This window comes from Pinus tabuliformis, chromosome 4_1 (assembly GCF_031772625.1).
Source record: "Pinus tabuliformis cultivar Carrire ecotype Pingquan chromosome 4_1, CPIR1, whole genome shotgun sequence".
NCBI lineage: Eukaryota > Viridiplantae > Streptophyta > Pinopsida > Pinales > Pinaceae > Pinus > Pinus tabuliformis.
Genome location: NC_142303.1, coordinates 656,062,042 through 656,134,130, shown reverse-complemented (window position 1 = coordinate 656,134,130; position 72,089 = coordinate 656,062,042). Strand labels below are relative to the sequence as shown.

Genomic DNA, 72,089 nt, shown 5'->3' with positions numbered 1-72,089 from the left:
ACCCACATTTGTGAGTGGAAGAGACGTTCCCCCTCCTCTGGATCTTCAGGCTCAATCCTCTAGATCTTGGTGGTGGCCATGGTGGCACTAGGCTCCACATCATTTATCTACTTCCCTTTGTCAGTTCCCTTATCGGGTTCTAATTTAGAGCCAGAACATGTGTCTGATTCAGAAGCCTTCATCTTGAACACCAGTGATTGCTTGGCCTGACACTCACTTGTATTGTGAGTGGAGATCTTATGGAACTCACACCATTTTCCCGTGTCCTTCTTTGTCTTCGTAGTGTTTTTCTTTTCTTGCAGCTTCGGCGGGTTATCCAGGGTAGCTCCACCTTGGCTTGTCCCTTTGTTATGTGGTTTATGGGTGCCATTTCCTTGCTTCGGATTTGGAGATCCAAAGTTTCGATTCTTCTGTTTAAACTTTTTCTCAATCTTGACAGCATACCGGCACCGTGCCGAGTGAGGAGATGTCCAGGAACTCCATCTCATCCTCGATGTCCTTTTGTACACATCTGTGGTACATGAGTACCAAATTCTGCTCAATATCCTTGATACCCAGGTTTGTGCGAAGGGTATGGAAAATATTTGTGAACTCCGACACATCTTGGTCATTTCCCTACCTTAACGTGGTCCATTTTATGTATTTATATTCATAACTCCTGACAGGGTAATATTGTTCCTTGATAGTGTCTCAGAAAGAATCCCAGGTGGGTGCAGCTGAAAACTGCAAGGGTTCACTCTCATCCTTTTGTTCACAGTAGGTTTCCCACCAGTCCTTAACGTGTGGGGCGACTTTGAGAAGTGAAAAATTAATATTTTCCCGATTAGAAAAGTCATGAACTAAAAAATATCCTTCCAATAGATTTAACCATTTATCTACAGTATCTGCATCTATCAAGCCTTCAAATATGGGGATATTGAAATTAACTTGTACCTTAAAAGGAATGTCGCATCCAGAGTGGTTGTTGGATGAAGATGCTCCATCTGTGGGTAGCTGTCGGAGGATCAAGGCAAAGTTATCCATCATCGTGTCCTTATGTCACTTGAGGGCTTCCTCGAGCAACATTTTGAAAGGATCTCCTACCCTCTCGTCTTTCTTTTCTTCTGTCATGGGAGGTCGTCAGGTTTTGCAAGGCTGATCTTGCAATGGTTCAACCAGATCAAGCCCCAACTCCTTATTCCGTGACGTCATTTGGGACATGCAAAGGAAAAAGAGAAAGATAAAATTTCTCTGATACCACTGATCCGAACTTAAACAGGAATGCAACAACTTACATATATAATCATAAATACGGAGATGCAGCAGAAAAACACTTCATTTCATTAATAAAAAAATATTGAACTATGCTTACAAACAGAATGGAAATAAGATAGCTCGGGCGATGGTAGCTTATCTCTGAGAAGATATGTGGCAGCTACATGCCTCTGAACTTTGTTACAATGAGGCTCAAAGGCCTATTTATTATTGAGAAACAATGGAAAACCCTAAACATCCAAAAATCTAACCTTAGGAGATAAAGTGCCAAAATTGTGGGCCCCGTTTGGGTAAATTGGTACATCAACTTCCCGAGGTCGTAACATTGGTATACATTCTCTGTCTGGCTATCATAATACCTTGTTTCGAAGATCTCAAAGAGAAATTCAAAATTAAATGGTCATACCAATTTGGGATGTTTCTAGTCTCTCTGTTTCCCCTAAAAACATCGTTTAGGGCCTCAAAACGACTCTCGAAGTTTAGGACCCGAAAAACTACCAACAATAGTAAAATGTGCTACAATTAAGGAAAATGAAAAACTGCAAGAGAAAGTGTTGTGGGTCCAAGTGAAATAGGCAGGTGGCAACCAATATTCAACTAGGTCATTCCTCCCCCCTTAGGAAGAAATAGTCCCCATTGCATTGAGTGCCTCCATGAGATGAGGAAAATTCTGCTAAACTTGGTCCCTGGTGAGCCACTTGCCTTGGTGAAGGAGTTCGCCAGCTTTGACAATCCGATATACTTGGATCTTCTGCTGGTGAGTGTTCTGGATCTATGTGTCCATAATTCGATCAATGGTGGCATGTTCCATGTAGTCTGGGTTTAGCTCTGTTGGTGTGAGCTATTCTGTAATGTGAGATGTAGCCAACAATCGTGGAAACTATGGTCGAAGACGATCTACATTGAACACTGGGTCAGACCAAGGAACGGTGGAATGCTAAGCTCAAAGGCATTGTCCCCTACAGCCCATGGTGTATGGCCCATATTGGAGTTGGTGAAGCTTGCGGTGGGGCCAGCAAGGTGCTCCTTCTGTAAATGTAGCCAAACTTTGTCGCCCACCTAGAACTTGTGTGGCACCCAATGTTGATCATGGCGCTGCTTGTACTTAGAATTGGCTCTATCCAATATATGATGGACCTGTTGGCGAATATATTGAATGCGCTCAATGAAGTTGTTAGCCCTGTCGACTTCAAACTGTACATGAGTTGAATCTGCCTGAGTAGCTGCAAATGGTATGGCCACATCAATGGGACATAATGGTTGAAATCTCAGCCCTGCCTTAAAGGGGTTGTGGCCCATTGCATTGCGGAAACCTCTCTTTTAGTTGTGCTAGACATAGGGGACGCTTTCATCCCATGTGCATGGATGCTTCGAGTTGTATATGCATAGAATGTGTACGATCGTCTTGTTGACAACCTATATTTGGCCAACAGTTTGGGGATGGAAAGTTGTGGACTTAGTAAGTTTTGTATCCAGCATCGACCAAAGACTTGACCAAAAGGAAATCAAGAATATGTTGTCTTGATCTAAGACAATGGAACATGGGATCCCAAAGTGTACCCACACTCACTCAAAGAAGAGCTTAGCAGTGGCCTCTATTGTGATACTCTTCTTGCAGGCCACCATGATGGCCATCTTAGAGAATCTGTCGATGACCATGCAAACGCAATCGTTGTTGTGCTTAGTAGAAGGAAGGCCTAACATGTAATCCATGGAGACATATTCCCAAGGCCAACTAGTAGTAGGTAGAGTATACAGTCCTTTCTTCTTGATCGTTGGTTTGGCAATGGCATAGGCGGTGCAAGATCTAATGTACTTCCCAACATCCTCACGAAGTTCTGGCCAATAAAAATACTTTTGCAATACCTCCACTATTTTATCTACTTCGAAATGTCTAGCGATCTGACTGTAGTGCATCTCCCAAATCATCTTGGTACGCTTGCTTGAAGGAACACAAATGTATCCCATGTGGCATAACAGTGTATCCTGAAGGTGAGAATTTGGAACTTGCTTCCTTTCTAGGAGTGTCTGGTATGTGCTGTTGAATTCTGGATCGCTCTTGTCAGGATGCAACCACCCTGATGTCTTGTGCCCGTAGGAGTCGAGCACAATGATCAGCGCCATGATCGGTGGTCAGCTGAGGCAATCAACAATATTATTGGTGTTTCCCTTCTTATACTTAATGTTCAAATGTAATTGTTGTAGGTAGGTGGACCATTTTTGATGGCAATCATTCATCAACTTCCCTTGGGTTTGTATGAACTATAGAGGTTGGTGGTCTGTGAGGATGACCGTTTCCTTCCCCAAAATGTAATGCATCCATTGAAGACAGACCTACACAATAGAATACATTTCTTTATCGTAAGTGGGGTATTTTCAAATTGTGTCTGATAGTGTCTCATTGTGGTAAGCCATTGGATGCCCATGCTAAGTAAGAACTGCACTAATAGCATAGTCGGAGGCACCTATCACAATCTCAAATAGTTGTTGCAGGTCTGGTAATGTGGGTACTGGTTTAGAAAAAAGGCGATTCTTCAACTCAAAGAACGCTTATTGATGGGTTTCAGACCAAAAAGAAATTGTTTTTGCTCTGCCCTTGGTTACTTGACTTAATGGCCAAGTGATATGAGAGAACCCCAACATGAACCTACAGAAGAAGTTGGCAAGACCCAAAAATATGCGAAGCTCTATTAGAGTGATTGGGGCTGGCCAATCCCGAATGACTTGTATCTTGGATGGGTCCACATCTACACCTTGCTCATCAATTATGTACCCCAAATATTGACGTTGGGTTAGGCCAATGGTGCATTTCTCCAAGTTAGCACACAACTTGTGTTTTCGTAGGGTTTGAAGGACCTGTCAAATATGGGGGAGGTACTCATCCCAAATCTGGTTGAAAATCAAGATGTCATCTAAATACACCACCACGCATGCATTGGTGAAGGGTCACAAGATGTTGTCCATTAGTCTCATGAAGGTTGTAGTGGTGTTTGTAAGTTTGAATGGCATGACCAACCATTCAAGAAGGCCCTCCTTGGATTCGAAGGCAATCTTCCACACATCAGAGGGTTCGATAGGCACCTGGCGATAACCTGACTTCAAGTCAATCTTGCTAAAATATTTGGCCCCCTTGAGCTGGTCAAGAAGGTCATCAGTCTGTGGAATTGGGTACCTATTCCGGACAGTGGTTTTGTTCAACTTCCGGTAGTCAATACAGAGCCTCCAGGTCCCATCCTTATTCTGTACCAATACAATCGGGCTCCCACAGGGTGATGAGATTTGCATGATGTGCCCTTTCTACAATAGTTCCTTAATCTGCCTCCTGATCTCATCGTTCTCTAGAACAACGCACTGATAGATTGGCCCATTGTGCAGCAGCATGCCAGGGAACAGATCAATGGAGTGCTTGACCTGACAGTGCAAAGGTACCTTGTTGGTGAGGTGAAAATATCCCTGTACTCCTCCACAACATTGTCCATATATTGTTGTTGTGGAGAGGAGCCTTGCATGGAAGTTGTGGCCACAACCTTCTTCTTGCCCTGAGGACAAATCGTAAGGAAAACAAATTTTCTAGTTTGGAAAATGATCTTACTACATTTTTTTTGCAGTTAACAAAGATATGGCAGTAGGCGGGCTACCTCCGGTATCCTGTACAACATGTTGGCGAAGGTTATAATCACAGAGCGAGTTTTAGACTCATATACAACATGTCGCTTCCACAAGTATGGTTGTCCTAACAATACATCACAAACTTCAAGAGGAGAAAGATCACATAGTACCCCATCCATGAAGGCCTTGATGTTGTAGGGAAGGCGACATTGTTGACTAATGCAAAGATATCGTCCTTGGTGAAGCCACCCAATGGTGTAAAGTTGTAAATGTGTTGTAGTCTTTAGGCCCAGCCGCTTCACGACCTCTGTTGAAATGAGTTTATTTTGGCTCCCACTGTCGACAATGAACTGTAGTGGAGAACCCTTCACCCACATCTGTGAGAGGAAGAGGCGTTCCCCCTCCTTTGGATCTTCACGCTCAATCTTATAGATCTTGGTGGTGGCCATGGTGGCACTGGGCTCCGCATCAATGATCTACTTCCCTTTGTCATTTCCCTTATCGGTTTTTGATTCAAAGTCGGAAAATTCATCTGATTCATAAGGCTTCATCTCGGCCACTAATGACTGCCTGGCCCGACACTCATTTGTATTGTGAGTGGAGCTCTTATGTAACTCACACCATTTTCCTATGTCCTTCATTGTCTTTGTGGTGTTTTTCATTGCTTGCCGCTTTGAGGGGTTATCCTAGGTAGCCCACCTTAGTTTGGCCCTTTGTTCTATGGTTCGGGGGCACCTTTTCCATGCTTCGAATTCAGAGATCCAAAGTCTCGCTTTTTATGTTTAAACTTCCCCTCAATCTTGATAGCATACCGGTACGCTGTGTCGAGCGAGGAAATGTCCAGGAACTCCATCTTGTCTTGGATGTACTTGTGTAGACAATCGTAGTACTTTAGCACCAAATGCCGCTCATTATCCTTGATACCCAACTTCGTGTGAAGGGTATGGAAAATGTTTATGAACTTCGACACATCTTGGTCCCTTCCTTACCGTCGCGTGGTCCACTTTATGTATTTATCTTCATAGCTCCCGACAGGGTAATATTGTTCCTTGATGGTGTCTCGGAAAGAATCCCAGGTGGGTGCAGCTCAAAATAGTGAGGGTTCACTCTCATCCTTTTACTCATAGTAGGCTTCCCACTAGTCCTTGACGTGTGGCGCGGCTTTAAGAAGTGAAAAGGCAATATTTTCCCCATTGGAAAAGTCATGAACTGACAAATATCCTTCCAAGAAATTTAACCATTTATCTATGGCGTATGCATCTATCAGGCCTTCAAATATGGGAATACCGAAGTTAAATTGTACCTTAAAAGGAGTGGTGCCTCCAGAGTGGCTGCTGGATGAAGATGCATCGCTTGTGGGTATTCGTCGAAGGATCTGGGCAAATTTATCCATCATCACATTCCTCTGTCACTCGAGGGCTTCCTCGAGCAACATTTTGAAAGGATCTCCTACCCCCTCGTCTTTTTTTTCTTTCGCCATGGGAGGTCGTCAGGTTTTGCGATGCTAATATTGCAACAGTACAACCAGATCGAGCCCTAACTCCTTATACCCTGACCATGTTGGGGACATGCAAAGAAAAACAAAGAAAGAGAAGACTACTCTGATACAACTGATCTGAACTTAAACATGAACACAACAACTTACAGATATAATCATCAATATAGAGATGAAGCATAAAAACACTTCATTTCATTAATGGGAAAATTTTGAACTATACTTAAAAATAGAATGGAAATAAGATAGCTCAGGCGATGGTAGCTTACCTTTGAGAACGGATGTGGAAGTTACATGCCTCTAAACTGTGTTACCATGAGGCTAAAATACCTATTTATTTAAAAACAGAATGGAAATAAGATAGTTCAGGCGATGGTAGCTTATCTCTGAGAAGGGATGTGGAAATTACATGCCTCTGAACTGTGTTACCATGAGGCTAAAATACCTATTTATTATTAAGAAACAATGGAAAGCCCTAAACATTGAAAAACCTAACGCTAGGAGATGAATTGCCAAAACTATGGGCCCTGTTTGGGTAAATTGATACATCAATTTCTCGGGGTTGTAACTTTGGGATACAATCTTTGTTTGGCTATCATAATACCTTGTTTTGAAGATCTCAACGAGATGGTTGAAAACAAATATCCGTGCCCATTTTGGTTGATATTGTTCTCTCTATTTCCCCTAAAAATGTCGTTTAGGGCCTCAAAATGGTTCCAGAAGTCCAAGACCCGAAAAAAATGCAAAAATAGTAAAATGTGCTACAATTAAGCAAATCGAAAAACTAAAAGAGACAGTGTTCGGGGTCCAAGTGGAATAGGTGGGTGACCACCAATATCCACCTGGACCATTCCTCCCCCCTTAGGAAGCAATGGTCCCCATTGCATTGAGTGCCTCCATGAGATGGGAAAACTTCTCCTAAACTTGGTCCCTGGTGAGCCACTTGCCTTGGTGAAGGAGTTTTCTAGCTTTGACAACCCGATATAGTTGGATCTTTTGTTGGCAAGTGTTCTTGATATGTGTTTTTATGAACCGATCAGTGGTGGCATGTTTCATGGATTCTAGGTTTAGCTTTGTTGGTGTGAATTATTCTACAACATCGGATGTGTCCAACAATGATGGAAAGTATGGCTGAAGGCAATCTACATTGAGCACTGGGTGTAGACTAAGGAATGGTGGAATGCTAAGCTCAAAGGCATTGTACCCTACAACCTTGGTGATGGTGTATAGCCCATATTGGAGCGGGCGAAGTTTGCGATGGGGTTTAGCAAGGCGCTCTTTCTATAAATGTAGCCAAACTTTGTCGCCCATCTAGAAATTTTGCGGCACTCGATGCTAATCATGGCGCTCCTTTTACTTAGCATTGGCTATGTCCAATATATCATGAACCTGCAGGTGGATGTATTGAATGTGGTCAATGAAGTTGTTAGCCCTGTCGGCTTTGGACTGGACATGAGTTGAGTCTATCTAAGTAGTTGTAAATGGTATGGCCACATCAATGGGACATAATGGTTGAAATCTGAGCCCTACCTGAAAGGGGTTGTGGCCTGTTGAGCTCTGGAAAGATCTATTGTAGTTGTGCATGACATAGGGGAGGCTTTCATCCCATGTGCATGGATGCTTTGAGTTGTACATGCATATAATGTGTATGATCATCCTATTGACAACCTCTATTTGGCCATCAGTTTGGGGATGGAAAGTCATGGACATAGTAAGTTTTGTATCCAGTATCCACTAGAGACTTGACCAAAATGCACTCAGGAAGCTGTTGTCCTAATCCGAGACAATGGACTGTGGGATCCCAAAGTGTACCCACACTCACTCAAAGAAGAGCTTAGCAGTGGCCTCTACTATGATACTCTTCTTGCAGGTCGCCATGATGGTCATCTTAGAGAATTTTTCAACGACCACGAAAATGCAATCATTGTCGTGCTTAGTAGAAGGAAGGCTCGACATGTAATCCATGGAGACAGATTCCCAAGGTCGACTAAGAGTAGGTAGAGGAGTATACAGGCCTTGCTTCTTGATGGTGGGTTTGGAAATGGCGCAGGCGGTGCAGGATCTAATGTACTTCCCAACAACTTGACGAAGTTTCGACCAACAAAAATACTTCTATAATACCGCCATTGTTTTCTCTACTTTAAAATATCTAGCAACCTGACTGTAGTGTGCCTCCAAAATCATCTTGGCATGCTCGCTTGAAGGAACATAGACGTGTCCCAGGTGGCATAACAGTGCATCCTGAAGTTGAAAATTTGGAACTTGATTCCATTCTAGGAGTGTCTGGTATGTGCTGCCGTATTCTAGATTGCTCTTGTATAGATGTGTCCACCCCGATGTCCCATGCCCACAAGATTCGAGCACTGTGATCAGCGCCATGACCAGTGGTCGGCTGACGCAGTCAACAAAATTATTGGTGTTGCATTTCTTATACCTAATGTTCAAATGGAACTGTTGTAGGAAGGTGGACCATTTCTGATGGCAATCGTTCTGCAACTTCCCTTGTGCCTGTATGAACTGTAGAGGTCGGTGGTCTGTGTGGATGTATGTTTCCTTTCCCAAAATGTAATGCTTCCATTTACGACATACATGCACAGTGGAATACATTTCTTTGTCATAAGTGGAGTACTTTTGGACTGTGTCTTAAAGTTTCTCACTATGGTAAGCCACTGGATGCCCATGATAAGTAAGAATCACACCAATAGCATAATCGAAGGCATGTATCTCAATCTCATATGGTTGTTTCTAGTTTGGTAATGTCAGCACTGGTGCAGGACATAGGTTATTCTTCAACTCAAAGAATGCTTTTTGTTGGGTTTCATATGAAAAAAACTTTTCTTTTTCTCCACCCTTGGTGACTTGAATTAAGTCCAAGTGATATAAGAGAACCCCAACACAAACCTACAGTAAAAGTTGGCAAGACCCAAAAAGCTGCAGAGCTCTGTTAGAGTGGTTGGGGCTGGCCAATCTCGAATGACTTGTATCTTGGATGGGTCCACATGTACACCCTGCTCATCAATTGTTTACCCCATATATTGAACCTGGATCAAGCCAAAGGTGCATTTCTCCAAGTTATCACACAACTTGTGTTGTCACAAGGTTTGAGGAAACTATCAAATTGGTGGTGGTGCTTGTCCCAACTCTAGCTGAAGATCAAGATGTCATCTAAATACACCACCATGAATGCATTAGTGAAGGGTCACAAGATGTCGTCCATGAGTGTCATGAAGGTTGAAGGGGCGTCCGTCAATCCGAACGGCATGACGAACCATTTGAAAAGGCCCTCGTTGGATTTGAAGGCAATATTCCACACATTAGAGGGTTTGATAGGCACCTGGTGATAACCTGACTTCAAGTCAATCTTGCTGAAATATTTGGCCCCCTTGAGCTGGTCAAGAAGGTCATATATCCATGGGATTGGGTACCTATTTCTAAAAGTGATCTTGTTCAATGCCCGGTAGCCAATACGGAGCCTCCAGGTCCCATCCCTCTTCTATACCAATACAATCGGGCTCCCATAGGGTGATGAGATTGGCCTAATGTGCCCTTTCTACAATAGTTCCTCAATCTACCTCTTGATCTCATTTATCCACAATAGAGTGCTGATAGGTCGGCCCATAGGACAGCGGCGCACCAGGGGTCAGATGGATGGAGTGTTTGACCTAACAGTGCATAGGTACCCCTTTAGGTGAGGCAAAAATATCCCTGCACTCCTCCACAACCTTGTCCATCTGCTATTGCTATGCAGAGGAGCCCTATCTGGAAGTCATGGCCATAACCTTCTTCTTGTCCTGAGGGTGAATCATGAGGAAAAAAATTTTCCTGGTCTGGGAAATGATCTTACTACATTTCTTTGTAGTGATCAAAGAGATGGTGGTAGGTGGGGCTACCTTCAGTATCCTATACAACTTGTTGGCCAAGGTAATAATCACAGAGCGAGGTATAGAATCATCTATGAGTTGTCGCTTCCACAAGTATGGTTGTCCTAACAATACATCACAAAATTCAAGAGGAGAAACATCACAAGTACCTCATCCATGAAGGGCTTGACATTGTAGGGAAGGTGACACTGCTAGATGACCCGAAGATCTCGTCATTGGTGAAGCCCTTCGATTGTGTATGGTTGTGTATGTGATGTAGTCTTTAGGCCTAGCTGCTTCACGACCTCTACTGAAATGAGGTTCTTTTGGCTCCCGATGTCAATAATGAACTGCAGCGGAGGACACTTCACCCACATTTGTGAGTGGAAGAGGCATTCCCCCTCCTCTGGAACTTCAGGCTCAATCTTCTGGATCTTGGTTGTTGCCATGGGAGCACTGGGCTCCGCATTAATGATCTGCTTCCCTTTATTAGTTCCCTTATTGGGTTCTAATTTAGAGTTGGACATGCATCTGATTCAAAAGCCTTCAGCTCGACCACCAGTGACTGCTTGGCCCGACACTCACTTCTATTGTGAGTGGAGCTCTTATGGAACTCACAACATTTTCCTATGTCCTTCATTGTCTTTGTGGTGTTGTTCTTTGCTTATAGCTTCGGCGGGCTATCTTGGGTAGCCCCACCTTGGCTTGTCCCTTTGTTTTTCTATTTGAGGGCACCTTATACTTGCTTTGGATTTGCAGATCTAAAGTCTCGCTTCTTCTATTTAAAATTTTGCTCAATCTTCACAACTTACCGTTACGTCGTGCCAAGCGAGGAAATGTCTAGGAACTCGATCTCATCCTAGATGTACTTGTTTAGACAGCCGCGGTACTTGAGCACCAAATTCCACTTAGTATCCTTGATACCCAACTTTGTGCGAAGGGTATGGAAAATATTTGTGAACTCTGACACATCTTAGTCCCTTCCCTGCCATAGCATGGTCCACTTTATGTATTTATCTTCATAGCTCCTGACAGGGTAGTATTGTTCCTTGATGGTGTCTTGGAAAGAATCCCAAGTGGGTACAGCTGAAAACAGTGAGGGTTCACTCTGATCCTTTTGTTCATAGTAGGTTTCCCACCAGTCCTTGACATGTGGGGCGGATTTGAGAAGTGAAAAAGTAATATTTTCCTGATTGGAAAAGTCATGAACTGAAAAATATCCTTCCAACAAATTTAACCATTTATCTACAACATCTACATCTATCACGCCTTCAAATATGGGAATATTGAAGTTAACTTTTAACTTAAAAGGAGTGGCGCCTCCAGAGTGGCTGCTGGATGAAGATGCATCGCATGTGGGTAGCTGTCGAAGGATCTGGACAAAGTTATCCATCATCACGTCCCTCTGTCGCTCGAGGGCTTCCTCAAGCAACATTTTGGAAGGATCTCCTACCTTCTTGTCTTTCTTTTCTTTTGTCCTGGGAGGTTGTCAGGTTTTGTGATGTTGATCTTGCAACAGTACAACCAGATTGATCCCTAACTCCTTATACCCTGACCGTGTTGGGGACATGCAAAGAAAAATAGAGAAAGAGAAGACCGCTCTGATACCACTGATCCAAACTTAAACAGGAATGCAACAACTTACAGATATAATCATAAATATAGAGATGAAGCAGAAAAAACTTCATTTCATTAATGGAAAAATATTGAACTATGCTTACAAACAGAATGGAAATAAGATAGCTCAAGTGATGGTAGCTTATCTCTGAGAAGAGATGTGGCAGTTACATGACTTTGAACTGTGTTACAATGAGGCTCAAAGACCTATTTATTATTGAGAAACAATGGAAAACCCTAAACATCCAAAAACCTAACCCGAGGAGATGAAGCGCCAAAATTGTGGGCCTCATTTGGGTAAATTGCTACATCAACTTCTCGGGGTATTAACTTTGGCATACGATCTTTGTTTGGCTATCATAATACCTCGTTTTGAAGATCTCGAAGAGATGGCCAAAAAAATATCCATCCCAATTTGGGATGTTTCTAGTCTCTCTGTTTCCCCTAAAAATGTCGTTTAGGGCCTCAAAACAGTTCGAGAAGTTCAGGACTCAAAAAACTGCCAAAAATAGTAAACTGTGCTACAATTAAGGAAACCAAAAAATTGAGAGAGACAGTGTTGGGGTTCCAAGTGGAATAGGTGGGTGGCCACCAATATCCACTTGGATCATAAAGCTATGTCAGTTAGAATGGTGACAGTTGTGTAGGAAAAGCGCAGTCGCAGAAAAGGGTGTGTGAGATTTGCAATGCATATTTTTAGTGATAAATGTAAGGATGTGGAGAATCCAGAATTTATGAAGAGGTACCCGATCTTGCATTAGTTTCAGGATGTGTTTCTAGCAGATATTTTAGAGTTGTCACCTCATAGAGAAGTGGACTTCTATATTGAGTTGGTACTAGGGGAAACACCAACATCAAAGGCACCATACAAGATGAGCACACCAGAGTTATTAGAGTTCAAGTTGTAGTTGAGGGAAATGCTTGACAAGGGATACATCAAGCCAAGTGTATCGCCTTCAGGTGAACAAGTGTTGGTTGTGAATAAGAAGCATGGTACTCCCAGGTTATGCATTGATTACAGGAAGTTGAACGAGGCGACCATCAAGAATAGGTATCCATTGTTGAGGATTGATGACTTGTTCAACCAATTGAAAGGAGAAGCAGTGTTCTCGAAGATTGACTTGAGATCCAGATATCATTAGGTACGCATTAAAGAAGAGGAAATCTACAAGACTGATTTCTGAACCAGGTATGGGACTTATGAGTTTGTTGTAGTTCCATTTGGTTTGACTAATGCTCTAGCTTTTTTGATGTGCTTAATGAATAGTGTGTTTCATCCTTATCTAGACAGGTTTGTCACTGTGTTCATTGATGATATATTGATATATTCTAAGAATGAGGAAGAGCATGTCGAACACTTAGCAAGAGTGTTGGGATTGCTAAGGGAGAATCAGTTGTATGCCAAGATTAGAAAATGCAATTTGTTTCAGACAGAGGTTCATTACTTGGGACTTGTTATTTCCAAGGAAGGCATATTAGTGGATTCAGAAAATATAAGAGCGATGATGGAGTGGTCGCCAATTTGTTATGTAGAATCTACGACTGCAGATAGAAGTATCTTCCCTATGCCTGGTGGACTGACCTAGAACAACAGAAAGACAAAGGGACTAATGTTTTCCTTAAAGTAAATAGATAATGAGATGAAGCCTACCTGGAATTTGTCGTATGCTTCGCTCCTTCCTTGTCTTGAATGCTCCAATCCTAGCTTCGATTGTTATTATTAGAACCTACACAGTCAGATAACACAATCAAACGATCCAAAAAATATATGTAGCATCATATAATCACTTTATTCAATAGATCAACATGGTACTGAAATATATGACACCATAACATCATATATAGGAAAACAAAGAACTCTTTGCATTAATAGAAATGGAGTGAGTTACAAAAAAGAAGAAGGTTTTGATCCTGTAAAAGCGCCCCTCCAAGTTCACTTGTCATTTCCTTGTCACAAAGTGCACCTCTAATCACCCTAATGCATGTAAAGATATCTCTCACATCAACAACATAAGGGTAGAATCACTCCCAAAAATCTAACAATATCTAACCAAGTCCTTGTGGAATGAGGTAAATATAATTATGTATGTTGTGCTACTATGTGTAGGTCAAGAATAACTTATAGTCTTTAAAAAATAAAGTTGTTGCCACAAATGATTATAACTAAATTTTAATATTTACATTACAATTATTATAAATGGTAGGTTACAAATTCAAGTTTTCAAGTTAAAATTAGAAATATCATTCATCCAATTTACTTCCCCAACAACATAAATTAAATGGCTCATAAAAGTATATAAGCATCAATTAATGGTAGGCACCAAGACCCTTACCTCATAATATATGTCACACTTCATACAACACATTTTTTCTCATTTTTTTTTATTATAAGCTTACAACATTTTTTGTCTCCTTTATTTTTATTTTTGGTTGTTGAAGTATACTACTAAATTACATTGTATATTACAATAATGACCGAGGGGCATCATGCTATATTTTTTTTAATTGTTTGAATGGTTTTCAAAAGAATTCTACACAACCACATATTAATATTTATATAGAAATTTATTTAGTTTAATATTAATATTTATATAGCAATTTATTTAGCTTAATATTAATATTTATTTGATATCAAGATCATGCAAATACATTTAAATTATAAGGCTATACATGTGAAGATTCAGTTTTTACTCAATTTTTTATTAGTTTATTATTCATGTAAATGATCGGAAAATGAATAATCAAACAACAAGATGAACAACCTGGCACATCTGTAAACCACAGTGCAATATTTCTCGAGACGTGCAAAGCTCCGTGCAAGAATGGAAAATCATAAAATCATTAAGTCAACAATTAACTTCCTCCAATGTGCTTAATATTCGTCAATATTTTCCCAAACACAACATCATGTAAGTACATTAAGAATTGGCATTTTTTTTCTCAATTTAATGTGGTTACTCGAAAATAGGTGAAATTGGAATGCTTTAAATGGAATATGAACATGGAGACTTGTAAAACTTGGAATAGTTTTAGAAAAAGATGGAAGTTTGGAATTCTAAACAATCTCACTTCTCTATGTAATATGGTTATTGAAAAGTGATTGAGATTGGAATATTTTTATTATCTATTCTTACATTTTTGTTATACGGTTTTTTAGTTTTTATTATATTTAAATGATAAATTTTAAAAAATATTATTACAATTTTATTATTAAATATAATTTAATCATTCAAAATAAATTAGAAAACATATTTAGACACTTTTTAAACCATAGTTTATGTCAAATTACAAAAATAAATTCCTAATAACAAGTATGAATGTTAAAAATGGCTATCTATGATGTGCTATTGTGTAGGTGAAGAATAACTTATAATCATTGATAAATAAAGGCATTACTATAAATGATTATCGCTAAATCTTAACATTTATATTATAATCATTATAAATAGTAAATTACAAAGTCAAGTTTTCAAGTTAAATTAGAAATATCATTCACCCCATTTACTACCCGAACAATATAAATTAAGTAGCTATAAAAGTCTATAGGCATCAATTTATGATACACATCAAGACACTTACCTCATAACTATATCACATTTGCAATGATTAAGAAAATAATAAAAATCAACTAAATTACAACCTTATTTTAAATCATTATTATTAACTACATTGTAAGGCATTTCCCTCTTGTAAGAACTCTCCTGCTATCTTCACTCACTACTGCATGTAAGGGGGTTTTAAGACAACATTTAAGACAATATTTGAGTCAATTGTCTTAACTTAAGACAAAAAGAAACTTGTGTATTCTCTTAAATATTGTCTCTAAGCGGGTGTCTCAAAATATAATGTCTCAAAAATTTGTCTCTATTAAGACAATATAGAACACATATTATTATTGTCTCTATAAAGACAAGAATTATTGTCTATTAAGAGACAATTTGATTTGTCTCTCTAGAGACAATTTCATTTGTCTTTCTAGAGACAACTTAATTTGTGTCTCTTTAGAGACAATTATATTTTTGTCTTTTTAGAGACAATAGCTGAGATTAAAAACATATTGTCTCTATAGAGACAATATGTCCATAATTCAAACTATTGTCTCTCTAGAGACAATATAAAAAATTATTTAAAAAAAATAAATGTCCATAATTGTCTCTCTAGAGACAATATAAAAAATTATTTAAAAAAAATAAATGTCCATAATTGTCTCTCTAGAGACAATATAAAAAATTATTTAAAAAAAATAAATGTCCATAATTCAAACTATTGTCTCTCTAGAGACAATATAAAAAATTATTTAAAAAAAATAAATGTCCATAATTGTCTCTCTAGAGACAATATAAAAAATTATTTGAAAAAAAATAAATGTCCATAATTCAAACTATTGTCTCTCTAGAGACAATATAAAAAATTATTTTTAAAAAAATAAATGTCCATAATTGTCTCTCTAGAGACAATATAAAAAATTATTTAAAAATAAATAAATAAAATCATTTTGAATGTTCTTTCAAAGTAGTTTCACATTCAAAGTTCACAAATAGTACTCGTGTATGAGAGAAACCACCACAGAAATTGTTGTCTGATAGAAACCAGCGCATATGGGTTATTAATATTACCTTTGTTTAGCAAGAGGGGATTCAATTCATTACTAAATTTACGCCCAAGTTTTACTTTGTGTTCCAACAAAACCTGGCACCCCTGTAAATCTGTAGGTTTACTCTGCCAATTAAATAATAACAAGTTGTGTGTGTGGAGTTGTAATATCCCCAAGATTTTGTAAATATTTTATTTACCCTAGTTAAAAGGAAAAGAAACAAACTGATGGAAGATGGTACTTTACGCTGTATAAATTGACATTTTATTATTTGTGAATAAAAAGAAATGAGTTCCTGGTTACGAGGAATATCACGTAACTTCTGAGGAGGGAAGTTATGTTCTTTTCTTCTTCTTTTTTAAATAAAAAAAAGAAACAGTTGCAAATCCTAACTGCCTTTTCCTCCACCGCGGGTGACTCCCAAAAAAAAGAAAGAGGGAAGGAAAGAGGAAAGGGCTGTGCAGTAGAGGACCTCCAGTGAGCAGGAGAAAGGAAGCTTTCCAAGTCTGGTGATGACCAGATGGTAAGGGCACAGAGCGCAGACAATTGTCAAGGATTGTTTGTCTTTGAGTAAGCCAGGGGGGAGATTAGTCTTGAAGGACAATCTCATGGTCGGGTGGTTGGTTGACTGCAGAAAGCAGTGCTGACTTATTCTTTGAACTACTTATTGGGCAGAAAACCAGGTATAAGGTGTTAACCTGAATTTCATTAATATCTGTAGTAAACTGAAGAATTTCTTTCTGCAAACTAGTCTTATCAGGGGACTTCAATTAATAGTTGTATTTAACAATATTTGCAGTGAATCTGAAGGATTTTCTTTCTGTAAATCAGTCTTATTGTCTTATTAGAGGACTTCGATTAATGGTTGTATTAAACTGAAAGTTAAATTCTGTGAGTTAGCCTCATCAGAGGTCATTAATTAGAGTCAAAGTGAACCCGAGGGTTTAAACAGTGGGGTCATGAGATGATAGCGGGATGGCGATAGGTACAGGGTTTACTTTAGCACAGAGTCATAATAACAGCCCTCTGTATCTTATCTAATTTAAAAGTGGTACAAGGGTTTTGCATTAACCAGCGTAGTGTTTCCACAAGGGTAGATACAGACAAGGAAACTCTGTGGTAAGGAATGTACACTGATATCTAGAACAATGCCATGCAATGGAAAACAATAAGAAAAAGAAACTGTCCACATTAATAATTACATTTAAACAGCGTAGCAAGGAACTGTGCATGACATAGAAAGATCAGGGAGGGTAGTGATTATTTTATTCGGAACCATTTCACATGTAACATTGAAAGACAATTGACGTTTCTCAAAACCAAAGACAATTCTGTGAATGATAAAACAAAGACCTACTGTTAGAGTCACGATGCGCTGTAGCCAGGGCTGAGCTACAGTGTCGTGGGACAGCCATTCAAGAGCAGCATCTGAGCCTGATTAGGCCAGATAGCAATCTTAGGTGTGGCCAAGTCTCATACCCTGGTATTTCAAACCCTTAAGTAGGGTATTTTAAGTAACAAAACCCTAAAGAACCGAGAAAAGAAACCTAGCAGAGTGTCATTATGCCTGTGACTGTAAGCAGGTTTGAGACCGAAACCAAATACAGGATACATTCACAAAACTGTGCATTATAGTCAGATAATAAATAACAGATATAAGTCAACAGCTGGTCGAACCCGACATCCATAGAAGAAAACCTTATATTCCATTTATCGCAAATACACCCTCAGAATATGCAGTATAGGAACAGTAAAAGAATAAACGTCAATATCTGAATTCAGCACCAGCGTATTTTAATTTACATTACAGTAACAAGAGAGAAGCATGCCGCAACATGACTATGTACAGTCGTGCCATAATCCAAGGGCCGGTACAGGAACTAGAAACTATGGCTTAATGCCAAAAATTCCTGTAGCAAAGGAAATAAAACTATACACGTAAAACCCGAGCTCAACCTCAGGAACTTCCATACAACTCGACAGAGACACAGTCGAAGAATACCCCTTAGCTAACCTTCCATCTATTAATAAATGAAGACTTTCCATTCGAGGGCGGCCGAAGGAAATGTGCATACCTGGAACCCTAGGAGGGTTTTCCTTAAATTAGAATGGGCGTCCAACCTGTATCCAAACAACCAGGGCATGAAACAAAGTAAAAATACTGCGTCAATATGGTGAAATAGGAAAAATTATGACAGTTTAGAAGAGGGAAGACAACGGCAAAGAGTTGGAAGTTTTACCTAAGTAGGATGGAGCCATCGTGTGCCAGACCAGCCCTTCAGTGATGCAACAGACTATCACCCTGGAGACCCGAACTCTGCAACCAAAAGAATGCAGGACGAGGTCACAGTTATCACCAAATGGGGCATTTCTAACCTGGAGAATCACATAAAAAAATTCCCCTGCAAAGTTTGTTTACCTGAAGGGAGCAGTAGACCCGGAATCGCCAGCAGTGGAACCAGAACTGAGAAGTTGGCATCTCGGGCGGCATGGGTTGAGCCTACTAGAACGGGCTCTGCGAGGAGCAACCTTCCAAATGAACTCCACCACACTGGACTGGGGCATAGGTTGAAATTCGCAAGTCTATGACAGCCGTTGGATAGTAAGGTGAGATCACCACCGTCGATGATGGCGGGACTACCCACGGTGCTGACTCAAACTGCCAGCCACGTACAGGACGGACCGCCAGAGTTAATGGCACCTTATCTCTGCCATGTGAAGGCGGATGAGCTACCAGATGTCCTGGTGCCGCGTGGACAGCGATTGCATGCCATCCAAGCGGCAAAGTAAATGAGCCTCAAGCTTTTACATTGGGACGGGGAAAAATCCATGATCGCATACAAACATGTGCCAAAAATTAAACATTAGGATTTCCCATGTTATTAAATTTTAAAATATTGCTAAAATCCGCAATCACACTTTAAGTAAACTTGCCTTGTCATGATAAGTGAAACGGTTGTTGGAAATAGTAATAGCTGTGGAATCAATGAGACCGTCTAAGCACCTGGAGAGGGTGTTGTGATCGATCCATATATCTTTAGAACCAGTGATAGATATAGCATCTGGATCCTGTTTTGTCATCCAGGTGACGGACTCCGTCACCTCAACGTTACCCGCGACGCTGGGTTTACAGTCATGGATGTTCAACCCATGAATAATAATGTTGTTCACGTTGTCAAGGCGGATGCAAGGCCCATTACTGATCTCAACATTGGCCCCTCTTCCATCAATAGTCTTGTGGCTTGCAACAGAGAGGGGCATCTGAAGCTTTATGTTCATATCTTTAGCAAAAACAATCCACAGTGGATATGAGGTTCAACAGCAAGTTTCAGGGGTGAAACTCGCGAGATGAGGGTTCAAATCTCATTGAGTATATATATGACCTGTTGTGTCTTGGCTAGAAGAGTAGGCAACCCCATAGCAGACGTCTCGGCTCTTGTTGAGGCATAAGTTTCCTGCTATTGTGTGGCTTGCGGGCGGTTGCACGTAGCCTAGGTTTATAGTGGAAGCCAGTTAGATTTGATCCTGGGTCTATTTAGGATAACTCTCACCAATTACCGATTGTCCTAGATTAAAAAAAAAAAAAAAAAGAAAATCCACAGTGGATTCTTGCGGGTCACTCCATATCTCAAACTACCGGGCAACGGATTTGTGGGATTGTCATCAGGGGTGGTGACGGTGTAGATCTGCCCTCCTTTTCCTCCATTGGCGGCGCTTCCGAAGCCCACAGCACAATCTGCCAACTTCATTCGATTCTGCGCCCAATTTGCATCTCTTCTCCAGCAGTTGTCAATGGCGTTGGAGCTGCTGCTTGCAGAAAAAGATAGGGAGGCTTGCAACAACACCGAAATCAGAGCTAATAACATCCATGCTGCGATGGCCATATGAGGAGTTAAATTCATTTGATGCATGGATGTGCCTAGAATTGGAAACATGAGGCAAAAGTTGAAGTAGAGGTAACACGATCAGATTGCATGTGAGTTTATGCAAACTTGTTTGGGTTCTTGTTGTATTTCAAACCTCAATTATATAGTGGCCATGCCGTGTCATAACATGGTCGCCCCATCTCAATGTTTTATTTCCTACAGTCATGCTAATTAATGCTGTAACTAAATCTTAATCATTTTCCACTTCATGTGACAACTTTTACTTCCCATCCCATGTCATAATATGGCCCCTCATCATCTTCGTATCCGGGAGTCATAGTAATTAATGTTTTAAATAAATGTTAACCATTTTCTATTTTATATAAAATAAAAATAAAAAATAAAGTGCTATTATTTTGGAGTTTCTAAGAAATATTTTGTGGTGAAATTTTGATTTGTTTTGTTTAAACTAGTTTTTCTACTACATATATACATTCAACATTCTTTTTTTTTGTGTTATTTAAACTGGTTTTTTACTACATGTATAGATCCAACAATCTAAAAAACCTTTTGGGCACTTCTATTTTACGGAGTTCACTAGTCAAACTTGTCATTTAGATGAATCTCTCCCGGATTCTACAAAAATTAGATCATAAAACAAACCGGTAATTTTTTCAAAAAATGACATAATAGAACAACTTGGAGAATTAAATACTCGTAATTAAATTAGATCATAAAATAAACCGGTAATTTTTTCAAAAAATGGCATAATAAAACAACTTGGGGAAGTAAATACTCCTCGTAATTAAATATTAATTATCTTTTGTTAGTGTGTAAGTTTAAGGGTTGTTCAATTAGCATATGAATATTAATCGATGGGAAGATATTCGGGGCCATGTAACTTTTTTTAATGTTAATCATTTGACAAATTTTTTTTGGGCAAGAACTCCTCATAATTAAATATTAATCATTGCTTGTTATTGTGTGTAAATTTAAGGGTGGTTTAGTTAGGATATGAATACTAATTGATGGGATGATGTTGGTATAATGTAACTTTTTTATAATTATTTCTTATTTTCTAGTCTTATAAGATGCTATTTTATATACGTGTAGTCTAATTTAGAAAGGAATTTTTTTTTTCACAATATTTTTTTAACTAAATTTCCACAGAGACTTTTAAAAATTCTAGTTTAAGTTGTTTAATCTGTAGATTTCGAGTGCCTGGGTCTATTTCATCTATATAATCATGATAATTAATGTCCAGAAATGGCTCTTACCCTCAAGTTTTGTAAGATCTCCTTTTATATAATCATAATAATTAATGTCCATAACTAATTGTTAAATACTTTTTATTTTGTATAAATACTAATCATTGTCTACTTCATGTAAAGATATATTTTTAAAGGAATACGATTCTTATAACTAAATAGTAATCCTATATGTATTGTCCGTAGGTATAAACGGTTGTCCTTTTCACAGTTAAATATGTTTATTGGAACAATGTAACTTTCACAATTGGGTCCGATTTTGAACTTCTCCTTATAAAACTTGAACTTAAAATCTAATAAAAATTAAAGGTAATGTTCATCATAACTAAATATTAATCATTGTATAACAACTATTCAATTAAGAGTCAATAGGTTGTTAGCTTGAGTGGTAAGGATGGTGGTATCTCATCCCATCCACTCGGGTTCAAGTCCTAGGAGACGTGGCCCATCATAATAAGGTTGGAGTGATAGGGGTCTCATTGGATTTTGGGATATGTATTGATTTGGTCTCCAGACATCTCGGTCCTAGGCTACATTGAGTTCTTGGTACTGAGCATTGGTTTGGTCTCGAGACATCTCGGTCCTAGGCTTCCTGATACTGAACATTGGTTTGGTATCGAGACATCTCGGTCCTAGGCTAAACATTGAGTGGTTTGGTCTCCAGACATCTCGGTCCTAGGTTGCATTGAGTTCCTAATACTGAACATTGGTTTGGTCTCGAGACATCTCGGTCCTAGGCTTCCTGATACTGAACATCGGTTTGGTCTCGAGACATCTCGGTCCTAGACTGAACATTGAGTGGTTTGGTCTCGAGACATCTCAGTCCTAGACTGAACATTGAGTGGTTTGGTCTTGAGACATCTCGGTCCTAAGCTGAACATTGAGTTCCTGATATACGTGGCTTGATGGTTGTTGCATTATATCTTGAAATGTTTTTTCCTTGAAAAAACAACATTTGCAATATGAATCACAAAAGTTTAAAATCTAACAACAAAATACTCTTTCAAAATCATACTATCCACGAAACATTACGTAATTGGTCGATAGATTTGAATAACATAATATTGTGAATGTAATATATTGAATACCACTAATTAAATTATATAATATAATTAATGGTTTATATTTAAAAAATATTTAATTAATTTATAGAGTGTAAAATAGTTAATGAATAGGTAAATTATAAAGGTATTTCTTGCATAAGGGTTATTAGTTTCAAATATTGTGGATTTCACATGTATAAATTTCACTTAGAGATTATGTGAGTACAAAGCTAACCTACTTTCCATCACATTATGTGAATACATATTCAACCAACCAACTTAGTTATCAGTTTTTTTCATCATAAAATTAAATAAATAAAAATATTTAATTATAATATGGTAAATTTTACATTATAACTTATTAATTATAAAAAAAATATTATTAACTAATTATAATATATAATATAATATAATTGAATATTTAATATTAACAAGTTATATAATATAACATATTATGCTATAATTCTTTAATCTATATTATATAATATAAATCATTAATTATTATATAATAATTAACATCGAATTATTTAGTTACAAATGGAGTCAACATATTTATTTTAATTAAAAGATATAATAATTAATAACTAAATTAATTTTTAATAATTATTTATCAATTATATTAAATAGGTGTAACCTAATTTATAGATAAAATAATTTATTTGCAAGTGATACAATTTCAAGCAAGAATGTGAAATATATTTTTGAATACATAAATGGATTCAACACCATGAAAAACCTCCCGAGTACTCAAGTTCTATTGATTAACAACTTAGACTTAGCGTTTTTAAAATCTCTAGATTTTGATTTAAAATAACAAAAAAAAAATCACTTATTAAATATAATAACAAATTATATATTATATAAAATATTTGGAAAAACATATATTATTATTTTCTTAATTAGTTTGTTTTCAGACATGTGGGAATAACCCCAGACTTCAAAACTCGTGACCTAGGGGCATCTAAATCCTCCAAATCATCCAAGGATTGTAGTTTCCCCAGGCCACGCCAACTTATATGAGTTGCTTCATACTAGTGGCTAGAATTGTGCCCACAAGATTTCACATAGTGACTTCTTGTGTTTATTTACTTATTATTCCACCTTCAATCAAGTATTTTCATAAATTTGAGAACTAAGTTATTGATAATAAATCTCAAAGGGCTATGACAAAGGAAATAAGCCTTAAGTGTGTAAAGATTACTAGAATTCGTGTGATGCATCCATGAATTAAATTATAATATTATTTGGTCATGACACTCATATTATGAATCATGATGGTACATATACTTGGTGCACTAAGTTCATGCATGCTTGTATGAGAGAAAAATTTCCATTATTGAATTGCATGAGAAGAAATAACTTCTAATAATTTTGATGAATTGTTGAGTGGTGGAATGAATCCTTCGTCCTGCAAAGCAATGTGGAAGCTAATTACTTATGAATTTAGAGTTGTATATTTTAGTTTTGACCCTTTGGTTGTTGGAATAAATGTTTGAATTCATTATGGAATGCTTCGAATGATTTCCATTCAAATAAATAATGCAATGATAGTTTCATTTCAATTTATTTTAAATCAATTGAAAATGATTGAATCGTTATGTGTATAATAATTCCGAGGTCAATTTAGGGGATGTTATAAACCTTGCAATGAAAATATTTTATGTATGAAAGCTTACCACTCTTTAGCTTATTGAAAGTACAAATTTCCATTGAAATGGCCTTGGTTATGATAATGAAGCTTGAATACTAGCATATGTAGGATTCAAACATCATGAGAACAATCTCATATTTATGAAATTGTATTCCTATACGAAGCACATTTGTAAAATAAAAGAAAAAGGAAGAAAATTTGATTTAAACTATTATGATTAATATCATGAAAATTGTATGCTCGAGATATAGGTGAAAGGGCCAGAATGGTGATGCCTTGTCTATACGAGGACGGTCTGAGAACAAAAAAAATAAGTCTTCAAGTAGGAGATCTAAATCTCCAAGAAAACATGTAAAGGTGTGCTGGACATATGGAAAGGAAGGGCATTTCAAAAAGGGCTGTAGATCTAAAGCTCTTAGGAAAGGAAAGGGATCTAATGATACTCCTTCTGTAGAGGTGAAAACCACCTCAGATGAAGGTGGGGTTGTTGCAAGTGAAAACCACCTCAGATGAAGGTGGGGATGTGCACTTGTCTTCTTCTTCAAGTACACATGTAGATCATGAGGCATGGTTGATTGCCTTAGGTACATCTTTTCACTTCACTCCCCAAAGGGGGTGGTAATGCGGGTATGAGAAATATGATGGTGGTGATGTCTTCTTAGGGGATGACAGGAAGGTTATAATCATCGAATGTGGAAAATTCAAGCTGAAGTTGCAATGCACAAGGATTACAACACTTTTGGGTGTTCTTCATATTCTTTCATTGGCCGAAAATCTGATTTCTGTAAGAAAGATGGTTGATGCAGGTGTAAAAACAGTGTTCAAGAAATATACCTACAACATTGTTCAGGGAGCACTGGTATTGATGCGAGGAGTTCGGATTGGAACTCTGTACAAGTTTCTGGGTAGCATTGTTATTAATGGGTGTAACAGTTCTATGGTTCCTAAAAGTGGAGTAGAAAATCTAGTGGTCTCTTGAGAAAGCACCATGTTGTGGCATGAAAGGCTTGGACATATTAGAGAGAAGGGGCTTTGAATACTTCACGGTAATGGTATGGTTGAAGGTATGTCTAATTTTTCTTTGGTTTTCAATTTCTGTGAACATTTTGTATATGGGAAGTAGAATCGGGTGAGTTTCCCCTCTGGTGCTAAGAGGGCGAAAGGGATATTAGAGCTTGTGCACAATGATGTGTTTGGACCTGTGTCAGTTCCATCATTGGGTAAGTCTGTGTACTATGTATCATCTATAGATGACTTCTCAAGGAATACATGGATATATTTCCCCGGGAATAAATTTAAAGTCTTTGACAAGTTTAAAGAATTTAAGGCTATAATGGAAAACCAGACATAGAAGAAGATAAAGGTGTTGAGGATAGATAATGGTGGGGATTTCTGGAAAAAGGAATTTGAAGAGTTTTGTAAGAATTGTGTTATAGCACGGTATAATACTACTACATACACACCTTAGCAAAATGGAGCTGCAGAAAGAATGAACAAGACGTTGATGGAAAAAGTAAGAAGCATGCTCAGTGGTGTTGGGTTAGGACATGAATTCTGGGTTGAGGTGATGGAGACTACATGTTACTCTCCTCTACTTCCAAACTTCTTTGATTTTGTTTCTACATTTTTCCCTTTCAACTCCTTTGGTTCTATACTTCTATGGTTGAACCTCTCAAGAAACTCCCTTATCATTTTTCCCTACCCTTCACCAGCCTTCAATAGGCGTTCATTACTGTTTATTAGGTAAGTCAACTCTTGTTGTAAGTTTCTAATGAAATACATAAATTGAGAATTTTGTGGGGTCTTGAGGGGCATCTCTTCCATCCTGTGACAGTTTGCTTCCTTTGTGTACCTTATAAAACAATATGATCTACTATCAACATTTCTAAACACATTTTTTTAATATAATTGTGATGATTCCTAATAGCCCGGGGCTAAAACTGGGCTCTGATACCATTTTGTAACACTTCTCCATCTAGCACTTAATTTTTATTTTCTTTTTAGTCAATTTACACCCAAAATTTATTTTCAATCTCAAGTGTATTTCCTAAGTTTGGTGGTGAGTACCCCACCTTATTATATTGATAACCAAAGGTTCATATGAAAGTTATCTTTTATTTTCCTCCCTTTTCATTATAATATTAAATCCTTAATTACTTGTATACCTAAAGCATGTGATATTTCCTCTTTTGGTTGTACATGAACAAGTTAGAGGTCATGTAGGTCCTACTCTTGACTTAGGCTAATAAACCTCCCATAAAGTTGTTATGTTTCTCATGCATTTCAGTAAGGTGGCTTATTATTGTTATGAGCTTAAATTAACTTCACATATATTGTGTTTCCTTCATTATTACATTGGTGAAATTTCTGAGCATATTCACAATGGTTAATGTGCCTAGTTAGGGTTTAAAATTTGTGTTGCATGGTGAATGGAATGTGGCCATGTACGTGAGCACCATGTGATTATCACATGGTCTCCTGACACTTACCCCTTCACATTGGGATCTGCTTCGTGCACATCCAATGGCAGAGAGCCTCGATCAGTTTCTAACCTAGTAGCTAGGTTGCCATCTAGTTCATTTTGGGGTTTCTATCCATTTGTCTCAATTCTCTCAAGCTCTAGCATCACCACCATGGAGGAACAACAGAGATGATAGCACCCGATTTAGAGTTGTAGGTTATTGCGCCATTCCCCAGGCATCCTCTCACTCGTGGTAATTATGATAACAACACTTGCTATTTATTAATCTGCCTTGTCTCTTGACCTTTCTCTATCATACTTAAATGATTTGTTTCTTCAAGGTATGTAATGTAAATCCTTCAATCAAAGCCAAGTGTATCGGTGACATGGTTTGGCTGCAACTCCTTGTCATAGTTTTCGCATTGGTTTCTTTCCCCATGTATCTACTTCCGACGGTTCTTAGGGTTTCCTGTATGATTCATATCTACTGAAATTTTAAATTTATTAAGATATGAATTTGGGTTTTCTTATTGTGTTCTTGTTCTCGTTTCTTTCTCTTCTAGGCTCAAGATGTTCTAGAGAGCCAACGTTTTTGTAATCCTCTGGGAAAATTCTTCCACGGAGAAAAAGGTAACCAATGTAAATTTCTTTCCTCAAACATGATTACTACACACCCTATTTAGGTGCCATTGGTAGCCGAGGTTTCGTTAGTGGTTGTAGATAAATGGGAGCAAGAAATTGTGCCTTTCTATGGGTATTACAATAAGATGGTGTTTTGATTTATTATTTTTCACCATTCATTCCACTACATTTCCTCTCCTCATGAAAGCTTCTATACTTCTCTGGTGGTATTATGCAGGTAGTTTTGGAGTATACCTATTTCGATATCCATCTTCATTAGTCTATCTATAACAACCCTTTTCATTAGTTTATCTATGGCAACCCTTAAGGAAACATCAAGGTTAGTCTTTCCTTACATAATTGCTTATGTCACCTCTAGGTTGGTTCTTTACATGCCCCTTGTTGCTCGGAGGAGTTACCAATGTTCATTGTTCTGCTTCGCTCTCGTGTGGTTTGTTTAATTTCCTTGTTTTTTAAAAAATCCTTATGTTCAAAAGAACATATTTTTCAATTTCACCAGTCTCTGAGAAACATATACCACGCAGTTAGTACTTGTTTCAATTTTCAATTGTAAATGTAATATGTACTTGGGTGATTGAAGTTTACATGTAATTATGCTTGGACTGAACACTTCCCCAGTCTGCTCTCTATGAGGAATCCCTGACTCTATTTTAATAAGCTAGATTCTAGACTTTGTCTTTCTCTTGAAATGGTATATCATATGTTTCTATATATTCAATTAATTAATGGTCTTTTCTTCCATTGTTGTATTAATTGTTTATGGCATGTAATATTTCGTTTAGTTATTAGCCTCCTATTTGTATACTGCAAATGGGTGATTTAGATAATCTAAATATGTATTTTTTCTCATTCTTCAGGTTGATTAGTATAATCACTTTTATTTTAATTTTCTGGAATGTAATAGATGGTCATATAATGTCATATTAGGGGTTATTTTTTACCTTACGTTTTCCCCCAATTCTTTCTTACTCCTCGTTACATAATTACCGTTATATGTGTTCCTACAAAATATATTCTCCCATCTGAGATATGCCTCATAATTCCATTCCAATCCTCACCGACTCTAAATGTTTCAAGGAATAGGTGGAGTTTGGTTTCCATTAACTTCCATCCTTGTTTATTAGGTATAACCCTATTTGGGCATTAGAAATATTAAGTTTTTAGTATGTTTATGTGTACCATATCCTTAAAGGTTGTAACTGAGCACTCATAGTTTATATATAGATAGATAGATATTCTCCTTTCTAGCCATTATGCCTACTGAACTTGTAATCATGATAGTTTTGGTGTATCATGGGGGGTTGACATTTGACTTCCAACACAATCATGTATTGGGATTCTTATTTATGTCTCTCCCCCATTTAATTTTGTGGTGAACATTGTTTTTATGTGTATTGATTATACACATAGAGTAGAGCTCCCCTCTACTATTGTAAATCAAATAATTTATTTCGGTCAACATAACCAGTTTAATCTCGCAAAGAAACCAATAAAGTCCTATGTTATCGTTATCAATTATAGGTATACCTAGAACCCTCCTCTGTGTACATTGTACACCTTTAGAAATCAGATTGGTTCTTTCATTACCCTCATCTATCAATTAGTGAGAATTCACAAAATTTGAATGAATAGTTTATTTTTTAATTTGAGTAAAAAATGATGAATCCCTTCCTAATACCATCATTATACCCAGCGAGGAATTTCTAGCTAAGTATGAAAAAAATAAAAATTTGTAATTTTCACTAAGTCCCTATGTTATACCCAATATACTTATCTTCTTTTGTTTTAGGTTTACCATAATACTTGTAATGCTAACAGTTGCAAAATTATATCAATGTGTTTCCAGTATACTTGATCACATAAATATGTTTAAGATATATGATGCAACAAGTCTAACTATTCTGCAACTAATAATTCACACATTCATTTTATTTCCTAAGATATTCACACACTAAATCTTTGTATGTAGGGCATATAGATTTACTTGGTCACCTAGTACCTACCCATTTTACTGTTGTTGTTCACATATTTAACTTATTTTTCATACTGTGCATGTACATAACTTACAAATAGACCATAATGAAATAATTAAGGTACACCTCATAAAAAGAATGATTAAATCATAACCAACAAACAACATACTTAACGTATAACTCGTAAATAAAAATTCTAACCATCTTCCAACCGGATTTTACTTGGGATGAACGCTTTTCCATCCAACCATGTGTTAGAATATTATATATTATAGAGCAATGGAACACATAAATATTGCAGAAATATAAACACAGAAGACACACAAAACAAGAGAGACACAGATATACGTGGTTCACCCAGTTTGGGCTACGTCCACCTCGAACAGCCAGTCCTTCCTTTCTATTATCCAGCAAAATGAAGAGACACAACCTACAATAGATCCACTGTAATATCCTCTGTTTTCTCTCACAGTCTCACCTCTCTGTTTCTCGCTCACTAAATACACATCTATATCACAGCCTCAAACACAATACCCTCATACAAAGAGAGGGGTTGCCTTCTAGGGCAAAAAACCCTAAACTAAACATAAGTTCTACTGTCAGATCATCCGCCTAATGAACGACCCAGATTGACTAGAAATTACTATGCTTTTACAAGGAAATTTTACAGTTGTTTTTAGCTTCGAGGGCGCTGCCCTCGAAACCCCCCGCCAGGGGGGGCTCCCAAAAGTCACTGCCGCCCCCCCTGGACCCCCCTTGCAACGAATATTTTACGGGTGGCGTTGCCGCCCCCATTTTGAACTGGGGTCCAATGTGGCGGTACTATAGAAGATAATCAAGCTCCACACCCAACAATCTCCCACTTGGAGACTGATTGTAGCAACTCCACCACTGCTCCATTTGCTGGACAATGACTCCTCTTTGGACCTGGCTGTTTCTCATCTTCATTGTCATCCTTGAAGACCAACTGAAACTGAGCATATTCTCAGTTTCTCCCTGGTTACAACTTTTGTTAGCATATATGCAGGGTTCTGGCTAGTGTGTATCTTTTCCAGCTTCAACTCTCCATCTTCCAACACTGATCGTATGAAATGGTACTTGAGCTGTATGTGTTTAGTCCTGGAATGAAATGCTGAGTTCTTTGCAAGATGAATGGCACTTTGACTATCACTGTATAACGTGCCCATATCATGCTCCTTACCCAATTCCCCCATAAACCTTTGTAACCAAATCATTTCTTTACTAGCCTCTATAGTAGCAACATACTCTGCTTCTGTTGTTGAAAGTGCAACAACACTTTGGATTTTTGAAACCCAACTGACAGTTGTTCCACCAACAGTAAATACATCCTGTAGTGCTCCTCCTATTATCTCTGTCACCTGCCATATCTGCATCAACATATCCTTGTAGGGATATGTTTGAACCACCAAAGCATAATGCTTGATTTGTGGTACCTTTCAAATATCTGAGAATCCATTTCACTGCCATCCAATGTTTCCTGGATTGTTCATGTACCTGCTTACAACTCCCACCGCATGTGCAATATCAGGCCTTGTGCAGACCATTGCATACATTAAGCTTCCAACTGCTGATGCATATGGAACTTTAGACATATAATTCATGTCTTCTTGGGTCTTTGGGCACATTTCCTTGCTAAGTTTGAAATGGCTAGCAAAAGGTGTACTAACTGGTTTTGCATTTTGCATGTTAAATCTTTTCAACACCTTTTGTATGTACTCATTCTGAGACAATGTTAATTTACGATTTTTCCTGTCTCTAGTTATTCTCATAACAAGGATTTGTTTTGTAGCTCCCAAATCCTTCATTGCAAATGAATTTGCCAATTTTCTTTTCAGCACATTTATTTCCTGCATGTTAGATCCTGCAACAAGCATATCATCTACATACAATAATAATATAATATAGCTGCCATCATTTTGCTTTTTCAGATAAACACAATGATCAGAGTGACATCTAGTATAACCTTGTTCAGACATAAACTTGTCAAATTTTAGATACCACTGCCTTGGAGCCTTTTTTAAGCCATACAAGCTCTTCTTCAATCTGCACACTAGTTTCTCCTTCCCTTTCACCTCATATCCTTGTGGCTGCTGCATATATATCTCTTCCTCCAAATCCCCATGGAGAAAGGTTGTCTTTACATCTAACTGCTCAAGATGCAAATCTTCAGCTGCTACAAGACTTAAAATAGTTTTGATTGAAGTGATTTTAACAACAGGAGAAAATATTTCATCAAAATCAATACCTTTCTTCTGTGAAAACCCCTTCACCACAAGTCTAGCTTTGTACCTTTGTTTTCCTCCATCTTCTTCCTTCAGCCTGTAAACCCATTTATTCTTCACTGTAGTTTTTCCTGCAGGCAACCTGACTAAATCCCAAGTTTGGTTATGCATTAAGGAGTCCATCTCTTCTTCCATGGCTACCTCCCACTCCTTCCTGCTTTCAACCTGCATTGCTTCTTCATAACATTTGGGTTCACTAGAATCAGTCAAAAATAAATAGTATAATGAAGGAGAGTATCGTTCAGGGGGTCTACTTATCCTGGTAGATCTTCTAACACTACTTTCAGGTGTTTGGGGTGCCTGTTGTTGTTGTGATGGTTGTTGTTGTTGTGGTTGTTGATTATTATTATTTTCAGGCACCTTTACTTTTTAAGTGATTTCATCAAGAACTGCGTATTCCTTGTTTTCCTTTTCTTGTTTCTTTTCCTACAACTGATTCTTATACAAGACCTTTTCATTGAATATTACATCTCTGCTCCTAATGATTTTGTGATTTTCATAATCATATAAGCGATAACCAAAATCATTAACACCATATCCAATAAAGGTACATTTCTTTGACTTTGCCTCAAGCTTTGTTCTATTTTCTTTATCAATATGGACAAAGGCCTCACAACCAAAAGGCTTTAAAATAGAGTAGTTTACCTTTTTACCTGTCCATGCTTCCTCTGGAACACCACCATCCAAGGAACTTGAAGGCCCTCTGTTTATTAGATAGACAGCAATATCTACAGCATCTGCCCAAAACTGTAAAGGCAATCCTGCATGCAATCTCATGCATCTTGCACGCTCCATGATTGTTCTGTTCATCCTTTCTGACACACCATTTTCTTGTGGTGTTCTTGGAACTGTCTTCTCACTGTGAATTCCATGCTCTGAACAGTACCTATCAAACTCTTTGCTGCAATATTCACCTCCATTGTCTGATCTAAGACACTTCAATTTCTTTCTTGTCTCAATCTCAACCAAAGCTTTCCATTTCTTGAAAGTATCAAATACATCAGATTTATTCTTAATACAATAAATCCAAGTTTTTCTAGTTGCATCATCAATAAAGGTAACATAATAACGAGAGCCACCGAGAGATGATACCTGAGCAGGTCCCCATACGTCTGTATGCACAAGCTCTAATTTTTCGCTCTTCTTTTCTTTCCCAACTCTGAGAAATCTGACTCTCTTCTGTTTTCCATAAATGCAGTTCTCACAAAAGTCCAAATCAACATTCTTCAAACCTGGCAACAAATTCCTTGAGTGAAGAATCTTCATCCCTTTTTCACTCATGTGTCCGAGCCTATGATGCCATAATGCTGCATCTGCTCCTTTGGAAGTCAAAGCATTAATAGAGTTAGAAATACCATTGCATAAATACAATGTACCAACCTTTTCGCCTTTTGCTATTACCAGGGCTCCTTTGGTGACCTTCCAAGCTTTATCTGTGAAAGTTGTCACACAACCTTCACTGCCTAACTGCCCTGTTGAAATCAGATTTTTCTTTAGATCTGGAACATGCCTTACCTCCTTTAGTAGCCATTGGTTTCCATTCTGCTGTTTTACAAGAACCTTACCCATTCCAACAATTTTACAGGGTTTATCATCACCCAGACGAACTTGTCCAAAATCTCCTTGAACGTAGTCATAAAAGTATTTCTTATCAGGTGTGGCATGGAATGAGGCCCCTAAATCTACCACCTAGGAATCAGTAATATTTTCGAAAGAAAGAATCAAAGCATCTTGTAACACCTCACCTGTCACATTTGCTTCATGATTGTTTTCTTGCTGTGCATCTCCTTCTTTTCCCTTCCGAGATCTACAATCTTTCTTTAGGTGTCCTTTCTTTCCACATTTCCAGCACACTATCCCCGATCTGGACTTGGATCTGCCTTTCCTTGATTTACTGCGATATCCTGAGCTCTTTCCTCTTTCCATTTTTCTTCCTCTAGACTCTGCACTCAAAGCATTTCACGATGTCTCACCGGAGCTTTTCCGTCACATTTCCTCGCTGAGGATAGCACCGACAACATCATCAAACTTTAAAGTACTAGATCCAGAAACAAAGTTACTAATGGCCATTACCAAACCATTCCAAATTTTTAATAACGAGCACAAGAATAACAGAGCTCTAATTTCATCATCAAATTTTACCCCTACAAAACTTAATTGACTTGTAACTGTATTAAAATCATTTAAATGGTCTACAACAGATCCACCTTCCGACATCTTCATATTAAATAACCGTTTCATAAGAAATACCTTGTTTGAGGCCGAGGGCTTTTCATATAGTTTCGACAACGCCTCCATAAAACCCTCTGTCGTGGTTTCCTTCGAAATGTTGAAGGCGACAGACGCAGCAAGGCACAACCGTATTGTTCCGAGTGCCTTTCTATCGAGAAGGTTCCATTCTTTGTCTTTCATACCCATCAGCATATTTGATTTTCCGCCCAATGGTAGGTATAGATCTTTCTGATATAGATAATCTTCCATCTGCATCTTCCACAGCAAGAAGTTTTGGCCGTTAAATTTCTCGACCCTAAACTTACCATCTTCTGCCATTGCTCCCACTCAAACTAGGAACCCTTCTTTCCTACGAGTTTATCAGCCAAATGGACCTTCGGCTCTGATACCAGTTGTTAGAATATTATATATTACAGAGCAATGGAACACATAAAATATTGCAAAAATATAAACACAGAAGACACACAAAACAAGAGAGACACAGATATACGTGGTTCACCTAGTTTGGGCTACGTCCACCTCGAACAGCCAGTCCTTCCTTTCTATTATCTAGCAAAATGAAGAGACACAACCTACAGCAGATCCGCTGTAATATCCTCTGTTTTCTCTCACAGTCTCACCTCTCTGTTTCTCGCTCACTGAATACACATCTATATCACAGCCTCAAATACAATACCCTCATACAAATAGAGGGATTGCCTTCTAGGGCAAAAAACCCTAAACTAAACATAAGTTCTACCGTCAGATCATCCGCCTAATGAACATCCCAGATTGACTAGAAATTACTATACTTTTACAAGGCAATTGCAGCGAATATTTTACGGGCGGCCCATTTTGAACTGGGGTCCAATGTGGCGGTACTATAGAAGATAATCAGGCTCCACACCCAACACCATGAACCGTCACCACTCGTTCTCCCAAGTTGAGATCTCATTTCTCTTGAATCGAGAACTTTTTGTGATTCGAGAAAAGTTATTTTTAAACCTTTATTTCTGTAGAAGATCTTTTCTAAGATGCGTCCGGTTTTTTAGGGTCGATCAACCCTTCAACTTAGGCTTTGTTTCTTTATTTTTTTCATTTAAAGCCCACACTTTTCTCCCGAGGTGCTTTATCCCACCTTTTTCTGGGTGTTTTTATGCCCCTATTAATTTAATAAATTTTCTCTCCCATTATATTAAATCTTGGTAATCAACCCTAGGGATTTTAGGAATGATTTAGGGGAAAACTATCTTGATCTTATGTAATTAAGTTTAGAGTTATGTCAACGAGTCATGTGAGCTGGTGAGGTAATACTTATCATACAAAAAAAAAAATTGTTTTACCCGAGTTGGAGTCGTTATAGGAGCGCTCAGTCCAACATTGACATTTCCACACCAGTGATTACCAACATCACAATGTAGCATTCCATGCCTGACATGGTTTTCTTCCAACAGACATGAAGACAAGCAACACTTCAGAAAATATTGCTCGAGCATTAAACATGTCAAACCAACAGCAAATAAAATGTGATGCTTAAGTAATAAAACGGCATAGAACTATTTCCTTCAAAGCCAAAGTTACCTAGCATTGGCAAGAATATAAGCGATAAATATATAAAAGTGAGGACTAACAATTGATGTTGGAACACTCCTATAAAATCTAAATCATGCCAGCATTAATACAGAGTAGAAAATGCTTTCCTCCAAGACCACGTGAGCTATGATGCCCCAGGATAAATCTAAATATTTGATTTTACTGTGATAATTGGTAAACTGAATTGACTATTATTATCTGTTTGATTTAATAATATTTCCTGTGGTTCTTTTTTCTTAAAAAGAAAATGTTTCTTGAAAAGCTAGCAACTTCCGCAGAAGGTGGTTTCTGTGTGTCCCGATATACCCTAACTGGTTTCCTAACGGGGTTTTTTCCAGAGGAAAGGAGGCAGGAAGGGGGTTCTGCGCTGTAGGGACAGGCAGAGGGAAAGAAACACACAAACAAAAAAAGGCTAAGTCTGGTGAGGACCAGATAGCCACGCACGAAGGTGCAACAACTTGCTGAGGGCAGTGGTCCGGTAAGGGAGCTAGGGGGGAGATTTTGGTCCTCGAGGATGAATCTCAAGGTTGGGTGGCATATTGGAAGCAGGAGAAATAGAGGAGGCCCAACTCTAGATTACTTGTAAGTTACATCAGTTCAGGTAAGTGTGTAAACATTTATAAGTAATTCTGTAAGGACACTAGAAAAAGGTAAATGTACTGTATAGAATTAACAACTACTGTTAGAAAACTCAAGAACTTGTTGCTGGCAGTGAGGTGGTGATAACTGAAAAAAAAACATACATAGGATGTATTCCCCTGTTGTTTAATAAATGTTTGTTTTAAAAAAAAATTCATAGTAGAAGTGATAATTGAAACCTCCACGAAGGTGGGTGAGTTCTATGGACGCTACCAAGTGGTTGTAGTTGACAATTGTTGTCAGACTATTCCTAAATATAGGGGGATTGTATAGTAGAGGTTATGTTGGGAAAAGAATTGTTACAGCGTCCTTGTTAAACACCATTAGCGAACGAGTCATGCAAGATTTAGTGCAATAATTAATAGAAGTACAGGTTTCATAGAATGCTATAAGCTCCTTGCCACGAACGAAAATGGAGTTAAGCACTAAGGTTTCCAAAACAAAAAAAAAGGAAAGAAAGTCAGGTTGATTCCTTCATGGAATCTGCCCTGAGTTTGACAGCTTGAGCATTGGAACACTTGTGAGACGTGTTGGATTGGAAATTCGTGGACTCTGAGAGTATAAGCCCTGGGAATGGGGAGTAAAACAAAAAGCTAAATCCTTTGCAAATTAGGATGAGTAGTAAACATTCTACCTACAAAATAAGTGATGTTTAATAATCCAGAATTCCATTGGAACAATTCCTCCAAATGAAAAAAGGGAAATCTCCACTACCAGGAACGGGTGAGGTCCCAGTTCTGTGGTTTGCAGTGCATGCACCCACATTAGAAACCGTTGGGTCTAGGAGAGTTTTGAACTCATGGGCAGGGGGTCTCAGGTCTTGGCCACATTGATACATCGTGACCGGAAGATAGGTTACAATGGTTGTGAGTGGCAGGGTCATAACCCTTGAAAACCCTCATGCGGGGCCAAACCCCCAAACTGATTAAAAACAGTAAATACAGCTAGTTGGATTAAGCAGAAAGCACAACAAATGACATAGTTAACACCGAAAATCAATTCTTCAGCATGAAACGTAACGCTAGAAACTTAATAAATATATATATACTGTTGTACAGAGCCACAAATTTAGGGAGTCGAAAACAGCTCTAAACAATCAAATAGAACTAGAATCTAAGCGATAAATCATTTCAGTGAAGCCATAATACATGTTCAAGATTTTAACAAAAATTTCCATGTTCAGTTCCAAGTCTAGTAGACAAATAAATGGAGCGCACAGCACATATTACATTATCAGAAGCTAGGCCATGAAAATGGAGAAGCCGCCTAGGGACATAAGTTAATTCCAGGCAGACCTGGTATAAGTAAACAATCAGAATAGCATGCATAGCTAGCACGGCTCAGAGAAAGCAAACCACGAGGAATGAAGCCTCATATTCATTTAACTAAAACAACAAAAGCCCTCTCGAGGATAACTTCACCAAAAACTGAAACCGGGCCACCTATCCGCGAGCTCTGGCAAGTGGTAGACACAAATCAGGCGCAATAGCCTGTAGACCAAGTCTAGATTGCATTCCTACAAACAAAAGCAAGTAGAATTTCATCATACCGGTGGAAGCCAGGATGGTTATCTGCTCACCACTCCGTCCAATGCCATCCGCAACCTAGACAAAAGGAGTGGGGGTACCTGCGTGCGAGAAAAACACTATGGTTAAAGAATTGTAAATACTTATCCTGTATATGATGGGTCTATCTGCAAATCAAACGATTGTAAATCAACGAACTAGGAAAGGAAACTGTCAAATAATTACCCGGTCGATAAATTCTGGTGGTGGGATTAGGTTCTGAAACCTCGCGCACATGTTCTCTGCAACCAAACCATAGAGCCGAGACTGTCAAGCCCTCAACTGAGGCAGGAGGCGGAACAAGTTCCAGGTCTTCCCGTGGAAGAATGGGACTACAACCCAGTGCCAAGAGTAGTGTAAGTCAGCAAGCATCCATGGCAGCCGTAGGATTGCCTCTCTCGTCTCGTAGCCATTGATACATGAAGGATCTTGAAGCGTCAGCTGGAGACTTCCCATGCCATGTACCCAGGGTGGGACAGACAAGTTAATGCTCAATTAATGTTAACCCAAATCAATGTGTATCAAACAACACAAAAACCACAGCATCGCTAATTTCATAGCCCTGGGGGATTACACGAATCATTAGGTGGAGATCATGTCAATTGTTAACAGGTTCAAGTCATGGAGAACTGCATGGGAATCATTGCAGTCTTGTCCAACCGGTTGGGTAGTTGTACAGCTATAGGACTTGTTTCATGCAAGTTTTAAAGTGAGCCATTATGTGAGCGTACATAAGAATAGGAATTGCAGACCTGTCAACCGTATAGAGAATAACTCATGTGTTGACAATTATGTACACATCATACATGACCGTCAACCTTATAAAGCATGTCTATGTGTTGGTAATTATATAGCTGTGTATATGTATATATTAAAAAAAATAAAATTGCAGCGAGATATATGACATGAGCTTAACATGGCCACCCATTTATAAATGCAATGTCTAGCCAGCATATTTAATTACTGTCAACTTTTCAATAGTGTGCCATCTTATAAAGCTTTAATATCTACTTCAAATGGGAGTCAGAAGTTTGGATTTAAGATGCTACCTTAGCTTTGATAAGCGTTCCATCTCCCAATTTTACTATTGTTAAAGAAGAATCTGTAGATTGTTGAATGGAAACGAATTTAGATTTAGACAATGCAAATGTTTATGTAGAAATAAATCGAGAGCCCAATTAATGAAATGGAGATACCTTTATGTGTTCGACAGACAACATACCCACAAGAATACCCAGGAAGGCTTGATAGCCATAGTTATCAACTATGTAAACCAATTTCAGAGTTAAAATAAATCCTCAGACATAGCTAGAATTTTCAGAGAAAGTTTTAACAAGCCATAATATATTACAAGCAACAATCATCACAACTAGCATTTCCCCCAACAGTACACAACGAAAGGCACTTGAGCATTCTTGAAATATTTGAAGAGTACAAAAAGTTTTTGTGCAAAATGTGCAAGAGTATATAACGAAAAAAACTATCTTAGCATATAAAAATAGCTCTGTAATGGAGTTGAACTAAGATATCTTAGCCAACTCCACTAATGAAAACATCTGCACAGTACCCAAATCACGTATAGAGAGATGTGATAATGCTATTCTAAGCCCCAAATACAAATCAGAATTAAATGTCAGAACTCAAGAGCAAAATCCAATGATACAAAACTAATTGAATCCGCCAATCCCTAAATATGCAAAAGCATCTTAACAAAGCTATTCAAAAGCATCATCATCGTCATCTGGAAGGGGTTGGGCCACAGATGCTACAAGTTCTGCCTCATACCTGACAACATAAAAGATTGTAAGCCAAAGTTTCAATCTTTTAGAAATGGAAAAAATTATTTCAATAAAAGTTAACAAAAAATACTAAGAAAATAGCATTCTACTTATTGTTGCTGGGTTGCAAAGTCTATCTGAACCTCAGGAGGAGCAAGAGCAGGTGACTCCACAAAATGAAGGTTTGGATCCCTATAAAAATAACCCATTATAGAATCAATGCAAATTTTTTAATATAACATTCATATTAGGGAGCATCAGAAACTAGATTAAAGGCTCACCCTGAGAGCTTCCATGCCAAGTATAGGAATGGCTTCTCAAAGTTGTAGTTACTTTTTGCAGATATCTCATAGTACTGAAGATTCTTCTTTCTATGAAAAGTAACTTGTTTATCTTTTACTTGCCTATTCTTCACATCAACCTTGTTTCCACAAAGAACAATAGGAATGTTCTCACACACCCTGAAATTCACAAAGATATTTAGCTAATCAATTCAGGCAGTTGTGCCACCACACAATTAAGGAACCTTCATTTCTACTTAGAGATCCAACCCCTTTGTAAAAGAGATACCTGCAAATATCTCTGTGCCACGTTGGGACATTCTTGTAAGTCAATCGTGCAGTAACATCAAACATGATAACTTCACATTGCCCATGAATACTGCAACAAAGAAAATCCCAATCAGTAAATAAGAAGGAAACAAGTAAATGCTTAGGCAGACCCGAAATTAGACGAGTGAATGGAATCAACTCAAGACCAGCATTACTCAGTAATGGCTTGCAGCCTTTGGGCCGAGCCCCTTTCTTTAAGAGACATAGGTGTATATAATTAGAAAAAAATAAATAAAACAACGTCTGCTTGCTACAAACTGTATCGACCCTAATCTAAGGCAGATATTATTGCAGGTTGTGTTAAGATGCGGTAGAGCATTTCCTCTGTAATAAGGAAGGCCAAAAAGCAGAGTGGCGCAGCTAGAGACCTGCTCTGTGGACATTATCTAAGCCAAATGGAACACCCAAAAAGGAAAACTGGGTTTGGAATAGAATGGAACAGCAGGTTGGTAGGGTTATTATCTTGTCTGTGTTTTAACTCTTTCCAGCATACAAGTATTAATAACCTGGAAGCAATCAAGAATTAATTCAAAAGAACACTGTAATTGAGGGGCAGGGTTCAGACCCTCTCAACAAGGGAGGTTGTAAGCTTAGGGGATAAGACCCTCTTCAGTCAATTACATAAAACATCATATAAACTGTATAGGAATGTGCAGCTAAACCAAACAAAAAACGTGACATAGATAAAAGCTGTGCAATACTATGAACTCATAAAACAAAAACGAGTACAAATTCCTGTACAGAAAGGCCGCGGTGCGGTAACCTTTAAACAAGCACAAACGAGGAAAAAATATTATGTCGTTAAAAGTAGTATACCCTCACAATAAATTATAGTCCAGTAAACAAGGAGCCTAATATGCCGTGAGCAAAATAAGCACAAGTGTGTGTTAAAATATATATATAGTTACAATTGTCCGAGTAGAGGAATTGCAGTCGGACATCCAAATTCAAGAGTCTAAAATTACATTTGTCATGTCCATGGTAACTAGAGCCTGGAGGGAATGAATAACCCTCCCCACCCTGGTTCAATCAAAAATAAAGGTGACCTAGAGGGTTACCCTCCTCTAAACACAAGAAAAACTCTGAAGCAAAACAGACATAGCCGCGGCCGGTAGGATTCCCCATACCTGGAACTCGGAACAGAACGAGGGTGGGGTTTTCCTTAGTCTTTAGGCCGTGTGAGGAACGGGTGCCTAATCTGTACAAGGAGCAACCCGAATAGCACATGTTAGACAACAATAGAAGTAATGCAAACTGCAGTAAAACAAAAACTCAAGGAATTTATCCTCATGCTTGCCAAGACACTTACCACTAAAGAAAACTCCAGCCAACGAATGAACAACACTCATTCCAGTGCTGTAGGAGGACCCCATTGCCGAATAACCCTGTAGACGCATGATGCATGAGCATAATCGAGAAGTTTATCAGTAAATCGAAAAGAACACATAGCCAAAAGGTTACAGAAGGAACAAGACATTGTGCGGTTATCTACCTGAAGGGTTTGGAAACAAATCCTCCAGCATTTGAATAGGGTCTGCGAGCTAGGCTCTCTGAGACGGAATGCATGGACTGAACCAGAGCAAAGCCGCAGAGAAAGTTCCCAAAAAAATGATCCCATCACCCAAGGCAAGCGTTAGTTTAGGCGACAGCCCACGGAGACGATCTACCACCATTGGATTACGAAGTGTGCCCTCCACCGTTGATGCAAGGCAAAAAGACTGGACAGCCTACCGGCCTCGTACAATACGAAGCAGAGCATGAGATAATTCTCACAATAATGGATATGGGGTGCCACGTGATGGCTAAAGGGAAAACGTGTAGTTACCCCTGGAACCATTGTTGTGTGGTTAACATGCGTCCAAACCATATTACAGAGATTTTTATTAAAGTTAAAAAGCAGTACACCAATCCCTTAAAGCATACCTGTATGACAATTGACGTGCATAAAGTGACATAAGGTAAATGAATCATACGAAATTGTATATATAATTCCAAATGGTAATCCCGGGTATGTAAAACCTTATGACTATATATATATATATATATATATATATATATATATATATATATATATATATATATATATATCTATATATATATATATATATATATATATATATATATATATATATATATATATATATATATATATATCTTATTCTTGAGAAATGGGTTATGATAGTACATCATGAGATTGTGGTCTTAACCAGATGTCTGGCGAGGCCAGGGGCTCGTTTGCCTCGTAACCGCTTTAGAGGCCAGAAAATAATTCCAAACGCCCTAACTGTAGGTTTTCCAAAAGCCAATGCAGATAAGGAAACGTCAACATTAAATGCTTTATCCTACTTCTATATGATATTTTCCTGGGGAGCTTATGCTTTCATAATAAATTTTATTGCAATACATGTTTTGCTATGTATCGTCACTCGTTGTTCAGGTTGTGGCGTTGGGGAATTACATAATTCATATTGTGTTGACTAAGATTTTCTACGTGGAAATAATCCTTATACCCTCTCTTGGAGTGTTGTGTTTATTACATTGGCGAAAACATTGGTTGCATTAGTGGCAAATATTCACTTATGAAGGCAAATCTAGTTAATCCTCCTCCATATGCTTAAAGCAATCAACGGTGAACATTTTCGCATCCTCAAGATCGACGAAACCTCAGAAGCATCATATGCATGATGTTTATGCTAAGACGAGCCCCAAAATGTGATTTAGTCAAAGTCCAGAGTACTTCCAAAAGCCGAATCAAAACTGCCATGAGCGTCAAAAATAGACTCAACAAAACCACTTATAGGAATTCGCTAAGAAAAAGTAAATAAGAGAGACAAAACTAGTGATAAAAAAAATGTTGTTTTATAAACCCCGCCAATTTGCTAAATGCCAAATTATTTATCTGCCATATTGGTGAATTCTCCACGTAGAACGATACAAGTAATAAACATCACAACGCTGATGTCATTAAGAGATATATGATAATAAGGCAGAGAGAAAAGAGGTGTCGGGCACACGGGAGAATGTGAAAGATGAGAGATGGAGAGGCTGCTTTAAGGCAAGACGAGTTTTTAAAGAAAAAAACTTAATAGGTTTCATGTGTTAACCTTAATGCATTAAGGTTATTAAAATTAGTGCTTATATTTAACGGAAGTGATAATATACATATACATTAATATTAAAACAATATAATGGACACCATGTAATTCATATAACTCGTTAACATAAAGTATATAATGGGTTGAGGTTATAATTAATATTTATGGATGACTATAATTTTTTATTAGAAAAAATAGGATTTATAGGATGTGGTATTATGGAAATATATTTAAATTAAATTTGAAAATTATAAGTTAAGGTTTATATATATATATATATATATATATATATATATATATATATATATATATATATATATAATGAGTGTTATTTTATATTATATAAAACATGTATTAAGTATAGTATAAAAATGACTCACCAAGTTTTAAGGAATGAGAAGGAATTTATATAATGTGGATTTAGTCATTTAATAAATTAGATAATAGAGCTTAAATTTGTTTAATTATTATTAAAGTATTATGTTGAAATGAGTAATAAAAATTGAATTTTTTTTATTTAATATTAAAATATTATGTTGAAATTGATAAGTTGTTATTTTACTTTATTATTTATTGGAAGTGTGAATATTTATATTATTATTTTTTTTAATATATTGTGTGTGTGGTATTTTGAGTTAATAAGAAATTTAAGTGTAAATTGATTATCGATAAAGAATTTATTGTCAAACATATTAGGCATACGAAATCATTCATGGATGGTAATTGTGGTAGTGGTTCCAAGCATTTCAAACTATAAACTAAAGATTTAATGAGTGAAAATTAAGGTGGAAGAATCCGTAGTCTAACTTGAAGATGGATGAATCTATGATAAAAGATATCAAGTGGGAACCTGATGAGATAAGCCAAAATTCACAATGAAAATCATGCAAGTGATGGATAAATCACTAGGGGACAACAAGCACATCATTTCAATTGTGGGGACTTGAACCCAAGCTGCTCTAGTAAGAGCCAAGTATCTTGACCTACTGGGCTACAATGGAAGCATAACAATGGATTAAGCCTTCATGCAGGTGGATTAAGCATAACCTAAGACTTAAATAAGGATGACCTCATGTATGTGTTCCATTTGGATAAGCACAATATGTATAGTGATCATGGAATTTTAACATGATATTGATGATTTAAATGATTGTACAAACGATAATATCTTAACATTGAATTTGACTCAAATGTCCTTGGGGAAGGAAGAATATTCGACAAGAGGTTAAGGCTCAAGATGATGAGACTCATTTGAAATTTAATGATGTACTTAGATGAGTATACCTATGATGTAATGGTTAACTTCCTAATAGAAAGAACAAGAAATGTATATTGAAAAAGTAATTGGTACCTTGATGAAAACATGACACTAATAGTACTCATGGGATAACATAATCCTGTTCAGGGTTGGACCACATCCTCACATAGATCCTAGAGGGATGTTGAACTGTTTATACAAGTAAATGAAATTAATTCATGATAAGAATGCTTATAGTGTATTGTTGTTCTATATTTGATAAGTATTGAGATGATTCTCATATTAACGATGTTTCGTGATATGATGGTATGTGGTAATTGTATATAGTTCTAATGAGAGGTTAACGATGTATATGTGGTGCTTATTTATTTATTTGTTATGATAATGATGTTGAATTCTCATGATGGATATGATATGCATAGGGATCATGATGTAAATTGACATGTGGTTCATTTATTATGAGATGTCATGATATATCCTTGATGCTGATATGTTGATGTTATAACTTATGAGAGTATTTTATGATGTGAAACATGGGGTAATTGCATGCAAATTTTATGACATTCAAGAGTATGCAGATCTTTACTATTCAAAATGTTTTGATAACAATCACTTTATGTTATTAGGATGAAATGAAAGTGTTGGCATCTGGACTATTTCTTTGATACTATGATTATAACTAATGCATTGATTGCATGTTGAGATGTGGTGATTGACAGGAAATCCACGAATGGGATGAGAGGGCCGATTTATTTGATGATCTCGTGGGCGCCCATACCTGCGAGGGAGAATATGTAACACCATATGAACCGGGGACAACCGAAATCAACACTACATATGCTAGTGGTTCTTTTGTATTGTATAGCTCTTGATGGATAGCTCTTGAGGGGCTATGGGACCATCTTGAGAGGGGTAGCTGATGGTTCCCTATGCTAGGTCAAGTGCTTGCAATGGATTAAAGATCAACTTCTGCTGCAAAGTCTCACGAGGAATATGATTATGCAATAACTGCACCTGAAGAATTGGAAGTCAAAGTCTAGGACTCATTATAAAGAAGCGGTTCAAACAATAACCACTAAGTTTTGAATGGGATCTAAAATTTGACTTTCTCAAAATTGAATGAAGTTGGAACCACTCTGAAACAACTCGAAACAATTAATGTTAATATTAAAAATTTAAGTAAAAGCTAACATTATCCTTATCTTTCCTTTTCAAAAAGGAAAGATAAGGAGAATGTCAACTTTTACTTTAACTTTAAAAATTAAATATTACCATTAATTACTAGGGTTAGGTTTTGTAGGGCCCTCGAGTTAATAATTTTTTTTTTCCTTTTTAGTATTTTTTTATTAAAAAATTATTATTTGGTGGTCATTAGCTATGTTGCACTACATTCTTCAGAATTGGTTAGTTTATTAGAGAACTAGTGAATTTGGTGTTTTAAGGTCAGTTCAATACAAGACTGACCTTAGCCAATCTGAACCACCAAACTAGACTAGTACAACTCTAAAACCATTGGGACCAACCAATTCCACTAGTTCTAGGCTAGTTTTAATTAGAGTTTTCCCTTCTCATCTTCCTCTGAAGTCGTTTTGTTGGATCCTTTCAGGAATGGTGATTTGGAAAGTGCTATAAACTGTCAAATTGTTGTGAGAACCTAAAATCATAAGTAGTTAAGCCTTGGCAAACAGAAATTTACAAGGACCTAGTACAAACATCCCAAAAGATATTTAGTGAGGATGTGCATGCAAGGAACTATTACAGACCTCCCAAGATACTTAGTGAGGATGTGCATGACCAAAAAGCATAAAAAAAATATCCACCCTCAAAAACCATGCCCAAAACATTGAAGTGTGGTGCAAAACAAATTGTTGGTAGGCTATTAATGCTACCAACAATCATTCGCTCTCTAATTTCACAAGAAGCTCCTAATCAAGCCACCTCCTCCACTATGGTTATAGCAAGTTCTTGCAACTGTGTGAGCTACAAGAAATTAAAACTACCTTTGAATCTCCACCAATTTTAGGGGACTTGACTTCTCTTCATGCCCCAACTATTTTGGTTTGATTGATCAGTTAACTAGATGATCACCAAGTTTGACTGAAGTCCCACTGCTTAAATGACCTTCCACTAGTTCCTCCAAAAGTTAGAACTACTTTAACTGACAACAACCTGAGATAATTGACCTTTATTGCCACAAGTTAGCAATCGCATATGCAGAACTGAACTCTAACTCCTCCAACTCGAATTTATTTAGTAAACTAGGTGACACAAGCCATGTCACACAATTTAACATCATCCAAGTTGCCTGTTGATGTGGAAATTTGAATTTTTTCAATTTAATCAAGGAAATATCAAATTGAGAATTTTTTTCTGCATTTTTCAACACATAGTTCATTGGAATGTATTACTTTCACTATGAACTTGGCATAGTTCACATGTTAAGTTCATAAGGTTTTGGGCTGATGTGGTTCTATGTGTTGTGTATATAAATAATAGGTGTCCAACTCTTGCTATTAGAAACAAGACTCCCTATGAGGTATGGCCACATTCCTTCGGTGAGGCATCCCAGGGTTTTTGGTTCCTCATATTATGCCTTCATACCTAAGGAACAGATAAAAAACTCAGTGCAAGGAGTCACAAATGTATCTTCTTTGGGTACTCATACCTCCAAAGCATACCATCTCTATGATGAAGTGAATAAGAAGTTTATAATATCTAGAGATGTGATCTTTCTTGAGTCTTCCAAGATTGACAATGTTGTTGAGTGGTAGCTTAATTGTTTGGATATATTCGAACATGCAAAGTATTTTCAAGAGTTTGATAGTGAGATTCCACATCTCCTTCTCTTAGCTCTATAATTTCTATGAAGAGCCTTGAAGAAATCAGGTTGAAGGAAATTCCTTCACCTGCTTTGTCAGGAAAGAGCTAAGAGACTATTGGCAGCAGGTAGCCAAATCTGACAAGCGGTGAGGGTACATGCAAGATACAAAGCAAGGATTAATGCAAAGGAGTAATGCAGAGGAGTGTACTGACTACATACATATCATCAAACATCTTTCATCCCACTTAGGATGCCTTGCATCATGCCTGGTTAGTCATAAGATCATGTTGGTCACAACCTCAGTAGCTTAAATAAACAAGTGGTAATACTCTTCATCTTCTAAGCTATGTAATAAACAAGTGAAAGGGAGCAAGACACATAGATCAAACACATGGAATGACTTTCAGTTCTTGCAACCATGAATGTCATTGAAGACGGAATGATACGACAATGATAAGCAAACTTTTAAGCTACATTAAGAGGTGTATTTCAAAAGACGTGCTTTGTTTTCCATACCTAGCCTCCAAAGGGTTATGCATCAGATGGAGTCTTCATGCGGTCCTAATATTCTATCATACCTTGGGTTTCTTGGTCTGCTTATTTTTCTCCTCAGCTCCTTGAGAGTCATCTATCATGTCATCTTTCTTCGTGGCCCTACTTGGGATGAGGCCCTTGGGAGGACACATCTATGCAATTTCAGGCTGCAAGGCAGACTGGGTAGTCAAGGGACAAAACTGCACAGTTTTTGGAGACAGTGGGTTCCAGCTGAGGGAAGGACACTGGAGGAAACCACTGCGCATTTTTGAATGGTAAGGGAGGTTGGGATTTCTGTGCATTGCACGGTTCGAACAAGCAATGGAAAAGCTTGAGGGTTACATATGTGAAGTGTGTAGTTCAGGAAAGTTGGATGAGGCTAGGTTGCTAAGGAAACTCCGAAATTTAGCTAAGTGTGGGATCAGTGGAACTTATGTGAATAGTGATAAAACTTCACTACGATCACACACTTGAAAACTTATCGATACAACATAGACCATCCAGAATATATAACACATACTTCACTTAATGCAACAACCTTTGTGGCAGCTTACAGCAAGTGCGGCTTCGATTATAGACTTTGGGAGGATAAAGGTGACACTTGTGTAAGAGTGTGTGAAATGAGTGTTAAACATGTCTCATTCTCATAAATATTTCCCCTTGAAGCAAAACAAACCTCCCTTTGCATGACAAGCAATTACCCCCATGCCCAAAGATGACACATTCTATGTAAAGATAAAAGCATAAATGACTCTTAAGATCGAAAAGGGGAGCTTGAGATCATCAACTTACCAATAAGTGACTAAGGAATGATTGATCACAATATCCATAGTAGGCTCTGAAATTTAAGTGCAGGCCAAAATTTTGGAGGGTGTTGCAGCCTCTACAACAGAGCCTTCACCTTCTTGCTAGCTTTGTTTTCAACTAGTGTCTTGAATTCTACGAACTCAGAGAATGTCTCATCTTTATTCCACGTGAAGAAGATCCAACACTTCCGTGAGAAGTCATCAATAAAAGTGACAAAATATTTGTGTCTGACAGTGTAGGTTGTCGAGAAAGGTCCATAAACATCATAGTGGATCCTTTCTAGGACTGCATGTGCTTTGTTGTCTTGATCATGGAATGTGGATTTTATGTACTTTTGTAATGTACATCCTTTGCATATATACTATTGCTTAAGTGCTCCTTTAGAGAGGCGAGTTCCATATACCTTGATTCCAAATTGTTACTATTCCTCCTGAGGCTCCTCTTGCCTCACTAATGCTTCCTCTATACTATGTCTCCTACTCAATGTCTTTATTCATTTCCTTGTGGTTTTGTTTTGTTTCTTGTAACATAATAATTCCTGGCTTCTCAGAAATGATAAGATCCCTTAGGGTTGCTACCTTAGAGGGGTGCCCAAGTCCCCTAATGTTCCAAGATAATATTTTCATCATTGGATATGCGGTATGCGAGGAGGTGCTCGCCCCCCTTGGTCCTTGTTGATTGCTTTTTTGTCATGCTTCCCCAGGATATAAGTTTCTATGGGTGTCTGCGTTCCCATTGCTATGTCCTTTTGCGCGTTCTCATCCCTGTGCTGCTTAGTAGATTTCCTGCCTGGGCCAGGTTTCTTGGAGGGTTCACTAGAACCCCCGTGATCTTTAGATGAGCTTCTGGTGATTCTGTTGAGGGGAGGATCAAGAAGAGGCTGAGAGGAAATAGTAAGAGGCAATGAGGATTCGATAGTGTCTTGGCATTGGCTTTCAGGGAGAGGGTGCTCCTAGGAATCAGGAGGAGAGTGGGGGGATGAGGGGTCTTCTTCCTCCAAAGATTCGAAGGAGTTTGATGTAGAGGGTAATGGCTGAGTCAAGATGGGAGGGGGGGAGAAGGATGCAGCTTGGATTTCTAGGGGAGGCTTTGGTTTTGGGCCAGACTATTTGGGGTTTGCTTACTTTTTTTTTACTTGTTCCCATGTGTCTTCACTGGCTTCAGCATTTTCATTCATTTCATTTTCTTTTAGTTTACTACACCTATTAGCAAAATGACCATATTCATGGCATACCTTACATTTGAACGAGATTTGTTCGTAGTCTAGTTGCTGAATATGGGTCCATTGGTCCACTTTGATCTTGATTGCTTCCGGAAGGCCCTTACCTAAGTCGAATTCAACACAGATCCTTGCACATGCATGCATGTTGTCCTTTGGTTCGCATCTGTCGATGTATTTTCCGACAGCGTTCCTAATGGCTTTGACCGATTCATCTCCCCAGCAATGAAGAGGGAGATGGGGCAAGCGAACCCAAACTGGGACTGCATTAGGTATATCCATTTCTGGGTCGAAGTCAGGGGACTATCTATTCAGATAGAGACCTCTCGAATCCATGAAGTAGGGACCATTTCTGAAGACGAGATTCCAGTCTTCTTTGGTTTCAAAGAGGAATGTGTAGTAACCCCTTCCACAAAATCTTATTGCGATTTTTCCTTGGATGTTCACGTTCCTGTTGTGCTCCACCCATTTCTGTATAGCTCTGGGAGAGGGCCACAGGCCAGTAAATTGTCCAACCAGACCTCTCTCTGTTAGAGAGATCGCTGCCTTCCTTGGGAGACTAGGGGGAAGGGAGATTTCTGGGATGTCAACCAGTTTCTTGATGAACTTTGAAGCTGTGGGTTTGTTTCAGATGGTAGCATTTTCAGAAATGAGAGAGGTGAAGATCTCAGCCTGGTCTTCATTGTCTTGCATCTGGGAGGGGTCGATCCCAACCATGGAAAGGCCAGAAGGGAGCCAGTTGTAGCACTGGCCGGAGGATGAGGGCAGAGCCCGACTGCGTGGGTGCCGAGGATGAAGACTGGAGGCCCAGCAGCAAGGGCTGCTAGGTGGGAGGCCTGCGGAGGGCCGCAAGAGGCGAGGTTGCAGGGGCGCGAGAGCTCTGGTTCATGTGCGATCAAAAGGTCGACATTGGAGCTTGTACATTTTTGTGCCTTCTGGTGGTGTGAAATTTCTCCATGTCTCTGTTATCAGGTTATGAAAATCGGGGTGATTCAGCCAAAAGGCTTCAAAGCAAAAGGGCCTGCGAACATTGTCTCCCAGTCTTTGCCAGTAAAGCCTAATGGGCCAATGGTCCGAGCTAGACAGCGGTAATATAGAGGCCAAGAGATCCCCGCCAAGATGTATTGCATTATCAAAGATCAGGAATCTGTCTAACTGAGATGCAATTTGGTGGGCATCTGCACGCTTGTTGTTCCAAGTATAAACTCCATTGTTGAATTCCATATCTATAAGCCTGTTGTTATGAATGTAGTTTTTGAAGTGCGTGCTTTCATAGTCCAACTTGATCTATCCTCCTCTTTTTTCCTCCAATCTTGTAATCATGTTGAAGTCCCCTCCTATGATCCAAAGTGGGTGGGATCTTTTTGAGTTGATCTGAGTTAGGGTGTTCAGTGTGTCTACTTTGTTTGTTGCCTCCTAGGGGAAGTAGACATTAGTTAAGTGTCCATGAACATTTGTCCCTATTAAATGAAACTTGGCCTGAATAAAGTGCTTACTGGCATGTATGTTGGTAAGTGTTATAACTCTATCATCCTAAACGATGGCTAGCCCTCCTGAGGCTCCCATGGCTTCCACAACCACTTCTTTGCTTCCTGGCCATGCTTTGGCAAGGATCTAATCCAATGTTGTGGAATTACACTTGGTCTCCTAGTTCAAGTCCCAATATATCTAGATCTCCGATGTCGAAGCTCTCTGGTTCCTCTTCCATGTGCTGTACTATTTCCTGCTCTGCCTCTGAATCATCTACAATTGTGAGCTGCATATGAGTGCTATCTACCTCCATACCCTGAGCAGTCCTTTTCTGCATGTTACTAGGAGAGGGCATTTTGGTGTCTGCGGGTTGCTTAGATGTGAGGGCTTTCTTTGAGCTTGATGGAGCAGAATGGGCGGAAGTCTTAGGAATGGCTTTAGGTTGTTTCTGATTATCTAAAATATGAACCTTCGGCTGGAGTAGGATTTCAAAGCTGTTGCTTGTTGAAGGCAAGGAGGTGCTGGTGATAGGTTTTTTGACTGAGGTAGAGGGCTTTTTATGGGTCTTTTTGCGATTGGGAACTTTTGTGAACTCATCCAGGTCGAATTTGTCCATTGAATGGGTGGTCGTGGATTTCATATTGGAGGGACAGTCTCAGAATAAATGGCCCAGGGCGTGGCATTTTTTACAGTGGAATGGTACATTCTCATAATCTATTATTTGTAACCATTCATAATCATCATGGTAGAGGCTTACCGCGCCTGGGAGAGCTTTGTTGAGGTGCATGTATACACAGATCTGCGCATAGGAGGTGTACCGCTTTAGCTTTGTCTCCTCTACCACTTCGATGAATTCGCCTAGATCATTCCCAATGTCTTGCAAAGATTCTCCGTTCCAATACTCCATAGGGAGAGAATAAAGGCACAACCACACCGGGGCCCAGCTCAGATCTTCTTTGTTCGGGTTAAAGCGTTTGATCCATCCTCTTAGGTACAACCCTGCTGCATTGAAAAAATATGGTCCTCCATCCAATACCCTATTTCGGTCCTCCAGACAATTGAAAATGGTAGTAAAGAAGCCCTTAGGCCCTAACTGCAGTGTTATATGCCCTTTTGGCTTCCATTTGGCTGCGATCCAACTGTGCAAAGCTTTCTCCATTGGCCAAAGGCCTATGAACTTTCCTATCAAAGCATGATCTCTCATAAACTGGATCTGAGTGTTGATGCGCTGACTTGGGAGCTCGATTTTGGGTCTGTCAATTGCTACCGGCTTGCAGGTGTTTGACGTCAGTCGTGGTTCTTCATTTGTGTTGTTATTCATTGGCGTATTTTCATTCTCTGTTGATGTATCTTCTGGATGGTCCATCCTAACATTTTCAATTTGTCGCAGGCCGTTTTCCGTATCAGCTGGGGGAGGCATCATGTCCTCCCCTTGAGGGGATTCCATTGCGTGAAAGTTGTTCCTTATTGTGTTGTAGTTTCCTTATGGCTGAAGGTTAATGGCAGAATGACGCAGTCTATGAAGGTCTACCAGTTGCATAGCAGTGTCAAACCCTAAGCCCTCTACTCTGCATTTTCTTTTTTTGACATAAACGGTTAGTTTTTATTTAAAATTCGGCAAATCAGCTGCCAAGGACTTTAACACTGAAACCCTGTATTTCCTTGTTACAGTCGGCGGGGAAAGAAGATTTTGCTTTTGAATAGTCCGTTGAATGAGTTACACTGTGAATGTAGATAGAGGCTTGAAAAAGAACTTGATTTGGTTTCAGAATGGTGCCTTGAAATTCTGTTGCTTTTACTTTCCCTGACGTAACTCTAGTTCCTAGCTTACAGAGAGGAGATCTAATGTGCCGGACTGCTGGATCATCCCAAGAATCACTGCATTTTCTTTTTGAAATGTCTGGCGGAGTGTTATATAGTGTTCAATAATTCCAAGAGTAGTAAATTGGCCTTGAAGAGGCCCTTGTGAACTCCCCAACACCTACCCAGATGCAGCAGTGAGTTCCAACGACGAACAGAGATAAAAAATGCCACAGTTGCGTTCTGAATTTTCCCTTGTGGATGAGTCTGTGTTTCCTAACAGCAGCCAGCTCAAAATGGTTCAGTCCTGAAGTCTGGAGAATATGAATTAGCAAAATGCTCAAAGGAACAGAGGCCCAGACAACTCCAAAATTAAGGAATGTTGCAGTCCGATTCAACATCATTTACTAACAGAGATCTCCTACTCCTGAGAGAGCCTAGGTTGGCTGCCAAGTCCGCCTGTGAGTTTAACTTCCTTAGAAGATGATAGAAGGAGATTTTGTGGAACTTGGGCAATAGTAGTCTGATTTTTTTGAGGATGGGGGCTAACTGCACCTGAGAAGGGATCTTTTGAGAGTTCATAGCTTGTATAATTATTCTGGAGTCTCGAAAGACTGAGATGGAGAGGAGATTCCTCTTGATAGCTAGATTTAGACCCTGCCACAAAGCAAGAGCCTCTGCTCTGTTGTTTGTTTCATGCCCCAGACCCTAAGCAAAGCACAGCTCAGTTGAGCCACCTGGGCTTAAGATAACTCCCCTGCCACCTGCCTTTCCTCGGTTACCTTTAGAGGCCCCATCAAAGAATATGCAGTGATCATCCAAAGCAGATCTCCATTTGATGAATTCTTGTTCTTCCAGACGAATTTCCCAATGAGAAGGGGCTTTAGCAGGAGGAATGGATCTATTCTGATGATTTGGAACAAGCTCTTTTAACCATTGATCTTCCGCATTGTCCAAAATCATGCCATTTCTTATGGTGGGTTTGGTTTCTAAGGCCTCCCCCAACAGAGCTTTGATCTTATTGATAATTCTGACCGGGTTACAACTCTCCTCCCTAAATATTTTGTTGTTCCTCTCCAACCACAATTTCTAGCATGTGAATTTGGGGATCCACATCCAACCAGTCTTGAGAAGGCTTTTTTTGGAGAGATAGAACGAGGATAACTTGGCCCAGTTTCTTAGCAGGTCCTGAATATTTCCTGGAAGCTCTATTTTTTCAGGTCCTAACATCAGGACACCCTTCCAAACTTCTTGAGCAAAGGGGCACAATAAGAATAGGTGGTTAGCTATTTCTTCATCCAATGCACAAATAGGGCACCTGGAGGGACCTTCCATTCCACGCTTCCTCAGGTTATCTCTAGTGAGGATACTTTTATGCGCCAGAGTCCAGCAAAAGAAGTCCATTTTGGGGAGAGCAGGAAAAGACCAAATAAATTTCCATTGAGTTGGCTCTAGGGGGACGCTATGGATAGCCATCATACTTTTGTAACCTTCTGCTACTGAGTAATAGCCTGAAAGAGAACCCCACCCTCTTTTGTCCTTAGAAGAGGCCTTTAAGGGAGATTTTCCTTGGAGCAAATCCAACAATAAATTGGCTTCACCATCCAGTCAATGAGGGACCTCCCCCAAATTCCAACCATCCCATAGACTTTCTACTTCATTTTTCTAATTGGATATGTCCCAAAGGTTTTCCAGATTGCTGGCCTGAAGCCAAGCTCTGATATTTTCTAGTTATGCCATCTGATTCAAGGGTTGATCTCCAAGAATCAAATTTTCCCAAATTTTTATTTTTTTCCCATTACTTGGGATCCAATAAAGCTTATGACTGAAAAGTTTCAAAGTTGTGAGATAGAGTTTGAAAATTGGTGATCCTTTGGAAATTCTAGGAGGCTGGTCCAAGCACCTCAAATGTTGCCCATGAAAATATTTTTTCCACAGAACTCTCTTGCTCCAACTAGGATTCCCAGAAACAATGTTCCAAAGGAGCTTGGAGCCCAGAGCAAGATTTTGGGCTGCCAGATCCCGCATTTGGAGACCTCCTTCCAAGAATGGCTTCTTAATAGTGTCCCAATTAACTAAATGGAGCCTTCTTTCATTATTTTTCCCTCCCTCACATAGAAATCTTCTCAGGAGACCATCCACTTTACTAATAAAGGTTTTAGGGGCTAGTAGAATGGAGTTCTGATAAACTGGGAGACTTATGAGAACAGATTTCATAAGGATTACCTTCCCAGCATTATTCAACCATGAGGCTCCCCAAGCTTGTATTCTGAGTTTTAGCTTGTCTAGCAGGGGCATCTAGTGAGCTACCTTAGGATTTGATTTGAAGATTGGGATCCCAAGATACTTAAATGGCTCCCAGGTCAGGGTTATTTTCCATTTCTAATAGACTGGTTATGTCTGTCAAATCTTTTATCGAGCAATTCCAGCCATAGATCGTGCTTTTTAGATAGTTAATCTTGTTGCCCGAAACCTCCCTATAAATGTCCAGCTCCTTCATGAAGATTCTAGCAGAATTTATGCTAGCTCCTCCAAGAAATAATGTATCATCAACAAACTGGGCATGATTTATGTCTTTAACATTGTGAGCCATTCTCAGGCCTAGCAGAGTTTGGATTTGTTGACAGTAGTCTAGCTGGAAGCTGAGCACCAAAGCTTGAATGGCATAAAGAAGCAAGGAAAAAGGGAAACCTTGTCTTAGCCCCCTCGAGGCCTGGAAAAATTCCGTTGAACGACCATTAACCAGAGGTGCTATCCAAGGGGAGGCAATGCAAGCTTTCACCAAGTTATGAGAACTTTTGAGAAGCTAAATTTCTCCATCACAGAAAATAGGAAATCATGTCTCACCCTGTCAAAGGTATTTGCCAAATCTAGCTTAATCACCATGCCTTTCTCTTTTTGATGACAGCTTGAATGAATTGCTTCTTGCACCAGCACAATATTGTCAAGAATCTTTTTCCCTTTAATGAATCCTCCTTGGTTTTCAGGGATGACGACCGACATAATTTTCTTAATATGGTTGGCTATTATTTTTGTAATTAGCTTATAACTTGTATTACACAAAGAGATGGGCCTGAATCTGCTAAAATCGATGGCACCTTTGTCTTTCAGAATCAAGGCAAGGAAGGCCGAGTTGGTACTGCCTCCAATCTTGCTGCAGGTCTGAGATTTATGGATCATTCTCAGAAGGTATTTTTTAATTGTAGGCCAGCAAGTCAAGTAGAACCTTGCAGTGAACCCATTAGGGCCCGAGGCTTTATCCGGATCCATGTAATCCAAAGCTTCTTTAATCTCATTCATACTAATCAGAGCAGTCAACATAATATTGTCAGAATCTTGAACACAGTGAGGAATAAGATCAATCGGATAGGCTTGAGAATCGATAGGAGGGTCTTCAAAGTAAAGATCTTTGAAGAAGGAGTGGGCTACTCGCTTTATGCCTTCAAAATCTTTAATCACAGTGTTTTGATAGAATTTCATTTACTATTTTGAAGTGCTTGCATGCTTCAGCTTGCTTATGGAAGTAGCTTGTATTTTTGTCTCCAGCCTATAACCAAGGATTTCTGGACTTCTGTCTCCAGAACTAATCTTCATCCCTACTTTCTCTATGGAGATCTTTTTGTAGTTATACTTCTTTTTGAAGAAGGATTTGAGTTACATCGGAATTCTCCATTGTTAATTGATGGCCTGCTAAACTGTCATGCATCTCCTTTCTTTTGGCAGTGGGCATTTTCAACCTTTTAGCCCACTCCTTGAGCTCCCTTTTAAGTCTCCTCATTTTTTCTTCCCACACAAAGAAAGGGGATCCTTCATGAACTTGCCGGTTCCAGGCCTCAGAGACCACCTCCTGGAATCCTTCTTGATGAATCCATAAAGAACTAAATCTAAAGGAAATGGGGCCAAGATTTCCATCCAAGGAGAGCTCAAGCAGAATGGGTTTATGGTCAGAGGTGTAGTTCGGCAGAATTTTAGAGGTTGCTATTAGACCACAAGTCAAGAAGGAGGATTGGACTAGAAATCTGTCCAGACGAGCAGCAATGTGGCCGGGGCCTATCCTTTTGTTTGACCAGGTGAATTTCCCAGAAGTGGGCTTGATATCCTCCAATTCCCAATCTAAAATGAGGTCTTCAACCCATTCTCTAGCTAGGTCCCTGACCAGCAAGCCCCTCTTTTTCTCTTCTGCAGCTAGCATAACATTCAGATCTCCTGCAATAATAATATTTTCTGGGTTGTGTAAGAAAAGATAGGACTGGAGCGAGTCCCAACAAATTTTTTTCTCAGATGGTAAGACCGGAGCATAAAGATTGAACATACTTACTTGGTGGCCAGATTCTTTATGGAGGAGCTTAGTGAGTAGATAATGGGGGCAACATTCTTCATGAATCAGATCATATTTGGAGCTGTCCCAAAAGGAGGCAATCCCTCCAGAAGCGCCTCTAGCACTGACTACTCTCCCTTGGCCTTTATGCCAGAATGCTTTGCTTGCTTGGAGGAGTAGAAGGTCCTTCGGTTTTGTCTCCTGGATGAGAAGGATTTCAGGCGAGTACATCCTTACAATGTCTTTCAGAGATTCTTCTTTCAACCTGCTGCCTAACCCTCTACAATTCCAGGAGACGTATTTCATTATTTACTGGCTTGGAAGGTTGTGGCTCCTTTTGGAGCCTGACCATGCTTACACCTAGATCTGGTATTCATCATTCCTTTGGGAGTTTTCTGAGAGCCTTGGAGAACATCCAAATAAGTTTGTTCCTCTCTCTGTTTCTTCTTGGACTTTCGACCCCTAGCCGACTTGATAGGAGTGACTTGTGAGCTGTCTGAATCTAAGACTCCATCTTCTGAATCTCCCTCAGAATTGGAGCCCAGACTGATGCGTTCCTCGTTTTCTTATTTTTCCCCTTGTTCATCCTCTGATGGAGGAAGAGTTGACTTTGCCTCTACTTGTTTCACTTTCTTCGACGGGTCTTCTGGTTCCTCTTGGGTTCCAATGGCATCTGTCTTTACCCCAGAGGAAGAACCCTCTTTTGGAACTTCTTTGGCTTTTGGTTTAGGCCGGGGTTTCACCAATGAACCTGAATTTTTCTTCTCAGTTGGTTTTGGGACTGTGTTGCCCTTTTTTATTTCTTTCCATCCTTCTTCATCCACTTTGTCCCTGGTTGGAGCTTTTGGGCAATTTCGTTGGAAGTGTCCATGTTCGTGACAAGTTCTACATTTGAAAGGCAGTTGCTCGTAATCCAATTTTTGATAGTGATGCCATTCTCTGACTATAAGTTTTACCGCTTCGGGCAGTCTAGCTTCCAGATCGACTTCCACACATATTCTTGTGCAGGTATATTGGCCCTTGTTATATGCTTTGTCAATGAAACGGCCTAGGCCATTTCCAATCTTCTGCAAGGTGTGATAGCTCCAGCAATGGATCGGAAGATTAGGAAGCCAGACCTAGACTAGGACCTCTTTAGGGGTATTGATTGAGGGATCGAAGTCAGGGGTCCACTTATTAAGATACAAACCCTGATTTCCCATAAAATATAGACCATTTCTGAAAACCAAATCTCGATCTTCTTTGGAGGTGAACTAGAAAATGAAATACCCTCTTCCGACAACATAGCAAATCACATTGTTTTCCAGCTGGGGCCTCCAGTTGCGTTGGATCCAGTCATATGTTGTTTTTGTAGAGGGCCTGCATGCCATAAATTGTCCTACCAACCCTCTGTCAGCCAGGGTTAGGGAAATTTTTATCGGTTGATCTTCTGGCAAGGCGATCTCAGGAATTTCCTCTAGTTTTTTGATGAATTTTGGGACTTCTGGAATCAAATGTTTCTTCCCTTTCTGCGAGAGAAATATTCTGAATGCTTCTTCTGAAGAGATTGGTGGGGTGGGAGAAGGCTCCCCACCCCCAAGCGCACTCTTAGCGGTGGCTACGCTCCTCTGCGATCGCAAAACCCAAACGCGGATGATGTGCCAACAGCAGCACTGGCCGGAGGAGGGAGGCAGAACCCAATTGCGGGGATGCCAGGAAGGATTGAGAGCCCAGTAGCAAGGGCTGCCAGGCAGGGGGCCTGCAGAGGGTCGCAGGGGTCGAGGAAGCAAGGGCGTGGGAGCTCCAGTTTAGAACGCGCGCGCAGATCACCCTGAAACTCAACGTCGCCCTCCATTTTCATTCGAAGTGAAATATCGTATTAAACATAGATTTGATCTAAAGTGGTCATTGTATTAAATATAAGGTTTTGTCCTAAAATATTTTTGTCTCAAAATTCTTTTGTCTTAAATATAAAGTTTTGTCTTAAATTGTTTTTGTCTTAAAATAATTTTGTCTTAAACTATTTTTGTCTTAAATATAAAGTTTTGTCTTTAAATTTTTGTCTCAAACTACTTTTGTCTTAAATATAAAGTTTTGTCTTAAAATAATTTTGTCTTAAATTGCTTTTGTCTTAAAATAATTTTGTCTTAAACTATTTTTGTCTTAAATATAAAGTTTTGTCTTTAAATTTTTGTCTCAAACTACTTTTGTCTTAAATATAAAGTTTTGTCTCAAAATATTTTCGTCTTAAATTATTTTGTCTTAAATATAAAGTTTTGTCTTAAAATATTTTTGTCTCAAACTACTTTTGTCTTAAAATATTTTTGTCTTAAATATAAAGTTTTGTCTTAAAATATTTTTGTCTCAACCTATTTTTGTCTTAAAGTCTATATTTAAGACAAATCAATTGATATTAATTTTTAATGTAAAATAACTAAAATAAAAAATGAGTTTTTGAGACAAAAGATTTCTTTTGTCTTAAAAAAATGTCTCAAAAGTGCCCTTGGTGTAGTAGTGACTATGCACCATTCGATCCTTCGTTATACAATTGAATTATACTCATCCATTGATTTTAATTATGCCAACATGTGGTGATTGTGACTGGCTAGACACTTGGGAAGGCTTGTTTCTTGATCGACCGGTCTCTCGTATACTTAGCATTGCACTTATTTTTCTCGAATTTCTGACATTTATTTACCCCTAACTACTGCTCTGTAATTGTGGATGCAGACTTTTTTTTTGTGAAGTTATTTCTCTCTCCATTTGTCAACGATTTACAAGCGATTTATGCTGGATTCCTCTAGCGCTTTCAGAGAAAACCACTACTGAAAAATCACTATGAAGAGGGCTTCTGACATATATTGTTGGCTCAGAAAATTACCGCACAGGTAATAAGTTAATATGCCTTCAAACCTTACTAATATTTATTAATTTTGTTTCCCAATTTACCTTCCACAGTCCATGCTCTAAGAATTGGTTAATATTTGAGCAACATTTCGGAGTTATGATGGCTTCCAGGTATTTTACAGAGGTAAATCTTACCCCTATTTTTTTTCACCATAGAACCAATCCAGTGAGTTTCTTTTAACGAATTCTTGTTTTGGGTGTCTAAAGGTTTGACCCTTTCTTTTCTGAGGTGTTCTCCTGAGGAGGGTTCCTTTAGCAAGGGATTTTCTTGGAGCTCGGTCGACATTCCAGGTTCTGATTCATTTTATTTTGCTAATTTCTATATTTTTTCAAAGGAAAATGTGTGTGTTCTTGCACCTCCAGTTACAACTAGTGTAGCAGTTATACAAGTTTGTTATATTATACGTAGGGTTGCATTAATCGTGTTTGAATCTCCAGAATTTCTCTTACCCTAACTATTGTTTTGTAAATGCAGATGCAGCCTCTTTTTGTTAAGTTATTTCTCTCTTCATTCATGAGTGATTTCCAGTCAACTCCTCTAGGGTTTTCAGAGAAAATCACTACCAAGAGGGTTTCCAACATATTTTGTTAGCTCACAAAATCACCGCACAGGTAATTAGTTATGCCTTCAACCCTTACTTATATTTAATAAAAAAATCCCAATTTACCTTCCCTAGTTCATGCTCTATGAATAGGTCTGCATTCCATGCTCTAAGAATTGGTTAATATTTGAGCAAGGTTTCGAAGTTATGACGACTCCCAGGTCTTTCACAATTGCTTTTGGGTTTTGCATAAATTCAATAGTGCTTGGCAATATTGAGAGAAATTGGTTGACCTAAAACCCTGGGTGGTTGGATTTCCTTTGGGAAGTTCTTTGTAGACATTCGAAGTCTATTGTAGAGATTAGTGGGGCTCTCATTTCCTATCTTGCAGGTGGATTTAAAAGAAAATCTCCTTATAAGAAAGGAAATTTATGGCCACTTTGGGATAATAGTATTCTAGATGATCATGATGATACTGAACCCCAGCTAACACAGGAAAAGATAAAATAATGACATTGAAAGAGTCAGGAAAAGAACAAGCACATGTACCCCTTGTTCTAGCCAATGAAGTAGATTGCATTGAGAAATTTCTGTCCGAATCTCCAACCAAAGAGGCAAAGTGGAAAGACTAAGAAAAGTGTGTCTTTGATGGGGCATTATTGTAGGATCTAGCTAGTGGTTTGAAGGATGAAATGACCTCTTCAATGAGGAAAGGAATATCTAGTGACATGTCACTTTATTTAGGCATTCATGGAAAACATGTACAACTGAACAGGGTAGGGTGCATATCAGCTGAATCATGGGAGTCTCCTACAAAAGGAGAAACCTTTGATGTTGAATATTTTCCTCGAGCAGCCCTTAACTATAATCTTAATTTGGACAAGACTGTAAAGAAACAAACTCGCATAAAAGTGAAAATGCATCTCCTTACTGTAGGATGGAGATTTGAGTTCAAATCTCACAAGGGGTGTCATGATGTTCATTATATCTCCCCTACAGGTAAGAATTACTATTCTCTTTTACAAGCATGTTTGGAATGGAAGCAACAACAAAATATTTAGGGAGTAATAGATGGAAATCATGACGATAATGTGGAGGGGCTAACAAGTCAAGAAAATTCTTTTGGGGATGTTTATTCATTTCCTCCTCTGCATAAAAGTTGGGAAACATATTTTCAAATGTTGTATGTCCAAAGAAGTCAAGGAGATTCTATAGTTATAGGGAAGTAGTAAAACATGAAAATGACAATAAGGAAATTGTTTAGGGTGCTTTGAAAACTCTGACATAGGACTAAAGCAACGAGTATTTAGGAGACAAAATATGCTTATTTGTGTCAATAAAAGGATACATGTTTCAAGGGAAATGTTTCCTCTTATAGAAAAATATACTAGGGTAAAGGAATATACCTTTGAATTAGAGAGATTTGACAAGGAAAATGTGATGAGAAGTGCGAGCGCACAAGGATCAAAACTAAAAAATTCAAGGCAAGGTCTATTGGAAATTTCTTAAAGGTCTATTAGAAATTTATGAATTTGGTAGTAGAAAGCATAAAGTTGGTTTAGAATATTTTCTTGAAGGTTAGAAATGAAAGAAAGGAAGACCATTCCCCCTTGTGAAAAGAAAAGGGAAACTATGTGATGGTTACCGAATGCAGGTGCTTCTTGCTACTCCAAAATCTCAAAGGATTTATTTTCAGGCTAGGTTAAGTGATTGGTTTTGTCCTCAACGATAGAAAATGACATGGTGGCTCCAAAAAATAAAATTTTCAATTGGAATATAAAATAAAATTTTCCACAGTAAGAAGGCTTGATAACCTGTGAGGGATTTTTATGTACATGTTGCAATAGGTTTTTCTCTCTAACAAACTTTGAATCTCATGATAGGAGCAAGAATCATCGGCCTTCTACAAAGCTCATTTTGGAAGATGGCAGATATTTACTGCAATCCTAGATGCATGTATTGCACAATAACTAGTTAAAGCGACATAGAGCTTTTGTGATTGTCCATCTTCATTTCATTGAGAGTGCATTCAAATGGAGTATTTTCATTGGTACTTTATATCAATATCTTCCTTGTATCTCTTGGTTGGATATATGTTTTCACTATTAATAATATTTTACTACATGGAACTTTTTCTCAGGTTATGTATTTCTATAGTTCATTGGTTTTAGTTGATGTATTATTTTTTCTTGAGGACCATATTGTGTTGTTTGTTGTTGCGTGAGGTTCTCAAGTTCCATGTCTACAATTTTTTTTGTCAAATTTGGAATGGGGTTATTTTTTTTGTATGTTTTGAAAGCGGGAGATAGAAGGAGTTGAGTTTGAAGAACACTTTTTTTATGGTTGTGAAGAGAAATTACTTTATCTTAAAATGATATTAATATTAATATTATGTCCTGGATTGTTATTTTTCAACTTTAATACATGTTTTGTTAGAAATAATGGTTTGTTGTTATATTTAAATATTTATTTTATAGTGAATGACAAATCCATGAAGGAATTTTCTGTCCATCCATAATAGTTTATGGGAATTTTTAGTTCCAAGATAAGATAATTTTTGGGCATTTTTAATTCCAAGACAAGATAAGATAATTGTATTATCTTGGGCATTTTCAATTCCAAGGCAAGATAAGATAATTGTATTATTGTTCGACAAATATCATAAAAGTAGGTAAGTGGGACTAAAAAGTATAGTGCATGCAATGACAATATCATAAGTGGTTGATAAGATTCACAAACTATCTCAAATCCTTAGAAATAAAAAATCAACTGCATAGTGTGATTATGTTGACAATGCATGGAAGTGGTCGATAAGATGCACAAACTGCCTCAGAGCCCTATAAATAAAAAATCAACTGCACAGTGTGATCATGTTGACAATGCATGGAAACCAAAAGCCTTGGTGCATGGAAACCAAAAGCCAGAAATAAAAAATCAACCGCATAATGCAATCATGTTGACAATGCATGGAAACAAAAAGCTAACACCTTGTACACTTCTCTCACCCAATTCAACATAGTTAATCACTTACTAAAATCCCTATGCATACTTTATTTAACATAGTGTACTTCTAGTCCCCTACTCTTGTTTACCACAATATTCAACCAATTCATTTTATACAAGATAGACTTATCTTCCTTTGTCTTTTACTTCTTCCAACAATTGTGTTTGATCCAAATTTAAATAGGAACACAACAAATTACAGATATAGCCATAAACAGAAAGCTGCAGCAGAAATAACACTTCATTTCATTAATATAAAATACTGAAATATGATTACAAACAGAATGGGAATAAGACTAGCCTGGGTGATGGTAGCTTATCTCTGAGAAGAGATGTGGTGACTACATGCCTCTGAATTGTGTTACAATGAGGCTCTAGGGCCTATTTATTATTGGAAAACATGAGAAACCCCTAAACAACTAAAAACCTAACCCTAGGAGATGTAACGCCAAGAGTTTGTGAGCCCCGTTGGGGTTAGTTGGGCAACCAACTTCCCAAGGTCATAACTTGGTCATATATCTCTGTTTGGCACATACGATACCTTGTTGGAAATGTATCTCTAAGTAGTACAGGTTTTGTTGCAGGTCCTTGCTTACAACTATGAACCTATTGCGGACTAAAAAAACGTCGTTTAGGGGGTCAAAACTGCTCCGGAAGTTCAGGACTCGAAAAACTACTAAAAATAGTAAATGCTTAAATAAACAAGGAGACAAATGAAACTGGTTGTAGGTCTAGGTGGGATAGGTGGGTGGCCACCAATATCCACCTGGATCATTCCTCCCCCCTTAGGAAGCAATGGTCCCCATTACATGTAGAGCCTCCATGAGGTGAGGAAATTTCTGTTGAACTTGGTCCCTGGTGAGCCACTTGCCTTGCTGCAGTAGTTGGCCAGCTTTGACAACCTGATATAGTTGGATATTCTGCTAGCAAGTGTTCTTGACCTATGTTTCCATAATCCGATCAGTTTTGGCCTATTGCATGCATTCTAGATTTAACTCTGTTGGTGTGAGTTGTTCTGCAATGTCTGATGTGTCCAGTAATGGTGGGAAGTATGGTCAAAGGCAGTCCACATTGAACACTGGGTGAAGACCAAGGAATGGGGGAATGTTGACCTCAAAATCATTGTCTCCCACAACCTTGGTAATAGTGTAAGGACCATATCAGAGTGGTCTGAGCTTCCAATGGGCTTTGGTAAGGCGTTCTTTCTGCAAATGCAACCAGACTTCGTCGCCCACCTGAAATTTGTGTGGCACCCGATGTTGATCATGTCGCTACCTGTACTTGGAATTTGAATTATCCAGGATGTCGTGAACCTGTTGGTGGATGTGTTCGATGCATTCAATAAATATGGTCACTTTATCTGCCTCAGATGATACATGTATGGATTTTGTCTGTGTAATCGTCTGAGCCATGGAAACATCGATCGAACACAACGGTTGAAATGCTAGACCCACTTGAAATGGATTACGACCAGTCAATTTATGGACAGCTCTATTATAATTGTGTTGCACATGTGGAAGACTCTCATCCAAGGTTAGAGGATGCTTGGAGTTGTAAATGTGGAGTATGTGCACTATCATCTTCTTGATGACCTCCGTTTGGCCATCAGTCTGGGATGGAAGGGAATTGACTTGGTGAGCTTGGTGTCCAATACTTTCTAGAGGCTTAACCAGAATGTGCTCAGGAACATGTTATCTCGATCTGACATAATGGTCTGCGAGATCCCAAAATGTACCTATACTCGTTCAAAGAAGAGTTTGGCAGTGTCCTCTGTTGTGATACTCTTCTTGCAGAATCCCAAGATAGCCATCTTATAAAATATGTCCACGACCACAAGTACACAGTCATTACCATGTTTGGTAGATGGGAGGACAGGCATATAGTCCATGGAGATGGATTCCCACGGCTGGTTGGGAGTCGACATAGGAGTGTACAGGCCTTGCTTCTTGATGGATGGCTTGGTGATGGTGCAGGAAGTGCAAGATCTGATATATTTTCCAACATCCATTCAGAGTTTGGGACAATAGAAGTAATTATGTAGTACAACCACAGTTTTCTCCACCCCAAAGTGTCCTGCGATCTGACTGTAGTGCACCTCCCAAATCAGTTTCCCACGCTCACTTGAAGGAACACAAGTGTGGCCCAAGTAGCATAATAATGCATCTTGGAGGTGGAAATCAGGAACTTTCTTCCCATCTACTAGCATCTGGTATGTGGAGGTGAACTATAGATCATTTTTGTATAGTTGCAGCCATCGAGAGGTCTCATGACCATAAGAGTTGAGAAAAGTAGTCAATGATGCAATTGGGGGTCGGCTGAGGCAGTTTGCAACATGATTGGTGCTGCCCTTTTTGTATTTAATTTTCAAGTGGAATTGTTGCAGATATGTAGACCACATTTGATGACAATTTTTCTCCAACTTCCCCTATGTCTGTAAAAATTGAAGAGTTTGGTGATCGGTTTGGATGACCATCTCCTTCCCGAGAATGTAGTGCTTCCACTGTCAGCAAGCCTGCATGATGGAATCCATTCCTCTATCCTAGGTGGGGTACTTCCAAATTGTATCGGAAAGCTTCTCACTATGATAGGCCATTGGATTCCCATATTGGGCGAGGACTACAACAATAGTATAGTCTGAGGCATCTATCTCGATTTCAAATGGTTGTTGCAGGTCTGGCAGTGTGAGTACCGGTGTAGAGCAGAGGAAGCGCTACAACTCAACGAATGTCTTATGTTGGGACTCGGACTAGGAAAAATTTGCTTTCATCCCACCCTTAGTAATCTGACTTAAAGTCCAAGTGATATGGTAGAATCCCAACACAAACCTCTGATAAAAATTTGCAAGGCCCAAAAATATATGAAGCTCCATTAGAGTGGTTAGGGCTGGACAATCCTGAATGACTTGGATCTTGGCTGGGTCCACATGTATGCCATGCTCATCTATGATGTACCCCAAGTATTGGACGTGGCTCATGCTAAAGGTGCATTTCTCCAAGTTGGCACACAGTTTATGTTGCCAAAGGGTTTGAAGGACTTGTCGAATGTGTTGCAAATGTTCTTCCCAACTCTTGCTGAAGATGAGGACGTCGTCTAGATACACCACCATTAATGAGTTGGTGAAGGGCCACAAGATATCATCCATCAGGCTCATAAAAGTAGCGGGGGAATTTTTCAACCGAAGGGCATAACTAACCATTCAAAAAGGCCTTCCTTGTATTTAAAGGTAGTCTTCCATACATTTGTGGGCTCTATTGGAACTTGGTGATAACCAAACTTTAGATAAATCTTGTTGAAATACTTGGCCCCCTTGAGGTTGTCCAGTAGGTCATCAATACATGGGATTGGATACCTGTTCCTGAAAGTGATTTTGCTTAATGCCCGATAATCAATGTAGAGACTCCAGGTTCTATCCTTCTTCTGTACTAGTACAACCAGGCTCCCACAAGGCAAGGGACTTGGTTGGATGTGCCCCTTTTGTAGAAACGCCTGGATTTTTCACTAGATCTCTTCATTTTCTAGAATGGAGTGGTGATATATCGGTCTGTTGGATAGAGGTGCTCCGGGAGTTAGATAGATTGAATGCTTGGCCTGAAAATGCAAGGGTACCCCTGTGGGTGAGGAGAAGATGTCCCTGTATTCTTCCACGATCACATCCACCTTCTTTTGCTACTTGGAGGAACCCTTCCTGGGGGCCATGGATGTGGCTACGACCTTCCCCTTACTTTGAGAGTGAATTAGAAAGAAAACAAATTTCCCAATCTAGGAGATGACCTTACTGCATTGCTTAGTAGAGATCAAAGAGATGGCGGTAGGTGGGGCTACCTCTCATATCTTGTATAACTTAGTACCCAAAGAAATAATAACAAAGCAAGGTCTATAATCATATACATCATGTCGCTTCCATAAGTATAGATCATGTATAACTTAGTACCCAAAGAAATAATAACAAAGCGAGGTCTATACTCATATACATCATATCACTTCCATAAGTATGGTTGTCCTAATAATACATCACAAAATTCAAGAGGAGAAACATCACACAGTACCTCATCTGTGAAGGGCTTGATGTTGTAGGGAAGGTGACATTGTTGGTTGACGCAGAGATCTCGTCCTTGGTGAAGCCACCTGATGGTGTATGGCTGCAGATGTTTTGTATTCAGTAGGCACATCCACTTCACAACCTCTACTGAAATGAGGTTCTTTTTGCTCTTGCTGTCGATAATGAACTGCAGTGGAGAACCCTCCACCCAAATCTGTGAGTGGAATAGGCCCTCCCCCTCTTCTGGATCTTGGTGGTGGCCATAGTGGCACTGGACTCCACTCTAATGATCTTCTTCCATTTGTCATTCTCCTTGTCAGGTTCTGACTCAGAGTCATAACATGTGTCAAACTCACAAGACTTCAACTCAGCCACCAGTGACTGCTTGGCCTGACACTCACTTATGTTGTGAGTAGAGCTCTTATGGAACTCACACCACTTTCCTGTGTCCTTCTTTGTCTTCGTGGTGTTTCTCTTTTCTTGCAGCTTCGGCGGGTCATCCTAGGTTGCCTTGCCTTGGCTTTGCCCTTGCTCTATGGTTTGGGGGAAAAATTCCCTTGCTTCAGATTCGCAAATTCAAAGTCTCGCTTTTTTTGTTTAAGCTTATGCTCAGTCTTGACATCGTATCGGTATGTTGTGTCAAGCGAGGAGACATCCAGGAAATCCATCTCATCTTGGATGTACCTGTGTAGGTAATTGATCTGATTTAGAATATTAGTTTATAGTGCTAAGATCTTCCTCAGATTATAAATGAAATGATTTTATTGTGCTTAAGAATTCATGAATCTTTGAAAGTCAAATGAAGAGTTTTTATGTTAATTTTATGAACAATTTAACATAAATAAAAAACTGAACAACAACATAAACATGTATAGAACATCATCAAAAAAAAAATTAAAACAAGCACATGATAAAGGAGTTCACCCCTCCTGGGTTACGTCTCCATGGTCCAGCTTCCAATGGCTTGGGCCTCTCTATTATTCTCAAAAGTGTAAAAATATGTGTTTACAATGCCCAAATTCTTTTGAAACCTACTCCAATCAGTCCAAAATACTAAAAAATGGCTATCTAGCCTCTTTTTGCAACCAATTTGGTGGAACACTGAAGGAGTTATGACTTCTCCTAGTTTCCCCACTATTCGCTCCACAAATTGCCCCATTTCGGGCATGATCATACAAATTAGCCCCAAAATCTGCTAAATAGGTGAAAATTTTGTTGCCAGTAGGCCATAGTCTGTTAGTCGAGTGTTATCGCAAATCACAATCAGCGAGGACCACTGGGTTTAAGTTTTTTGTACATGGCGGGCGATATTCCAATAGCGATGTGGCGGTCCCAACGAAATTATAAACTGATATCTAAAGTCGCATCACATCTAGAACTTATCGCTTAATCGAAATTCGATAGAGTATCAACAGTAATCATATTGTGGGACTTGTGTGTGATTTTGATATGTGATCCATCACATTGCAACTAGGGTATGCTGGGGCCTGATTACTATAATTGTCTTCCCTTCGCTGATCTATGATTACAATCCATCGCATCGCGCCTTGTGATATGTGATATGTGATTTGTGATATGCGGGGGCTAATGGTGGCCTACAACTTGACACATCCCGATTTGCTGATGGAACCTGTCATGTCATCCAATCCTGCCAAGTGAGCAAATCAAACTTGAACTTTGACTTTCTCTAACTTCTGCATAGGAGCTCATATTTGAGTTTTTTTCACATCGTTGGATACATAATGATGAGCTCTTTGATCTGAAGCTAAGGTTATCAAGATTCTAACATTTTTTATTTTTTTTAGCATAATTTTGAGCACTTGATCACTCCTCCCCACTCAAAGCCTTTTGGACCCCAAACGGATCACTTTTAATTGTTCAACAGATGAGGGTATAGTTCCCTCACCTTTCCAACTTCTATTCATTTGGCTTTTGAAGGAATTGTACCTTTGAGCCCCACTTGAAGATATTTGATACTTCCCCTTTTTGTTGTCCTTGTTATTCTGTCAAGTATAGTGTCTTGTTGAAGCATGTAGGAATTTACAGGATAAGTTACTCATATAGAACACTAAAGGATACCGCTCACAAACATATCACAGATCAATACAACAATATTCTTGACGTGGTTAAAACCCTCAAAGAGGGAAACAGTCCACGGCTTGAGCCAACACGGTCACTTCAAGTAATTTATTAATGTAAAAGAAAGAAAATTTACATAATCTTCTCTCATGAATAGTCACCCTACAAATGACCCTCCAAGCTCTTTAAATAGAGATCATGGACCAATCGAGTGGTAAGCCATGGATCAAGTGTCTGTAATACCAAGGAAAGAATGAATCATCGAATCACTTCATGTCTAGAACATATTGTGACCGTCAGATTGTAAGTTACAAAAGCACATAGTAAAGAAACACACTTTACCTAACTCTACACTAGACCAAGTTATAATTAACTATTTCCTATGTGTTAGAATACCCTAACATTCCCCCTTAAGAACAACTTGGGATAGGATTGAAGGATGTACAAATATGATAGAATAGGAGAAGGAAGGAAGCATTAGGGCCTATCCCCCCTTAGTGACAACTTCCTGAACTCCAACCATAAATCGAAGTTTAGTAAACTTCACCTCTGTGAGAGGCTTTATAAATATGTCTACAACTTGATCATTGGTTGAACAATATTGCACTTCAAGAACATGGTCATGAATGAGCTTTCTGCTAAAGTGCATGTATAGTTCAATGTGTTTTATGCGTTGATGTTGAACTAGATCTTTGCATAGTTGAATGGCACTTTGATTATCATGCCAAAGTGTAGTCGGATGTTGTTGCTGAAAGCCAAAATCTGACAGGATCTGACGAAGCCACATGGCTTCCTTACTAGCTTCTACAGTGCCACGATACTATGCTTCTGCTGAAGAAAGAGAAATGACAGTTTGTTTCTTGTAAGCCCATGAAATAGGTCCAGATCAAGAGTGTATACATAACCTGTAGTAGACTTCCGATCATCAGGGTCACTAGCCCAATCGGAATCAGCGAAACCAACCAATAGAGGAGATGCTTCTGCATTGTAATGAATCCCAAACTGAATTGTACCTCAAACATAAAGAAGTATTCTTTTAGCTGATTTCCAATGACTTTCATGTGGGTTTTTCATAAACCAAGCAATAAGGCCAACAACAAAGGAAAGGTCAGGATGGGTATGGGTCAGATACAAAAGTTTTTCTACAAGCTGATAGTATAAGGTAGCATCAACTTCAGGGGAAGTACAAGTGACTGAAAGTTTGGCTCCAGACTGAAAGGGAGAAGGGGTTGGCTTATAATCTTCCATGTTAAAGTGGCGTAGAATATCATAGGCATACTTGGACTGGGAAAGGGAAATAGATTCCTTGGATTGTAAGTCTTGAAGACCAAGAAAATAATGCAAGTGTCCTAAGTTTGTCATTTCAAATTGCTTTTCAAGGCTAGAATTCACATGGTTTATAAGGTTGGGATCACTACCAGTAAGGATAAGATCATCAACATAAAGAACAAGAATGATAAGAGACTTACCCACTTTCTTGGTGTAGACAGTATTGTCAGAATGACACCTATAAAAGCCAGTATCTAAAAGAAAGCTATCCATTTTGGCATACCAAGCCCAAGGGGCTTCTTTGAGACCATAAAGGGATTTCTTAAGCCGACATACAAGGCTAGAGTGTGTTTGTATAAAGCCAGGAGGTTGTTCCATATATATTTCTTCATGCAAGTTCCCATGCAAAAAGGAATATTTAACATCCATCTGATGGACTTCCCATTTGAAAGAGGTAGCAAGGGAAAGAACAAGGCAGATAGAGTTCATTTTGGCAACAGAGGAGAAGTTTTCGGTATATTCAATGCCTTCAACTTGTGAAAAAACCTTAGAAACAAGACGATCTTTATGTTTATCAACATTTCCATCTGGTCCATACTTGGTTCTATAAACCCATTTGCATCTAACAAGTTTTCATCCCTTTGGAAGAGGAACGAGATCCCATGTATCATTTGACAATAATGAACAATATTCTTCATTCATAGTTGCATCCCAATTTGGATGGCATGAAGCTTCTGCAAAGGTGTCAGGATCATAATTCCCTGGAGCTTGAGCCAGTAAAGAAGAGGCTCTATGAAATTGAGAACGAGTGCGACACTAATATGTAGGATCACCTACAAGAGCACCTGTTGCATCTCGAATAGCGTGGACCCATTTTGGAAGCTGAGGAGCCGAAGGAGGATACCGAGAAGGTGGG

At 38.6% G+C, this 72,089-nt stretch overlaps 1 protein-coding gene and 1 pseudogene across 1 annotated transcript; both read right to left on the bottom strand.

Moving 5' to 3' along the window:
• Window positions 1-19,342: 19,342 nt before the first annotated feature.
• On the bottom strand, window positions 19,343-20,313 carry LOC149177787 (pectate lyase 1 pseudogene; annotated as a pseudogene).
• A 19,046-nt stretch (window positions 20,314-39,359) lies between these two features.
• Window positions 39,360-56,517, bottom strand: LOC149177786 (GTP-binding nuclear protein Ran1B-like). Its single transcript, XM_089421889.1, has 5 exons — window positions 56,264-56,517; window positions 39,993-40,082; window positions 39,704-39,883; window positions 39,537-39,614; window positions 39,360-39,429 (listed from the first exon to the last, which is right to left on the bottom strand). Exons 1-5 carry the CDS (start codon window positions 56,515-56,517, stop codon window positions 39,360-39,362), a joined length of 672 nt encoding a protein of 223 aa, XP_089278015.1.
• Between the last annotated feature and the right edge of the window lie 15,572 nt (window positions 56,518-72,089).

Bases quoted from the DNA above. Each gene is read 5' to 3' on its own strand.
- LOC149177786 (XM_089421889.1), bottom strand. From the start codon at position 56,517: ATGAAATTCTATCAAAACACTGTGATTAAAGATTTTGAAGGCATAAAG. The intron at 40,083-56,263 runs GTTCTACTTGAC...TCTTTGTTGCAG, and splicing joins CCTAATGGGTTCACTGCAAG to TATTCATGGGCAATGTGAAG. The intron at 39,430-39,536 runs ATAAGTAGAATG...TTATGTTGTCAG, and splicing joins GACTTTGCAACCCAGCAACA to GTATGAGGCAGAACTTGTAG.